The sequence below is a fragment of the Apium graveolens genome, chromosome 10 (assembly GCF_009905375.1).
Source record: "Apium graveolens cultivar Ventura chromosome 10, ASM990537v1, whole genome shotgun sequence".
Taxonomy (NCBI): domain Eukaryota; kingdom Viridiplantae; phylum Streptophyta; class Magnoliopsida; order Apiales; family Apiaceae; genus Apium; species Apium graveolens.
The window spans coordinates 232,069,418-232,141,506 of NC_133656.1; the positions used below are offsets into that span (position 1 = coordinate 232,069,418).

At 35.3% G+C, this 72,089-nt stretch overlaps 2 protein-coding genes across 8 annotated transcripts; both read right to left on the reverse strand.

Annotated features, from left to right (window-relative positions):
• Positions 1 to 5,023: 5,023 nt before the first annotated feature.
• LOC141689836 (pentatricopeptide repeat-containing protein At1g03540) lies at positions 5,024 to 9,308 on the reverse strand. Of its 7 annotated transcripts, none has more exons than XR_012562543.1 (4): positions 7,324 to 9,308; positions 7,092 to 7,153; positions 6,126 to 6,843; positions 5,024 to 5,673 (listed from the first exon to the last, which is right to left on the reverse strand). XR_012562543.1 is itself a non-coding variant. In XM_074494323.1 (2 exons), exon 1 carries the CDS (start codon positions 9,208 to 9,210, stop codon positions 7,345 to 7,347), a length of 1,866 nt encoding a protein of 621 aa, XP_074350424.1. In that variant the 5' UTR covers positions 9,211 to 9,308; the 3' UTR covers positions 5,024 to 7,153; positions 7,324 to 7,344. The 7 variants fall into 7 exon arrangements, 1 of the variants encoding a protein (XP_074350424.1); XR_012562541.1 differs by having other exon boundaries at positions 7,086 to 7,153; XR_012562539.1 differs by having other exon boundaries at positions 6,960 to 7,153.
• Positions 9,309 to 12,679: 3,371 nt separating this feature from the next.
• On the reverse strand, positions 12,680 to 13,402 carry LOC141691994 (RNA polymerase II C-terminal domain phosphatase-like 4). The gene has a single exon (XM_074496741.1). The coding sequence runs from the start codon at positions 13,400 to 13,402 to the stop codon at positions 12,680 to 12,682; it is 723 nt and encodes a 240-aa protein (XP_074352842.1).
• Between the last annotated feature and the right edge of the window lie 58,687 nt (positions 13,403 to 72,089).

The following is a 72,089-nucleotide window of genomic DNA, read 5'->3' on the forward strand; positions in this document are numbered from 1 at the left end:
AAAACAAGATTTATCTTCTGTTGTTTACATTTAAATGGACCTAGTTGAGACACAGTTTACTAAACTTGATTCCTTGATTTGAAGTTGCTAACTAATCATGTGGTCTAAAATTTAAAGTCGTAGATGAAAGTTCGAATATGACCTAATACTCTATTTGTCCTTAATTGTATGATATTTTTCGCTAAGATTAACTACAATAACTATAACCAATATCAATAATAAATATTGAATTAAATAAATGAGAGTGGGAGGACTCGAATCCGAGACCACTCCATAAACCGAGTTCTAATATCATATTAATTAATCAGTCCGTCTAAAACCTTAAATTGGTAGAGAAAGTTCAAAAACGATCTTATGCTCTTTAACACAAGTGTACATTCAGATTTAAATATGAGTATTTTATGGTAGTCCTTTTTGAATAAGTCAAAACGCGCATAAGCACATCCGGACACATAAGAGTCGGGGCAAAATAATCGGGATTATGTGCAAAATCTTAAATTTGTTGCTGAATTTTCAGGTTTTACACTTCAAGTCGATTAAATTATGAAAAAAGATACATAATGAATATCAAAATATAACTTAAGGAGTGATGCATTATGCTTTTCCAAACTTTTAATACATATTTATTTTTTGATCACAACTAAGGTTGCAAAGTTCAATTAGGTATATATTAATTACAGAGGTGTGAAATGTATGTACATAGAACAAGCTCCAATACAGGTTACAGAATCCCCGGTAAATTAAAGTAGAAGCATAGCATAGATGACATGAGAGATGACCATAACGTGATACTGGTTCGATATGTTAGTGTTTCAGTTTCAAGTTTGGTAACCAGTAAGATGTAAGTTCTTTTTTTAGGTTTGTCAATATCACATGCGTAAATATATTTTTTATCCCATCTTTTGTTAATTGTTGACGTCATTATTTCCTATTTTATTTTATTTATATAACTGATGGAATAAACAACACCGACAGTCTGGGCTGGCTTAGGAATTGAAATATTGATGCGTCTCTCTTGGTTAATTCTGGGCCGTCGATCTGCAGTGCCGTGAAATCTTCGCCATACAATAGTGATGTTACAACTTCCTTCTGAGTTGCTTTAGGTTGTTGCACACTTTTATTCTCTTTGTTTCATAACAAATAATAAATTTATAATTCTTTTGCCTTTGTTAAATAAATGTATGTTTGACCACTGTTTATATTTATTTATTTAGCATTCAATATATAGCTTTTATTTATTGAAATAGTCATTTTTTCAATAAAAGAAGTTATTCAATATATAAGACCCGTTTGGTTTTGCTTGTTGCAGACAATTACAACAGTTTTTTGCTAAAAACAATCATAAAGCGGTTGAGTAAATTTTAAAAGCCGATGTCTTGAGAAGTGTTTTTTATCTAAAAACTGATATTAGCACAAGTATGTCTCTCGTGCTTTTGGAAAAAAAATATTTTCAATTTTTTGCAGTAAATAGGTGTCAGTTTCACCTATCAAATCTTCTAAAAATATTATTTTTATATATTATATCTCAAAATATGCATAAATTAAAAAAATAGCAAATAATCCTCTAATTTTTCTGACAACACTTTTCCTCCCAAACAGAGTCTGTTATCACCAAATTACATTATATCTCGATAAATATTCTTTATCATATCACTCTACAACGGACTTTCCTTTTTATTACATTCACTTTATTTGCTTCTATTTATAATAATCATGTTTATTTAATTTGTGATGTGTAATACCATTATGTTTAACTAAACTACAGTAATAAAATTGATTTTGAATTGAAAAACGAATTAAATATTCGACTTTTTTTTGCAAAAACTATATAAAGTCAATTCTTAAATCAAGTAAAATATTAATCATAAAAGTTTGACCGTGAATTTAAATATATCTCAATCGTTTTAACTCGATTTTAAATTATTCAAAGATTTATTTCATATATTTATTTCGCTAAGATTTCGCCATTTCGGATACACATTTTATTTTTGAGACCGAAATTAATTTTATAACATTATACTTGATATAAGTTGCTATACGTGAAGAATCGAATGTATAAAATTAACACGGATAGAAGTAAATAAATTAATCATAATATTCAAAAATGTCATTCTATTTGTACAACATGTCATATATTAGACATGCAAAACACGACATGTCATATACTAGATTTTTTTGACAGAAATTAAATATTAAATTAAATATTTTTGATATAAAAGAGTATATTACAAGTTTAGGAAAACCAGTTGTTGATTTTAAATCTTGGGCATATCCGGTTTGTATGTAGAGGGTCGGTCAGTTGATCCCACTGAATTTATATTTTTTTTCAAATTTATGTGTAAAATTATTTTTCCCTTAAAATATGTAATGGAATTTAATTTTTTTTTTGACCCACTAAAAAATAATTAATATAGTACTAAACTTACTCTTGACCTTAATAACCGGAATTCTAAGCCAAACATGTAATAAGGAATTAAACAAAATCAAATAATATAGAAATAACATAAAGAAGGCATATTGCTTGATATAATCACAACCAATAGAAAACGAAGCGCACTAATTTTTATGATAAAATACGAGAAAATGACAATTTGCAATCAGGGGACACGGATTGGTCACGGAGGCGGAGCCCGACCATTAAATGCTAGCACAATTTAGTGGAAAAAAATGCTAAGAAAAAGTTAGATTTAGACAAATTTTCAATATATATTACTACAATACAATATCTGTAGTTAAAACTAGATAACCGAAATACGGGTGATCGAAAGTTTTTATTCATTTTACGAGATTATTCAATTACTAAGATTAAAAATACATTACCTTTACTATGTTAAAACTAAAAAGAATCATTTATTTATCAAGTTTATCAAATATTTGTTTATCGAGAATATAGTATGTACCAACAACCTAATTTATGGGTTTAAAATAAGTTTTCTTTTAATCAAACAAAAACAATTCTATATTCCATAAACAAAAATAATTCTATATTCTTAGCTTCTCCATTGGCCCTTTTATTTTCAATAATGCTCTTTTTATTTCTAAAACACTAGATACATCATACACATAACACATAATAATGGGGCAGTTTTTACACAAAGTACAGATCCAAAATGATGCTGTGTTTGTCTGTTGCTTTGACTAGCAAACATTTACCAATTTGTCATATACTTTTAGCAATTTGAAGTTTGGAATAATAAACAAGATCGGGAAAAAGATAAGAGGAGTTCGCATCTTGCAGCTGAAGACTAACACTTGCATACTTACAAGCTACTACTAGTATACATGCAGGGCCCGGTTGGGTTCAGTTGGTACACATGCTTCTCACAACATCTCTGCCCATCCTTAGCTCATTGGACCCAGCAGCATTGCTAAACCAAACTTTCATGTGAGTGCTGCAACCATCCAACAATCTAACTATCGCATTCATCACTACTGGCAAAACTGCACTAATATCCTACATACCATACCATTTCTCACTCATTGGCGGGCGCCTACATGGTTAGTACACTGTATGGTTAGTACTAAGTTTACGCACATCTCGACTAATACTGAAAATGGCTAAAAATATCCGGTTAGTACTAAGCTTACGCACATCTCGACTAATCCTGAAAATGGCTAAAAATATCCTACCATCATGACTCTCTATTTAAATTCCACCGTCATGACCCTCTATTTAAATCTGAAATCGAACTTGGGACCTTAAGATGGTAAGTCCCGTCCTGAACCGGCTGAAGGGTGAGTACCCTTAGAATTCATTTGTAAAGGTTAAGAGCATTTTTAATAATTACAAAAGTTCTTGGATTTCTAAAAAGAAAATTAAAATTTGACTAAAAAGTTATTAATTATTTTGTGGATAAAACCACATTCACTAGAGGATGATATTGTTTGGCAGCCAAAGATAATACAGCTTTGATCAGCCATATTAGGTGGTAGTTATAACTATAAACAACCCCACCAGTCATAGAATGGGCAGGCTGTTGTACATTCAGAAGAATGAAAGTAGCTGCAGCTAGCACTGTTTTCTCATATCACAACACTGGAATTACACTGTCTTCCTTTCATAATCTCCCGTCGACACGTACTATTACACCTACTTGTCGATAGTAGCTAAAACAGACATGAAATAAGCTCTAGAGAATAGCATTGCAAACAATCTCAACTTTCGGTCTTTGTATTTCAGGCAATCGACAAAAATACAAGGTGGAATCTGAATGAAAACATAATGAACACTGCTCATAACATTAACCGTGATTCTGTAATCAGGATTTCGGACTGACATGTTTTGTTCCTGCAAATTGCAGCTCGTTTCTTGTTTGCCATCACGTAATCTTTTGTAATTCAGAGAAAACAATGCAAATACTAACCAGGTACATAAATTTAAAGGTACTAATTCCTTAACAGCCGGCCTTTTCATCTTTAAAACGATAAAGAGATGAGTCTCGTCAATAAACTCGAGTGGCCCCATCTCCAAGGTGGATACAGGCTGGAAAATTTCTTTTCCTAAATGAACCAGGGTAAAATGTTTCTTGACCATCAGCAATAAACAGGTCTGGTCTCAATCATATAACCATTTTCCCTCTACTTGTCCATGTGATTTTGCATTTCTTTCTCGCCTCAATCTTTGTTGACATTATTTCTATTTACACATATTAGCTCTCTTGCTTTACATTGAATCTTATTTGAACATAGTTTCATATCTACCCCTTACGCAGAGCAGCCAACATCGAGATTCATTACATAATAGCAAGAGCTGCCATTTTTTTCTTGTAGTGTCGAAAACATGACAGATCAAATGATGGATTGAGCTATCATTCCAAATTACTAAAAAACTTGAGCATATGTTTCAATGCCATCATATTAGCATGGTGAAGAGGTAGAAGAATAGCAATCTACGAGATAGTATACATATTGTAATTCCACCAAATTCAAGAATCAAATTCTTCTGGAAATCAAAATATGTCATTTAGACAAATCCATCATTAGTTCGGAACAATATCCTACTTCCAAAACATACCATACCATAGATAAGAAATGAAATCTGAGTCATACTGCCTACTAACATAAACCCATTCATATAATTAAGGCAGTAAAACCAAGGATACTAAAATTGACTAGGAATTATTTGACTGCCTTAATTCCTAGTTGATATTATTATCCTTAATTATTTGACTGCCTTAATTCCTAGTATCCTAGTAGAGTTTCTTCACAAAATGTGATACATTTTCATGTAGATGCCTGATGTAGTAGAGTTCATACTACATAGAAGAAATGCAGTACCCTTGTTGCATACACACAATGGGGGACTAGCAGAATGAACCAAGTGTTATAGTTTGTTTCCCACTAGACTGGGCTTTTCTATCCCACGGATACTGAACTATGTTCATATATTCTTTACCATTTTGATATAAACAGGGGCCTTCCCCCTATATTTTTTGTCTTTGGATTCAAATAAGATGTATACATCCAGAGCCACTATTTTGGTACTACACATTTATGGCATCGCATCGATCTGAGTTTGTTTTCTACCTGATTACTGAATGGATCTTGAGATTGATCCTTTCGCATGTTGGCCTGAATGACTAGTGTATTCCATGCAGCCGGTGCTGGAGCAGATGTTAGGACTTGGAAGACACATTTGAGAAAGCAACGTCAATTGAAAGCATGACTGAAGAACTGCATTAGAAACATATTTTGTAATACAGTGGGCAAGTAATACAAAAATCGAACCTGGATATTTAAACTCATGTCTACGTACATTAGCATTAGAAGCATCTATCGACAACAATGTTATAATATACTCCCTCTGTTTCATTTTATTTGTCTTTTGACTTTTCTGCACACATCTCAAGATGCATTGACTGCATAGTAAAAATTATTATTTTTAAAATTTTCTTTTTGTAAATAAAAGTTTAAGTTATATATTTTATTTCAGGAAAAGAAAATTTTAAAAATTATTATTTTAACTATGCGGTCAAATCACCTAGAAATGAGTGCAAAAAAGTCAAGCGACTATTAAAATGAAACTGAGGGTGTTTTATAATTACGTATATAACTACCTATTAATATAATTATTACGTATTTACATAATTATAACTACTTTTTTATGAACTATTTAATTGAATTACTTGTCAAATGTAGTTGCCAGATGGATCAACTTTATCGAATAAGGACCAGAATATGTTCATTTGTTCACTTGTGTTCATCCTGTTGACACAATGGATTGGAGATACAATTATTAGCGACGAGAATTGTTGCCAGCCATGTGTTTGAAGCAATCTCAGCTGAATAAACCTGATTGACCCCAACCGGGAATTGTTTTCCCTTCTTGTCACCATGTCAGATGACCATATCATCTATACTATGCTGAAGAGGTCGTTTCACTCCAAGTGGATGGACAAAGGTAGCCATCAAATGCTGACAAAAAGTAAAACATATAGCAAAGGTCAGTAGACTCGGTACAATTCCGGACAGTGAGAGCTGAATATCCCCTGAAAACTCGTACCTTTATAGTACGCACAAGATATACAACCATAATAGAGAGATATTCACAACAAAACATACACAGATTGATCTCAGTTTAAGAATAATTGCTCAATTTTTTATACTTCAGCATGTCTCCATCCCTCGTAAAACAAGTAAAACATAACTACCTCATAGTCTGGACGTGAGTTTTGCTTCTGAATTCAGAAAAGTCAACACTCTCGAATATATATGCTTTAGCCTAATCCCAAATTACCAATGGATTGCATGATGCAGCTGAACCTCTCTCCGGAGCACGAATTAATTTAGGAGTTTTTTGCATTCTATTCACGCCGACACAAACTCTTCCATTGCATTACTGACCTGGACTTCAGGAAAATCAGGTTGTTCCTGACAGCAATTCTTTCTGAAAAGTACAATCAAAATGACGCGAACAAGATTTCAAGTGCATAAAAGATTAGTGTGCTAGGCTCACTCACACCATCACTCCATGGATTTCAGGAAAGCTAAGAAGTTCAGCATCATTTCTAGAATCGCCGCAAATTTTAGTTCCTTTTCCATCAACTTCAATTTTTTTTAGCAAATATGAAAGAGCCTGTCCTTACCAGTACCTTGTGGCAGGACATCTAAAGCTTCCCCGCCAGCCGCCAATATATATAGTTTTAGCCTCTAGCTGATCGATAATAAAACATATAAAGACAATCAGTAAAGAAGGAAGCTGGATTCAACTTTATATTATGACATAAGAAGAAACTAATGAATCAGGCATTCAGGCACAAGACAAATTTATATCCTATTACTTAATATATCATAAAGCGATTCAGTTCATTAATTAATTCTTACCCTGCGTGCTTCCAGACGCTCTCATCCAGGGAACTCTACACAGGCCTTATCGCAAGACAAACCCAAGCTTCCCTGAATATCAATCCAGCTCTTTCCAGGCATTATCTTCTTAACACCTCGATTTTGCATTAGCTTTCTAATCCTATCAGCATCACTCCACCGACCAACATCCCTATAAACATTAGCTAGCAGCACATAGCTCAAATGGTTTTTTGGTTCCAATTCCATCATTTTCTTGGCAATACGTTCAGCAGCAGTGGAATTTCTACTAGTTGCGCAAGCACCAAGAAGTGCTGCCCAAAGAGAAGAATCAGTACTCAGATCCGATTTATTTAGCAGGGTTTCTGCCTCCTCTATCTGTCCTGCACGGCCGAGGAGATCAACCATGCAGTTATAATGTTCCACACCAGCCTTAATACCATACTCCTCAGTCATTGAGTTGAAATTTTTTCGCCCTTCATGAACTAAACCGGCATGGCTACAAGCAAAAAGGACTCCAACAAAAGTAATGTAATCAGGTACAGTGCCCTCCTCGATCATCTCATTTAATGCTTTAAGTGTTTCTATACCTCTTCCATTTTGAGCCAACCCACAAATCATAGAGTTCCAAGTTACAAGATTCCTAAACACCATTTGCTTAAATATTCTATAAGCAAAATCGATGCAACCACATTTCGAATATACATCAACAAGAGCTGATTCAACTACAATATCTCTCCAACCACCCCTCCTCAAATACTGGCAGTGAACCTCTTTCGCTTGTCTTACAGCTGCCAACCCCGCACAAGAACGAAGAACAGTTCCAAAGCTATAGAGATTAACCTCCATTTTCCTGAAAAGCTCTATAACAGTTTCAAAATCACCTTTTTGACAGTAGGCATTAAGCAATGCAGAGCAAGTAACCGCATTCTTCCTAGTCATCCTATCATATACAAATCGGGAATTAGTAACCAGTCCACATTTCCCGTACATGTCTACAAGACTACTACCAACAATCACATTACCAGTCTCTCCAATTACAATAACCTTAGCATGAACTTCTTTACCCTGCTTTAATCTGCCCAAATTACCACAAGCCATCAGAATCGACCCAAACATGTACTCATCAGGAACAAACTGATACATTCTTTGAGTCTTATAAAAAAACCCTAAAGCCTCTTCATACAAATCACTCCTAGTACACGCAGAAATAACCGAAGTGCAACAAATAGAATCCGGTTCAACCATTTCCTCAAACAACCTACGCGCATCACTCGAACATTTATTCCTCCCATACATATCAATCAAAGCACTACAAATCACATTATTCCCATCAAACCCACATCTAAAAACAACCCCATGAAACCCTCTACCAAGATTCACCTCCCCGAGCTCCGAACACGCCTTAATCACACAAGATAAAGTAAACCCATTAGGCTCCACACCCTCCCCAACCATTCTCCAATAAAAATCAAGCCCATTTCTAGGTTTCCCTATCTTAACATAACCCGAAATCATCGAAGTCCAAGTAACAACATCTTTAACAAAAAGCCCATCAAAAACCCTCCTTGTTTGATCAAAATTAGAACCCAATTTAAAGTAAAGAGCAAGTAAACTATTGCCAACAAATCTATCAGTTTCAAGGCCTGACTTAATTAAATGACAATGTAATAACAACCCATGATTAAAGGAGTGAACTTTAGTACAGGTTTGTAATAAAGATGCATAAACAAGGGGTTTAACAAGAATAGTATTAGAATGAATTGAGTTAAGAAGCTTAAGGGCATCAAAAAGATTACCTGATTTGCAGAGAGAGAGAATGTTAGATACAATTGAGTTTGAGGTTATGGTGGGGTTGAGATTATTACCATAGCTGTAGTGACGGATGTACATACAGAATAGCTTCATAACTCACTCACTCCCCACTTCTTGAGGTTTGCACATACAAAAACAAGGTACGAGAATTAGTCTGACTCTGGTCTGGTGCTGCACGCTTCAAAAAAAAATACAGTTTTTATTTATATAAGGATTAATTAAATTAAGTTATGAACACGTACTGAAATTGATATATAATTCTGATTTTGTTGATTAAAAACTGAGTTGCATTTAGGGCTTAAATGAATCGAACAGTTTTTTAAAGCTTGTTCGAGTTTATCGTTTATAAACTCGTTCGTGTTTGATACGATTCAAAATATTTGCGAATAATCTGTTTGGTTCGATTGTTATCGATTTCGAGTAGGAACAAAAATGTTGTCTCATAAAATTATTTAGAGCTGATAATTCGTTCATTTCGTATATTTTTGTGTTATGTATTTTTGTGTTTTGTGTCATGAATGCCTAACCCAAACCCGAACCGTTAAAAATTCGTTTCGTATTCGTGTAGCTTCATTTGGTGTATATTTCGTGTTGTTTTTCGTATAATTTAAAATTAATAATAAAAATAAAGATAAATAAAATATATATTTAAATATTAAGTTTTTATTAGTCGAGTTTTAAGTCAATAAATCATAAAGACTCAAGTGCAGTCAATTCGTATAAAATTTAAATTTGAATCTATTTTGTATCTATTTTCTATAAATATTATATGTAAGATATTATTGTAAAACATATGTATTCATATAATTTTGATAAATTTATTTAAATATTTATTTATTTCGTATACTTTCGTTTCGTGTTCTGTAAGTGTAAAACCAAAATCAACACTATAATTATTCGCGTAATTTCATGTTCGTGTACCGAAAAGATAAAACCAAACCCGTTCGTGTCGTATTATTGTGTCGTGTAAGTTATTGGCAGCTCTAAAATTATTGAACACCGTTTAGGGAAGCTTCATCAAATGTCTTTTGCTGCCAGAACTTCAGGACTTAATAATTTTAAACATGTATTCCAATTTCAAATATAGGATAAGTGGGGTAGACAACTAATTTTAGAAATTTGTTTTTTGATTACGGGTTGATAATATCGGACATGATACGAACCGGACTCAATTTGTAATCCGATTTATTGAGAAAAACTCAAAAATGACCTGAACACGACGTGCACAATCCGAAAATGACATGAAATTATTTGTTTTGAAGAATTTCATTTTTTACAAAGAGGAACACGACCTGAAACCGAAATTACTACACCTCATGCCAGTGTGACAATATGATTAGGAAATCTTGTGGTCTTTTCTGAGGAACTCAACTCTGGAGGATATATAAGAAAAACAGAAAAAATGAGGTACAAGTACAACTGAAAACCAATTGGAAATAAGTTGAATAAAAATAAACAAAGGGTTAACAAATTTGATGAACATCCTGTTTTATTTGTAGGAACTGATTAATTGAATGCATTCTGGAAAATAGTTTGTATTGGTCCAGTTGAGAAAATGGACTGGAGATTTTGGACAGACATACTGCAGATATACAATTAATTAGTAGCCTCAGAGTTTTGTGTTTTACAACAGCCATGTTGATGATTGTTTTGCTCCTCACCCTTCCACCGGCTTCTGGTGCAGGTGCAGCCAGCATTGACTTCCGAGACGAAGAAAATCTGAATGTAACCTTCTAAGGCAACAACTTTCCAACTTGCAAAAGCAGGCATGAGAGTTGTAAATATTAGGGGATCATACTGAACTTTACGCTTGATTATTATAGTAAAACCGATCACCGATCACCAATCACCGTAGTAGCTTGCCATTTGTATCCAGTGATTATCAGAGGCTTAGCTTGTATACGTAAGATTTCAAAAAAATATTATAAAACCGCCACAAAGCACGGGTAAGTAATGTAGTACCTGTAAATAAACATACATAGTAAAGGATGCTCCCCTTTCATAAGTAATGTTAACAAAGTATATTGGGCTCGGGTACATAACATGATCTTCAAGCGACTTATTGCAGCTTCTGTTTTCTCCACATAAATGGTAATGCTTTAACTTCTCGAAGAAGACGTGGTTTGTGCAGTTGTCTCTAACATGAGTTGTTGGAAATAAGTGGCAGAGAACCTATCAAGTGTCTTTGAGACTTTTAGCTGATTGTTCTAATTGAAATGATAAAAGTTGTTTCAGCCAAGCAAGAAAAAACAAATCATCTATTTCTTTTCAGACCAAGGAAGGATTACATACAATTATGCTCCGCAGAATATGAAGAGTATCCCTTAAATTAGAGACACCAATTTGTTTGGTCTGTTTATCAAGCCAGTTAAGTGCATTGTATTTGAAATTCCTTCAGGTGTATCCCAGTAGCCATGGACACATAATGCACTGCTATAGGTTATAAGCTATAGTGAAACAAAATCTTACTTAGCAAGAGGTTCTATTAATTCAAACAAAAAACAATGCCCTAGTATGTTTATGAGATAATAAGGACTTCCTTGAGAGTTGAGACCATGGAGGAGAGCTATTGATCCTCAACTATAGATTTTCTCTTTTAGGGAAGAGGAGGACGGTTGGAGAGAGTTTTTTTGTGAAAACCTTCAAAACTTTCCAGCAGGTCGTCTTATAGGTAAGGGATGTGTTCCCTTGGAGTTGCTCTAAGCAGGTGCCCAATTACTAGCAATAGCATTAATAAGTTTCTTCTGTAAGTACTTACAATATTATAGGTTAAGATAGACTCTAGCTAACATATTTATTACTAGCTCAAAAGATCTTTAGTCTATCATAGCACATATATAAGAAGGCTTCAGAACCATTAGTATCTCTTGCCAAACTATACTACCTCTGTTCTACAATAACGAATATATTTAAACTTCAACTTTGTTTTACCGAGTGACTTCACTTACATCTACTGGTGAACTAATAGTACAATATTATTTTCTCAAACTCGCCATTTTCAATTCCATCCTCCTGATGTAAATTGCGCAGATACTTCTGTAGCTTGCAGCCTGTGGTTACTCTGCAGCTGGATCATTATGAAACCTTCACCGGTGTGAGTAATCGAATTTCTGTTTATATGTATAATTTAAGTGGAACATGTAACTTTTTCTTGCCCTAAAATCTGATAAATCCTTTGAAAGAAACTATTGTCCATGAGCTTTACAAAAAGGTAATGTCACCCCACCATTATGCTCAAGAATATTGATCAAATAAGGCCTCAATCACAATAAAATGTCTTTCCATATAATAAGAAGAATATATATGCAGGCAACATATGATCAACGAAGTTAAATGATAAATTGATAACAGCTTAACCTTAAAAAAATGAGAAACCTGTAACATTCAAAGCTCCGTCTAGCAGGCTATAACTGATCAGAGGAATTCATCAATGCCAAAACATTTATCCTCATCTCGCAAATTAGTTACTTCAGCAACATAAGTATATTCAATAATAGGTTACTTATAATTATCAGCAGCAGCCAGCAGCACACAAACAATAGTAGTCCATCTATCAAATGTCTTAATTACTTGAATGATTAAGTACAAGTTCTAGCAGGTCTCTCACATCACAGTCCACCGAAAGATTGTCTCTCTTGAAATACAAAGTATGTACCTCTTTGAGGACTTCCAATGCACAGACCAAAGCTCCTGAACCTTCTGTTTCGTCGCTAAACACACTGTTAGGCGGATCAAAATAAACGTACCTGTTCATCAGGATCAGATTACGCGAGTATTTTGGCCATACATGCTTTAAATCATCCAAAATAAGAACAAAACTTTCATTAACATTAGGCAAAACATCAAGACTCTTTTCATACGCGTCAGTAGACTCTTCTGACGATATAATTCTTGATCCGAAATACACCCCTTCCGGATCAAGAACCTTGGCAACTGCCCTGGCATAATCGCGTCCTGCAAGAGTGTATATGTACATCTCAAACAACTTGCTTGCTTCTTTCAAGAACTTTCGTACAAACGGTCTCAACTTAACCGCGTACTTGATCGTCCAAAAATTTAGTAGAAAAACATCATCAACATTACCCAAACTAGAATTTCCTGCGGTTTTTTTGAAATTGCATTCATCTGATGCGTGAATAAGAGTATGATCCAAATCCAAAATCAAACACAATTTTTTTTGGCTTTGTAGATGCTTCAACTTTGAATTTTCGATTCCCATGCTTCCGAAAAGTTTGTCTAGTTCAAGCACTTCATAATCTACTGCAGCTGCAACTGTTTGAGCCATACTCTCAACACAACTAAATAGCTTATATCAAGAAAAAAAAAGATGGACAGTTGGAGACGAGTATAATAAACCTAGGGGATATATGTGTTAGAAGAAGAACTATATAAGCTTAAAACTCTAATTTATGTCCGAATTAAAATCAAATTAATTAGGTTTTAAAGGCGGGTTTAAATCTACTTCGGTTTCTCAGCAATACCTGGGTAAAACCGCGTCCACGCCCCATATCAAAAATCGAAAATACTACTCTATCACAGAGTAAGATAATTATTGGGCATACAGGTAAACAGAGTATTACCATTGGAATTAATAAAAAATATTATTTTGAGTGATTTTGTTATTTTATCGGGAGTAAATATATATTGTGTTCAATATATTGGAATCGAAGAAAAATATTATTTTAACAAAATTATTATTTTATTAATTATTATTTAATAAAGGTTCAACTGTATATGATAAATAAATTTCAAAATTTATTATTTAAATTCCAATTATCTCGTACATGCCATAACCATTCATAACAGATAATTTTCAAGAATTTCACTTCTAAAAATTACGGATAAATGTATAATAAAAATATCTAAAATTTAAAAGTGGAGTTTAAATAATAAAAATAAATTTATTTAACAAATTTCCTATATTTTTACAACTCAAATACTCTTATTTATGATTCATTTTCATGACACTTCCAAAATGTATAGATGAGATTTCAGGACGGCCTTTAGCTGAGACGATGAAGGTGATCGCATACCACTAGGACAGGTGTACCAAAATTTTCTTATAATATAAATATTTATATAGGTGTGTTTTTTTATTTAAGATACAAATTTAATTCAAAATATATTAACATATGAATATATCTGTGATGTACATTTACTTTAAAATTATATTAAATTCTTTATTAGATAACTATTTTTAAAAGCTCAAAATCAACTTAAGTTTAAAAAAATTATATATTATAATATTATAATATATTATAATATTAAAATATATAATAATATTATAATATATTATAATATTTATTTTGAAAATGAGGCCCAACTATACTAATCTATTACTCTAACATGATACAATTCTAATCTGTTGGTTCAAAAAATTATTGAACTATATATTATTATAACATTATCACGATAGATAAAATAAATTAAATTAAAGCTGGCAAACATTTTCATCTTGATAACTTGTTTTTTTTAGTTAAAATGATAGAACTAATCCTCTTCATAACATATTTCAACTTGGACGATATTTAGTAATTTCTATAGTAAAAAACTAAAACTAAAATACCCACAATTTGGGGGACAAATGTCAATAGGCGGGAATTTCCGCCCAAAATACCCGTTGAATATACATTCTAGACATAAGTATGCATTTTTTTAAAAAATAACAAAGAATACACATTACAGGAATGCGTATTCACTTTTGTAATTTAGTGAATACGTATTCTGGGAATGCGTATCTCTTTAATTTTTTTTAAATACGTATATATGTGATGCGTATTTTTTGTTATTTTTTAAAAACTTTAATACGCATATTTTGAATGCGTAATCAGTGGATATTTTGAGAGTAACGTACCGCCAACAGATATTTTGGACTGTTAAAACTGAAAAATAGTGTATTTTATGCATTTTCTCGCATTAAAACGGAGAAAGCAGTAATCCATTAACTTTGAAAAGTCAAAAGCTCCCTCTTTTCCTCCCAAATGTTACATAATTTGTGTTGAACACGGAGTTTAAAAAAAAGATAAAGTATTAGAGAAAAATTAAAAAAGTGAATAAAATAGTAAGACCGATTAATATATGTATAAAGTGGATATAGTGGAGAGAAGTATTTGATGTAGTTATTTAGAAAATTATAAAAAATTTACTATTTTTTGAAAATTTTGAAATATAAACAATTGGAAGGGATATCTCAGCAAGGAAAGTGTAAACAAATGGGAGGGAGGATGAGTATACAGTAAAACCTCGATAAATTAATATTTTGGGACCATGAAAAATTATTAATTAATCGATATATTAATATATCGATATATTAATAATTTATTAATTTATCGAGATATAATATTTAAAATTTTACAACATATACAATTGTCAGAATAATAATTTATTTTCATTTATTGAATACTTAAAATAACATTAAGAAATATTTATGAATTTAAGTAAATTGAAAGGATTCACTTGTTTAATTAAATTACGTAATGTCCTGAAGTTCTCAAAATGGTTCAAGTCAGGGCACTGTCTTTTCCTATTTACCGCAACAAGGGACCTTATTTAACTAAGTACACAGTTGGAACGAGTCTCACGAAAAGATGTCATTAAAACAATAATTACATTACGTAATTTTCTCTTTTAATATAAACATAGTACGTTAGAGCTCCATAATCCATTAAGAAAAATTCAAAATGAAGTACAAAGCGACATCAATTTTAAAAAAAAGCAGGTTACAAGGCTTACTATAAAAGTGAATCTTAGAAATTTATAATTTTGATGTAATATACAATTATTAATTTATATATTATATAAAACTTATATGTATTAATAAAAAAATATTATCTTATAAATTTAGTAAATTATTAATTTAGTATAAAAGGTCTGGCTCGGGATTATAAGAAATTATTAATTTAAAGAGGTTAATAGTTTATGGAGTATTAATTTACACAGGTTTTGATGTATATCTAAGCAAGACTTGTACGGATAAATTTAAGTAATTGATGAAACTTTATGGCCATGATTTCTTATATGATTTCTTATATACAAATACAATAATGGATACATTTAAGCTAATAATGGATGCACAAACAAAATGGATCTAATTGTGAATAAGAAATCGTCCTAGATGGTACATTTTATCAAATTTGTGATTCTCAAAAAATTAGGACTCAATAAATAAAATATCAATATCAGGCGTTATAATTTTCTAATCTTGTTACATATGCAAGTTTATTTTTTTAGTTATAAATGGATAAAAAAAGTTAGACATAAAAAATACGGGACATAAATTTCAAATAGCACTAGGATACCCAAATCCATGATGAGATTATTTATGAAGCCAATGAGATAATTTTCAAGTCAATGATGTAATATCCGGAACATGATGTGTAATTATTTTTATCAATAAATACTTTTTTATATAATTTTATGTAATTTTTGGTAAATTATTTGATGATTGGTGTGGTTATGTGGATGTTTATATGTGGTAAAGTCTAGGTATGTTAATTTTATTATGTCCAAAATAGAATATAGATAATTAAGGTATTTTCCTAGTAATTTTTGGAGTATTACATGATTTTATATTGATTTATGAATTTATTAATTATTTTTTGAATAATTTCAAAATTATTTTATAAAGTCGGGAATCTTCCAAACTCAACTGTTTTTACGTTTTTATAAGCCGAAATTCTTCCGAAAACTCCTTCATAACCTAATCTGGTAATTCCGGATATTTTCCATGTTTTGACTTTTTCGATCCGAATTACGGTTAGACTTGTGCGCGGTCCGACGCAATACCATTTTCGATAACATTATATTCGTATAAATCGTTTTATAAAAGCCCGGTTTTGATAATTATCCGAAATAGGATAATACTTATCCAAAATAGTATAGTGCTTATCCAAAACAGGATAATGTTTATCCAAAACGATCGTATTTATAGTTACTTAGCGGCAAAACAACATATTTATTGATCCAATACGATCCATAACGTACTAATTTTACGTAAATATAAATATCCCTTTTCTAATTTCATTTCACTTGTATAATCAAATTCAGACATTACTGTGACGCCCTCAATCTCGGGGTTAGGAAATGAGGATCACACACCTTTAATCTATTAATTAAATAAGCATACACCCCGATTAACTACAAACAGAATCAAACATGATAAAGTGTGAGACAAGATTACAACTACCAACCATAAATATAACTTACAATCCCAAAATAATATTAAATAATCATAATCGATCCCGTCTTGGAACCGACAGATATCTCATTATATCTTTACAACTCTCTGGCTAAGCGCTTGCTCACTCAAAAACATCACTACCTGCTATGGCAACCGAAAGCCCTCAACACGATAGGGACCACCAGGTACGCTTTTACAAGCAGTGCGCCTAAACCTGGCCATCTTCTTGTTCAACTGCCATGGTTGGATTAAAAACAAATATATGAGTATAAAACTCAGCAAGTAACTATAAAGCAATTCTACGATATAGAATCCACACTATACTTTACCAATCTTAGGGCATTCTACTTTTTCCGTTCTAGGTGGCAGATTTATATCTTTCGGGTTATGAAAGGGTTATGAAGGAAAATTTTGGGGCTTTCAAGGAACAAGGCTCAAAGCAGGGTGAAAGCCGTCATTCATCACAAATCATTAAAGGATCAAAACAGATCTTTCAAAAAAAAGAAAGCGACAATCTTTTCATTATATGGAATCAATTATATGATCAACAAAATAAAAATCAGGGTTCACGAGTTATAAGCCGCACAATATCACAATCAACTCTTTTTAAAGCAATATGAACCATTTTCATTTTCAATGAATCAATTACTGAGTAGGAAATTTCAATTCCTTTTTTTAATCAATATGGAACCCTTGATTGGACCGCTTTATCTTTCATTTCATTATAATACGGGTGATCAGCCCGTACTGATCTCCATCCGGTCTTTAAGATACCAAATGACATAATTTCAGCCTTAAACTGGACTAGCCCCGCTAGCCTCGTACTATGACTGGACTAGTCCCACTAGCCTCTTACGTCCAAATCCAATCCATCAGGAATTCGTTCGGAAAACCTTGAGTTGGAAAAAGTAGGTTTTCTAAATTCATTTTACCATTACCAAGAATATGAAATCATCCAGACTCTTTCAAGTCGAAACTCATTCTTAGATTCAATTTCAAGAAATCAAAGTTAAGGAAATGAATCAAGGATAAGAAGGTGCAATTCCAGGTATCTTGAATCAATAATAACAAGGTACTTAAGTTAGAAGAATCAAAATTGTTTCAAGGATCAATAGGGAATATGGTGATCAAGGAATGTAGCATCATTAAATGGGATTTGTAAAAGTACTTATAGGGTTTATAACAATTCATGGTATAACAAATAATTTGAACAGGAAAGATAGGTTACCAAAGGATTGAATCAACAAGCTTATCAATAACAGTTTTACAAGATCAAAGACAGGGTATCTCAAATCAATAACATAGGTTCATTCTTTTAACAGTTCAATACTCTACATGGCATGAACAATATCCTCTCTATAACCATTTACACAAGTAATTAGAGTTACTTGCCTGAATTCGCTTTCCAGAAGGTTGAACTACTGCCACCTAGTATTTCTTTCCCTTTCCTAGCCTCAATGCCCTCACGCTCCGAATCTACAATCCAAAACCAAAATCTTAATTAGTTCTCAACTCATGTTCCCGGAACGTTCACTCAATACGATAACTCGATTATACTCTTGACTCAAATATACACATATGCACATAGCACATAACACATTCCTTTCTCATAGCCTTTATATCTTTATATACTCAATAATCAACTTATACTTGCTTAACCTTAACTATTCTTCAAATCACACTATTATAACTCATACGAGCGCATGATTTATTCACAACTAAATTTTTACGACCATAACTATTACTTATAGTTCTTTAATACCAAACAACTTAATTCCCCTTTTTCTTTTATTCCTTAATTCGAACCACAACAACAATCAAACTGTGAGGAATATGTGTATTAGTTTGATGATAAGTTCAACAAAACACTTAAGTATAAATCTGGTGTTTGTAGCCTCAACGGATAAGACCATTCTGGCTATCCGTTGAAGGAGTAGCTTTACTTAGAAATAAGTTTAGTATTGTAGCACATTTCATTCTCTGTATTTAATTTGTAATTCTTAGATGTTGTGGGAAATTATGAGTCATGTTGACTACTAGTGGATATGCAAATAGGAGGGCTAATTGTAAATATTTCATGCCTTGTAATTTTGTATAAGTGAAGTAGTATCAACTGATATTAAAGGCCTACAACGGATGAGAAAAAAGCTTCAACGGATGTCTCTAAAGCTTCAACGGATAACATCCATCAACGGATGAGTGCATCAACGGATAAAGCTTCAACTGCTAATACATCAACGGATAAGGCTTCAACGGATAAAGCTTCAACGGATAAAGCTTCAACGGATAAAGCCATCAACGGATAAAAGTTTCAACGGATGCTAAGCTCAATAGCAGTTGATAGTGACAATTCATAAGCTGACAGAGGCACATGGGTTGACAGAGACAAACTGGAATATGGTAGCCTCTTGGAAGAATCAAGAAAAAGCAGCATTTCCATTCTGGTACAAACAAGGAAGTATTCAAAGATTCACAGCTAAACCTAAATTGCATTGGATAGAGAAATGAAGAAGAAATATGTGAAGAATCTTTTAATTGTATTTTACAGTTTTATCTTCACTTGTAAACTTGGTGATATATATAAACCAAGTAGCGGCTAGTAATTAGATGGTGAATTTTCCAGAGCTGTTTAGAAAAATCCAGAGAGAAAATCATCTAGTTTGTACTAGGACGCAGTTGTGATTTAATTCTTTGAATCACAGATTTTCTGAAATAACACATCTCTGGTGGAACAACAAATCCACCAGAAAAGTTTTTAAGTTCTTTGTGTTCTTTACATCTGTGTTTGAATATATATCTGTCTGTATTAGCTTAAAGCAATTCACACACATTTGTTCATTAAAAGACTTAGCCTTAGAAACTGCTCAAAACTTGAAAAAGTTTTGAGATTTACATTCAACCCCCCTTCTTTAAATCTCATTATTAGTTCACTGGGAATAACAATTGGTATCAGAGCAAGCTCTTAACATACAAAGAGTTTAAAGATCTATTCTGCTAACATCATTAGTAAGAAGGATATTGGTGTAAAGATTCCAATCCTGGAAAGAGATAACTATCATCACTGGATAGTAAAGATGCATTTACATCTTCTCTCTCAAGATAAAAGCTACATCAACTGCATTGAAAATAGTCCTCACATCGCTCACAAAGTGGCCACAACTGCTACTGCAACAGTTGCTGTTGGACAGTCTATTCCCAAGCCAAAAGCAGAATGGACTTTTGAAGATATTGAAGAGGTTCACAAGGACAAGAAAGCCATGAACATTTTGTTTAATGGCCTAGATCAAGATATGTTTGACAATGTCATTAATAGCCAAACTGCTAAGGAAATTTGGGATACTGTGCAACTAATCTGTGAAGGTACTGAGCAAGTTAGAGAAAACAAAATGCAGCTTCTCATTCAACAGTATGAATATTTTCATTTTGAAGAAGGAGAATCATTGAATGATACCTTCAACAGATTTCAGAAATTGTTGAATGGATTGAAGCTGTATGGCAGAGTGTACCAAGTCAAGGACTCCAATTTAAAATTTCTGAGGTCTCTACCAAAGGAATGAAAGCCTATGACTGTTTCTCTAAGAAATTCTCAAGATTATAAGGACTTCACACTTGAAATATTATATGGAATTTTGAAGACCTATGAACTTGAGATGGAGCAAGATGAGCTGTTGGAAAAGGGAAAAAGGAAAGGTGGATCAGTTGCACTTGTAGCTGACAATGAGAAGATTGAAGCCAGGAATGAAGAAAAGACAATGCCAAGTCTCAAAATTGGCACAAACAAATCAGAATCAAGCAAGGGAAATGAACAAGTAGCTGAGGTTGAAGACAATTCCAGTCAAGATGACTCTGATGATGTTGATGAACATCTGGCTTTTCTGTCCAGGAGGTTTGCAAAGATGAAATTCAGGAAAAATGCAAAATTCACTAAGTCAAACAAGAACATGGTGGACAAATCTAAGTTCAAATGTTATAAACTGTGGCATAAGTGGACACTTTGCAAATGAGTGCAGAAAGCCATCCTCTGATAAGAAGAAATTTGAGCAAGTTGATTACAAAAAGAAATATTTCGATTTGCTCAAACAAAAGGAAAGAGCTTTTCTGACTAAAGATGATTGGGCAGCAGATGGAGCCAATGAAGATGATGATATAGAATATGTCAACCTAGCCCTGATGGCTAATTCTGATGAAAATGAAACTAGTTCATCAAGCAACTAGGTAATTACTACTGACCTCTCTCAACTTTCTAATATTGAATGCAATGAAGCCATAAATGATATGTCGAATGAATTATATCATTTGCGTGTTTCCCTTAATTCACTAGCTAAAGAAAACACAAGAATCAAAGAGAATAATTTGTTTTTAAGTGATAGGAATGCTGTGTTAGAGGGTAAGGTAATTGAGCTTGAAAAGATTAAAATCAAATGCTTGACTGTTGAGAGTGAACTAGAAGAATTTGTTAAGAAAGTAGAAATTCTTTCTAAACAATTAGAACGTGAGCAAGAGGTAATCAAGGCCTGGAAAACATCTAGGGATGTTAGTGCTCAAATTGTCAAGGTTCAGGGAATTTAATCACTCTGTGAGAATGCCTGGAAGAAAACCAAAAAAGAAGTTGAATTAATTGATGGATTGTCAACGGATGTGGAATCAACGGATGATGAAAGTTATCCGTTGAAGGGAGAAAAAGAGCATCCGTTGAAGGCTCATAAATTAAAACAGGCAAATGATTTTAAAAAGAACAATTTGAAAAATCTCAATAAGAAGTTTGGTTCAACTTCCAAGAACTTTGTCAAGGAAGAAGCTAGCACATCCAAAAATGCCAGTAAGGTGAATATAGGACATATGACTTTAAATCATTTGAAAAATAGGCTTAAGTTGGTTGAGGATAAAAAGGAAACTAAAAGAAAATCTAATAGAAATGGGAAGGTAGGGATTAACAAACACAACAATTACACACCTGATAAGTATGCTCCTAGAAAAAGCTGTGTGCATTGTAAAAGTGTTAATCATCTATCTGATAACTGCAAATCTGTGAATGCTCCCATGCCTTTAACTCCTTCCATGCCTACCTTCCATGCCTAACATGTCTATGTCACCTCTGCATGCTATGCCTGTTATGTCTCATCAGAATCCTCATGCACATTTTGCAAACATGCCATATGTTAATAATCCTTATTTTACTGCATTCAGTATGCCTCAAATGCCATACAACATGCCTATGTGGAATAATATGTTTGCACAATCTATGCCTTATCAAATTCAACCAAATGTGCTAAATGATTCTGTGACTAACCCTACACTTCAACCAACTACATCTGAGACCAAGGTTGACCCAAAGTTACCTAAGTCAAAAGATGCAGGAGGAATGAAGTATAGGAAAAAGACTAACAAGGCTGGACCCAAGGAAACTTGGGTACCAAAATCAACTTGATTGATTTTGTTGTGTGCAGGGAAAAAGAAGTAATCTATGGTACTTGGACAATGGTTGTTCAAGGCACATGACAGGAGATTTCACCCTGCTCACAGAGTTCAAGGAGAGAGCTGGTCCTAGCATAACCTTTGGAGATGACAGCAAAAGAAAGCATCATTCAGTAAGAAGCTTGAATCAGCAATTGATGAACCATTACAACTGCTACACATGGATCTTTTTGGACCAGTCAATGTATTGTCAATTTCAAGGAAAAGATATTGCCTAGTGATTGTAGATGATTTCTCAAAGTTTTCATGGGCTTATTTTCTTGGATCAAAGGATGAAGCTAGTGAAATCATTATCAATCATATCAAGCAAGTCAACAATCATCCAGATTTCAAAGTAAGGAATATCAAGAGTGCAATGGAACTGAGTTCAAGAATTCAACCATGAAGTTGTTCTGTGAAGAAAATGGGATCATGCATGAGTTCTCAGCTCCAAGGACTCCACAACAGAATGGTGTGGTGGAAAGGAAGAACATATCACTAATTGAAGCTGCAAGAACAATGCTTGAAGAGTCAAAACTCCCAACATACTTTTGGGCTAAGGCTGTTAACTGTGCATGTTACACTCAGAATATTTCTCTAATCAATCAGGCAAAAGGCATGACTCCCTATCAATTGTTCAAGAGAAGAAAACCAACTTTAAACTTTCTTCATGTCTTTGGTTGCAAATGCTACATTTTAAGGAATCAACCTGATCTCAAAGGGAAGTTTGATGCAAAGGCTGATGAAGGAATATTTGTTGGTTATTCTGCTGGAAAATCATATAGGGTCTACAATCTAAGAACCAACATTGTCATGTAATCTATGCATGTTGTGTTTGATGATAAAAAGATTGATGGACTAACAGATGAGGGACATCATGAAGGACTCAAATTTGACAACATTAAGATATATTGTGATGATAGTGAAGATGAGAATGATGGAGAAGTCACCTCGAAAAGAATTCAAAATCTGCATTTGGATAATGCACAGAATGCTGCATCCGTTGAAAGTCATAATTCAGCTTCCGTTGATAGAAGCAATGCAGCATCCGTTGAAAGACAAAGTGCATCATCCGTTGAAGTTTATAATGAAGCATCTGTTGATCACAGTCTGTCAACGGATAATCATTTCACTTCATCAGTTGATAGAACTCCCAATTCCTTTCAAAGGATCAGCAACTCAGGGGGAGTTTCAACCAATCAACATTCTATCTCACATCATGACAATACTGAGGCAACCTCATCTAGAGCTAATCTACCACCTCAAAGGAAATGGACCAAGAATCACCCTTTTGAACTGATCATTGGTGATGCTACATCTAAAGTGCAAACTAGAAGGGCTACTCAAGATGAATGTCTGTATAGTAGCTTTCTATCACAGGAGGAACCTAAGAGAGTGGAAGAAACTCTATTGGATCCAGATTGGATTTTAGCAATGCAAGAGGAGCTAAACCAATTTGAAAGGAACAAAGTATGGAAGCTGGTACCCAAGCCAAAGAACAAGAGTTCTATTGACACAAAATGGGTATTCAGAAACAAGATGGATGAAAATGGCATTGTCATAAGGAATAAAGTCAGATTGGTTGCTAAAGGCTATTCTCAACAAGAGGGAATAGATTCTGATGAGACATTTGCTCCAGTTGCCAGACTTGAAGCCATCAGAATCTTTCTAGCCTATGCAGCCCATGCCAATTTCAAGGTCTATCAAATGGATGTCAAGAGTGCATTTCTGAATGGAGAATTGGAGGAAGAAGTTTATGTAAGCCAACCTCCAGGATTTGAAGATCCAAATTTTCCAGACTATGTGTATTATCTGTTGAAAGCACTCTATGGACTAAAGCAAGCACCTAGAGCCTGGTATGAGACTTTGTCAAAATTTCTTCTAGATAATTACTTCACAAGAGGTACTGTTGACAAAACTCTTTTCTTTAGAAATGTTAATGACTCTACAATACTTGTTCAAATTTATGTAGATGATATTATATTTGGTTCTACAGATGATAAGCTTTGTAAAAAGTTTGCTAAGTTAATGCAAAGTAAATATGAAATGAGCATGATGGGAGAGCTAACTTATTTTCTTGGTTTACAAGTTAAACAAGTTAGTGGTGGAATTTTCATTAGTCAAACTAAATATATTTATGATCTTTTAAAGAAGTTTGACTTAATGGATTGTTCATCTGCAAAAACTCCCATGACCACTGCCACCAAACTTGAATTAAACAAGGCTGAAAAGTCTGTGGATATTATAAGTTATAGAGGCATGGTTGGCTCACTTTTATATTTAACTGCTAGTAGACCTGATATAATGTTTTCTACATGTCTCTGTGCTAGATTTCAAGCTGACCCTAAAGAATCTCACTTAGTGGCTATTAAAAGGATTTTCAGATATCTCAAAGGGACTCCAAATCTAGGAATTTGGTACCCTTGAGAGTCTGGTTTGATCTAATTGGCTACTCAGATGCAGATTATGCAGGTTGCAAAATAGACAGGAAAAGTACAACTGGCACCTGTCAATTTCTAGGGAATAAACTTGTGTCATGGTTCAGCAAGAAGCAAAATTATGTTTCTACATCAACAGCTGAAGCTGAGTACATTGTTGCTGGTAGTTGCTGTGCACAGATACTGTGGATGAGGAATCAACTATTTGACTATGGACTAACTGTTGACAAAATTCCTATATTCTGTGGCAACACAAGTGCCATTGCCATTACTGAAAATCCAGTGCAGCACTCAAGAACCAAGCACATTGACATCAAGTACCACTTCATAAGGGAACATGTGATGAAAGGTACAATGGAACTTCATTTTGTTCCAAGTGAAAAGCAGATTGCAGACATATTTACCAAGCCACTTGATGAATCAACATTCACAAGATTAGTAAGTGAGCTAGGTATGCTTAATTATTCATAAATTCATGTCCTCATTATAATCTGTATTGAAGCCTGAAATGAATTTGTTGCAAGAACAAAGTTGGCTTTAAGTAAAGATTATTCTATCAATGGATATTCCTTATCTGTTGAAAGCCAAAATTGTTCTATCAACGGATGTTCATTATCCGTTGAAAGACAAATACATTTATGGTAATTTTATCCTTCAACGGATAAAACTGTGTTAATCTTCAACGGATAACTATTTACCTCATCCGTTGAAGTGTCACATCAGTCGCTTTAAGTGAGTCACAGCCGTTGATTCTTTTACTTAACCGTTGATACATATATACACAGTTGTATGTATTTGTATTAAAGGCAGTTTTCAGAATTTCTACAGTTTTCTTTATTCTCAAACGGCTGTAATTTACTTAAAAGTATTATTTAATCATTCTATTTACGTTTTAATTCGAGAACGTATAAAAGCCCCTTGGATTCTTATTTTCACTTCACGCTTTCTTGCAATTTTTCAAAAGCTTTTATTCTCTTTCTCTCCCAAAACTCTCAATCTTTCTCTGCAACCTCTACTCACAACAATGGCACCAGTAGTCAAGATTATATCTCAGTCTGAATTTGTTTATGAAAAGAACAATTTCGTAGCCTTGGTGGAAAAGAATGAAGCCCACTCTGATTATCACAAGATGATAGACTTCATCAAAAACTGCAAACTAAGCTATGCAATGCTGGAAGCCCCAACTATCTATTGTGAGGTAATTGAGGAGATTTGGACAACTGCAGAGTTCAATTCCACATATATGACCATTGCTTTCTCTCTCAAAGGTAAGGATTACTGTATTAACTGTGATGATATACAGTCTTGCTTTAAGCTACCTGAGAATAATGCCATGACACCATACACTGATAATGATGTATCTGCTATGTTAGATTCCATAGGCTATTCTTTTGATTCTGCTAGTTTAGGGAGCATTAGAAGAAAGGGCCTTAGGAAAGAGTGGAGTTTTCTTGGAGATTCCTTTATCAAGGTTTTCTCTGGGAAGATTAGCAATTTTGATGCCATAACTTCATCTCTTGTTAATATGCTCTATATGCTAGTTTCTAATAGGTACTTTAATTTTAACAACTATGTCATGATAGAATTAGGTTCCAGGTTAGGTAACAAAGCTAATAGACCTCATAACATCTACTATGCTAGATTCTTTATGTTATTGGCTAGCCATGTTGCTGAAGGTTTGGTCATAACTAATGAGAGCAATAAACTCAAATGACGGGCACAAGAGAAAAGGGTCCTTGCAGACCTTTTGAGAATTAACCTCAACAACCAGGTGCCATTGGTATATTTACCAATAATGAATGCACCTCAGGTAAGTGAGGTAAATACTTCTGCAACTCCCACTTCTTCCAACCCCATTGTTTCTTTGCCTTCTATTGTGACAATGGAATCTGTGTCTTTGTCCCAACAGATTCCTACCAAAGCCACCAAAACTAAAATTCCAAAACACAAGTCAAAGAAAACCACCTCTGTTGTTTCTCAAAAGACAACAGTTGTAGCAACTACCATAAACCCTGAAGGGAGTGAACAGGGTGTAAGTGGTGAGGGGAGGGGTGAACATTAAGAAACCCCCCAGGATAAGGTGGGAGAGATGAGTGGTACCCTAGCCAGCCAAGCCACAATTTCTCAAAAGACTGTGGTGGTTCAAAAGGATTCAAACACATCCCTAGTTGCATCCTCCCAAAAGGATGCAGCTATTAAAAATAGTCCCCAATCAGGGACACAGAACAAAAGAGGGAGGGACACCGAAGCCACACATTCACCTATCAAAGCCTTTTTAAGAAGAAAGAAGGCTAAAACCCTAGTTTCAACACATGGGGCACACACTGCACAGATACATCCACCTGTATCTTTGCCTTCTCAAATTCAGCTTGATGCGGCTCCAGCAAATGTGGAGTCACAACCCCATTCTCTCATAATAGACACACATCAATCACCAAATTCTCCATCACCATCTCTGGATGTGGATATGATATTCACATCAATTCCTGATTCTCCCTCTTTAAAACTCAGGGAGGAGCCCCACTCAAATCCTGGTGATCATCATCTTTTAGATGATCTGTTGGATCATCAGCCAATTCTTTCAGACCTAGTTGAAGAATCTGTGTCACCTCACTTAAAATCAATCCACACAGATTCAACAATTATGTCACTTTCAATATCTACATCTTTTCCTTCTTCAACGGATATCGCTCATCCGTTGACAAGTGGTTGTTCTTCGATGGATAAGCTTAATAGCAGTTATTCGTTGATATCATCAGTTTCTACTTCAACGGATACTCCCTATCCATTGATGGTCTCTACACATATAACTGAATCAATTCCAAGTGTAGAAGACATGGTTACTGTACAATCACTTCTAGGATTAAGGGAATGGAGTGATAATTTGAGTGAGAGGCTGGTTTGCTCCCAGGCAAAAGGAGAGGTTGAGAGTCAAAATACGCATGCTATTTCTTCCAGCATGGCAAACGTGAGTGAGAGGAGTGCCACCTTAGTAGGTGAGGGTGAGGGTGTGAGGGTGTGTGTGAGCCAGGGGGAGCCCCTGATGCAAGAATATAGAGAAAATGAGAGAAAAGCAGGTGCAGAAGCTATAAGGGTGGATCCAGCCATTGCTAGTGAGTCAATGATTGTGGATGATGCTGAGAAAGGAAGACAATTTCAGCAACATTACAAAGCTGAAATTGATAACGTTTCCTTGGATGCTGACACTTTTACTCATCCTGTTTCAGCCTATCAACTGTTGGCTGCTCAGGACAATGTGGAGGCAGAGCAGACTTTGAACATAGTGCACACTTCAGAATCTCTTCAAAGAGATAAAGCTGCTGTTAATAGGATGCCTTCTCAAGCTGGTGAGCCATCTGAAGAATTTAAAGTAAATTCTAATGATGATGACTCTATTTCTTTGGATGGAAGCATGAACTTAGGGGGAGATGAAGGCCTAAGTTCTGTTCCAAATTTACCTGAATGGGCATGGACAAAGAAATCTACACCAGGACAGTTTGGTGTAGCTTTGGTCAGGCAGGTTATGGCTATTCAAACGGCCCTTCAGGAAACTTCAGATGCTGGTACCAAGGCTACTCTTCAAGCTCATCTAGACTCTCTGCATCTCCTGCAGTTGCAGCACATCACACATAATTTGAGTGTGGATGAACTCAAAAAGGATATTGCTGACTTGAAATCCTACAATTCTGAGAAGTTGGATTCAGTCATGCCTTATGGTACAATGCAAGATTTGTTGCTAAGATTGAGGAGAGAATCTGATGCTGACAAGAGGCTGGCCAAGTTGGAAGACAGAGTTCAAGTCATTGAAAACTCTGTGGTCACCATTCTTCAAAATCAACAATCTCAGACAAGTCTACTATTGCAGCTGGCAAAAGCACAAGGCTTAACCCCTATCCTTGATGATAACAAAAAGGGGATAATAAAGGGGAAGGGGTAGGAGAGCCATCAATAAAAGTTCAAATATCTAAAGTGCTAGTTCCTGCCATCACCACTTCTCCAACACTTCAAATAAAAGGAAAGCTTGATGGAATTGATATAATCCAGATAGCAACAGCTGAGATGAAAGTCAAAGAGCAAAGGAGGAGAATTGATGAAAGGATGCAACAAATTTTTGGTTCTACAACTTCAAAATCACAATCTGTGAAGCATAGCACAAAGGTGGAGCCAATCATTATGAAGCTCAAGCCAGTAAGGAGGAATAATGTTGGAGAGACTTCTTCCAAGAATCTGAAACCTATGGTTCTCAAGCCCAACAACAGATCCAACAAGGACTCTACAAAGAACCCTTTAAGCCTTGCTCAGTTGAAAGGAGTGGATTTTCCTCTTCCAAAGCCTGATGAAGACAAGGTTTTGGGTGGTAATATCATGAAGCACAAGGAGACCAAGGATGTGGTTGAAAGAATGAACATGGCTATTATTTTAGAGAGGGAAAGAGTATCTGTGTGATACAAGGACATCCCAAATTCTCAATAGTCAAGAGGGAAGAAGCCAGAAGGTTGAAGGAAGAAGCTAAAAAGCTAAAGGCTGACCCAAGAGCACAAGCAAAGCTTGAAAAACAGCTAAAGTCAAGTCAAGCTGAAGAAAAGAAAGAAATTGAAGACAAGGGTGAAGATGTAGGTATGGGGGACATGTTTAGTGATGATGTGGAAGAAAGAAGAAAGAAATGGCAGAAAGGGAACAGAAAGAAGGCCAATGCAAAAAGGAAGATTGTAGATGAAACTGAAGAAACTCAATCAAAGTCCAAACCACTACCTTCTATTCCTGAACCCATTGTGCTTGACCCCCTCATAAACATTCATGGTGAAACAATCACTCCTAAGGAGGAACCAATTGATTGGAACACTATCAAATTACCCACCTTCCTAACCACTTCTCCACCACCAAAGAAACAGAAAAGAAAAACCAAATCAACTCCTCCTCTATCCTCAATCAAATTCACTCAGAAGCCTAAGCCTAAGCCACAAGCCTCAAAGGATGATTATGTTCACATTTGTGACATAAAGGAATTTACAGACATTGAACTCTATCTGGATGAGCTGGAGGAAGTAAGGGGAATAGATGCCTACAGACAGCTACCAGAAAGACTAGTGTTCAAATACAAAGGAAGTGGGGAAAGGACTTGGCCCCTTTACAGAATTCTGGATGAAGGCTATTCCACCTTGGTTAGAGTCTACTCAGCTATAAAAAGGGATTCTGGCTTTACCAGGACTGCCAAAACTGAGATTCTCAACAAGATTTCCAGCATAAGGAAAACTTGGTGGGAGCCCAATGCCTTGCCTAGAACATTACTCATCCCAGAGCATGGAGTTACAGTTCATAAATCACCTCATTGGTTGATGGAGTTCAGAGACAATAAAGGAGTCAGAAGATTTTTCATACTTGAAGATCAACTCAAGATTGCAAGTAATGAAACTCTCAAGGATATGCAATCTAAGTTGGACATCAATGAAAAAGATGAAGCTGAATTCTACAGACAACTCCAACTCCAAATAGAGGAGAATGACATGAGGCTAGGGAAGAAAACAAGGGATCAAAGGAAAAAGAATTAATATGCCCAGGCTAAAGGAGCACCCTTGGAAACAACGTAATTCTTCAATTCTATCTCAGTACACATACTTTTGCAGCATTTTTGAATTTCTACTTTATTTCAGATCATATGTTTGTTAAGTGTTTTGTTATCATCAAGTTAAACCAAAATTTATGCCTACAGTTCTAGTAGACATAAATAGGGGGAGATTGTTAGGAATATGTGTATTAGTTTGATGATAAGTTCAACAAAACACTTAAGTAGAAATCTGGTATTTGTAGCCTCAACGGATAAGACCATTCTGGCTATCCGTTGAAGGAGTAGCTTTACTTAGAAATAAGTTTAGTATTGTAGCACATTTCATTCTCTGTATTTAAGTTGTAATTCTTACATGTTGTGGGAAATTATGAGTCATGTTGACTACTAGTGGATATGCAAATAGGAGGGCTAATTGTAAATATTTCATGCCTTGTAATTTTGTATAAGTGAAGTAGTATCAACTGATATTAAAGGCCTTCAACGGATGAGAAACAAAGCTTCAAGGATGTCTCTAAAGCTTCAACAGATAACATCCATCAACGGATGAGTGCATCAACGGATAAAGCTTCAGCTTCTAATGCATCAACGGAGAAGGCTTCAACGGATAAAGCTTCAACGGATAAAGCTTCAACGGATAAAGCCATCAACGGATAAAAGCTTCAACGGATGCTAAGCTCAATAGCAGTTGATAGTGACAATTCATAAGCTGACAGAGGCACATGGGTTGACAGAGACAAACTGGAATGTGGTAGCCTCTTGGAGGAATCAAGAAAAAGCAGCATTTCCATTCTGGTGCAAACAAGGAAGTATTCAAAGATTCACAGCTAAACCTAAATTGTATTGGATAGAGAAATGAAGAAGAAACATGTGAAGAATCTTTTAATTGTATTTTACAGTTTTATCTTCACTTGTAAACTTGGTGATATATATAAACCAAGTAGCAGCTAGTAATTAGATGGTGAATTTTCCAGAGCTGTTTAGAAAAATCCAGAGAGAAAATCATCTAGTTTGTACTAGGACGCAGCTGTGATTTAATTCTTTGAATCACAGATTTTCTGAAATAACACATCTCTGGTGGAACAACAAATCCACCAGAAAAGTTTTTAAGTTCTTTGTGTTCTTTACATCTGTGTTTGAATATATATGTGTCTGTATTAGCTTAAAGCAATTCACACACATTTGTTCATTAAAACACTTAGCCTTAGAAACTGCTCAAAACTTAAAAAAGTTTTGAGATTTACATTCTACCCCCCTTCTGTGAATCTCATTGTTTGTTCACTGGGAATAACACAAACAAACAAATAAATCAGATATCTCCTAGAATTTCACATACAATCATTTAACAAGGTAATGGAACCAAATCAATCGCTTTTATACCTATATTCCATTCAGCTATAACCACAAAACACAACCAAGTGTACTCAATTTCAATCACACATAATCAAACACAAATAAACCTCTTTTGGTAACATGCAAATTACAAGAGTCACTTACGCAATCAAGATTAATCCTTTTTAATCCAAAAAAAAGAATCATAATCACATTAAGAATCGAAAATCAACACCTTCTTTCAATTATCAAAAATTCAAACACAAGCACCATCCAACATTGACATGCAACCAAGTTCTCCTTTCAATTATCACTAGCAACTAATACCATTAGCATATAAACTCACAAAATCAACTTAATTCTCTTTTTAACCATATGACCCATTCGGGTTTTTCAAGAAAACACACATACAAAGATCAATTTTGACATGCAAAGTTTTAAATCACAATTTCAACTTGTTTTAAACCTTAACTTAGACATTCAACTCATTTTCTTTACAAATCAAACTAAACTTATTCGATTATACTCAAATCTTACATGCAATTATCAATTCATCTCTTTAAACCAATAATCATTCTAATTTCCCACTATTATCCTAAAACAATAATCCACAATCACTTTAATCAACAAAAATCAACTCAATAACTTTCGAAAACAAAACCCATTCAGTTTTTAAGAAATCACCACATGCAAACACCGAAAATAAGTTTTATGACTACTAGAGTTGAGTAATAACATCATCACTCACCACCGGTTCACCGAAGTTCATCAACGGTGGCGGTGGCTTCACTACAAACAAGAATTGCAATATGATTTCATCATAAAAATCACAGAAACAAGAATTGATCAAGCAAAACTCGGGCCTCGGTTCAAAACCGAACCCAAACACACACACACGCACTTGACATGCAAGCATAAGCACACACATGCACATGAATTGAAGCTCATATATGGAACAAAAATGAAGATTCATGGAGGATTTCAAAGAATTAGAGAGAGAGAGAGAGAGATGAGAGAAAGTGAGAAAACAAAAGAGAGAGAGAGAGAAGAATCGGGTAAAGGAAGAAAAGAAGGGGGGATGGGTTTTTATAAAAAAAGGGCAGGGGTACTTTTGTAACTTACAAATCCTTCTTTCCTTTTATTCTCCTTTCTCTTTTATTCAAAACTCAAAAATGAATTTAAATAATGAATAACTCTCTCAGAAAAGATGGGTATGCAAAGAATGATAATTTTAAGACGTATATCTCAAAATTAGCTTTTCAACCATTACTCATAATAAGATTTTGAGCGTACGGTTGATTTTATATGATTTTTACAAGTTTGTACTAATAATAGCATTTTATCACATAAAAATCAATTTAAAATACAACGACCATAAAATAAATCCGTTCATCCTTTTTAGAAAGTCTCTAGGACTATTTCAAAGATAACAGAACAAATCTCATGCCTTTACCTTACTCAGATAAAAAATGTGCGAAGGTTAAATAAACCTTATTTAAAGCAAGTAATTCCCTTAAATCCATAAAATATTAACAGATCACGTAATCATGCATACAGACAAACAAGCACATATACGGACACATCACAATTCATGTATGATCATAAAAATTATCCTTCTTTAACATTATTCCTTTTTACGCGTACCGGGTCACGTTCAGCCTGACGGCCCGACGCTTAGTGTTTCAATCACGCTTCGCAATATCATTATCGACCGACACGTCACCATAACGCATTACTTTACTCAAGCATTTCATTTCATATAATAACATGTTAGGTCACACACACTGTAGAGGGGGTGAATACAGCGTATAATACAATCAAATCGAACTTTAATATCTTAAGTAACAGAAAACAAACTTTATTGAAACAATAAACTCTGTTACAGTATGGAACTGTTACCTCTCGGTGATGAACAAATATCACGAGAGCTGCTAGGGTTACAATGAATAATCTTCTTGAATATGATAACACTTATAGTGTAAACCCTATATCTGTGTTTATATACTACACAATTACAAGATAATCGCTAATTGATATGGAATATAATTCTGCTTTCTAAAATATATCAATCAGATATCTTTTCTTCCAAGTATTCCATTCTTCACGGAACTCCTTCTTCATGCATATCTCTTCTTATGTTTATCTCGATCTTCTTTCCTTCAATCAGCTACTGTCCTTATCTGAACGTCCTTCAGCACTTAAGTTCTGATATCTAACTTCTGATGATTATCTCCTGATAATATAAGTACTGATATCCTTAAGTCCTGACTTCCAGTATAAGTACTGATTAATGGTTAAGTACTGATTTGTCCTGTTAAGTAAAATCTGAAATCTAAACATAAATCATATTAGCCATGACATTATCAAATATATCTAACATAACACATAATTCACATTTTAAATACTTTAATCCCCTTTTTAGGACGGGTTCCGTTCTACCTGACGACCCGATAACACAGCTTAACTCCTAAGCTGACTCTTTAAATTGGAACGCCTCTATTTACGCTCCTAGATATTAATATCAGTAAAGATAATTAACCAACACTTAATCACATAATTCATATTTACAACACATAAATCATATTTTATTCTCTTAATTACGTCACAAAATTCTCGGTCGTCACAATCTACCATCCTTAAAAGGATTATGTCCCCCGAATCTAGTCTAAGCAAATAGATGGGGATACTTTTCTTGCATTTCACTCTCTAATTCCCAAGTTGATTCTTACACTAATGGATTTCTCCATAACACTCTAACTAGAGGTACAACTTTATTTCTAAGTGTCCTCTCTTTTCGATCTAAGATTCGAACTGGTTGTTCCACATAAGACAAATCTGGTTGAATTTCCACTTGTTCCAATTTGATCACATGGCTCGCATCAGCATTATACTTCTTCAGAATAGATACATGAAATACATTGTGTAGATGTTGCATTTTCGGAGGTAGTGCTAATTCATATGCCACCTTCCCAACTCGTCGCAGTACCTCGAATGGTCCAATATACCTAGGACTCAACTTCCCTTTCTATCCGAATCTGGTTATACCTTTCCAAGGAGATATTTTTAACAAGACTTTGTCTCCAGGTTCGAATTGCACATCTTTTTGTTCTCGATTTGCATACTTCGTTTGTCGATCTTGAGCTGTAATTAATCTTTTTCGTATCATTTCCACTTTTTCTTTCGTTTGTTGAACTAGCTCTGGGCCAATTAATTTACGCTCACCAACCTCGTCCCAATACGTAGGGGACCTACATTTTCTTCCATACAATGCTTCATAAGGCGGCATGTCAATACTCGCGTGATAACTGTTGTTGTAAGAAAACTCAATTAACGGCAAACGATCGCCCCAATTTCCTTTGAAATCTATTGCACAAGTTCGTAACATATCCTCAATTGTCTGAATTATCCTTTCACTCTGTCCATCCATCTGCGGATGATATGCCGTACTCATTTTCAGCTTAGTTCCCAAATGATTATGGAATTGTCTCCAAAATCTCGAGTTAAACCTTGGATCTCTATCAGACACGATAGATACAGGAATTCCGTGACGCATCACGATCTCATCCAAATACAATTTGACCAACTTTTCCAATGAAAACCTTTCATTTATCGGCAATAGATGTGCTGATTTAGTTAATCGATCGATTATCACCCAAATCGCATCATGATTAGACTTGGTTTTAGGTAATCCTACCACGAAATCCATCACGATATGTTCCCATTTCCATTCTGGTATATCTAGTGGTTGAAGCAATCCACTTGGCCTCTGATGTTCCGCTTTGACTCTTTGACACATATAACACTTACTTATCCATTTCGCAATTTCCTTTTTCATGTTTGGCCACCAATAACTTTCTTTTAAATCCTGGTACATTTTCGTGCTTCCAGGGTGAATTGAAAATCTCGAGTTATGCGCTTCTTGCAAAATCTCGTGCTTTAGCTCTACAACATTAGGTATCCAAATACGTGAATTAACACGATATATTCCTTTTTCATCCTTTTGAGCTTTGACTTCTTCTCCGAATAACTTATCCTTTTCACGATTCATCACTTGCTCTTGATAACATCGTATCTTTTCCAAAATTTCTGGTTGAAATAACATCGCCTATATAGCTTCACCTCCAAATTTTGGAGTTTGCACTTCTATTTCCATCTTTTCGAAATCCTCGATCAAATCTTCCGACAATGTTAACATATTCAACCTTTCCTTGCGACTTAAAGCGTCTGCTACCACATTTGCCTTTCCAGGATGATAGTTTATCGTACAATCATAATCTTTGATCAATTCTAACCATTTTCTTTGTCTCATATTCAACTCCTTTTGAGTGAAAATATACTTTAAACTCTTATGACCTATATAAATCTCGCACTTTTCCCCGTATACATAATGTCTCCAAATCTTAAGGGCAAACACAATTGCTTCCAATTCCAAATCATGCGTGGGATACTTTTGCTCGTGCGGCTTGAGTTACCTTGACGCATATGCTATTACCTAAACATCACTTAATATTACAAATTCTCCTTTTTCATCTGGTAACACTAACACTGGGGCGGTTACCAACCTCTTCTTTAACTCTTGAAAGATTTCTTCGCACTTTTTCGTCCATACAAAATTCTCGTTCTTCCTTGTCAACTTCGTTAATGGAACAACAATCTTAGAGAAATCTTGCACAAACCTTCTATAGTATCCGTCTAATCCCAGAAAACTTCTGACTTCCGTAGGAGTCTTGGGTCTTTCCCAATTCATTACAGCTTCTATCTTGGCTGGGTCCACTTTGATTCCTTCTTTATTAACTACGTGACCAAGAAATTGCACTTCCTTTAGCCAAAATTCACACTTCGAAAACTTAGCGTACAACCTTTCTTTTCTCAGAATTTTCCAAAGATATCCTCAAATGCTCCTTATGTTCTTCCTCCGTCTTGGAATATATCAATATATTATCAATAAACACAATAACGGACTTATCCAAATATTGCCTGAACACTCTGTTCATAAGATCCATAAATGCGGCTGGCGCATTCGTCAAACCAAACGCCATTACCAAAAACTCGTAGTGTCCATATCTCGTTCGAAACGCTGTCTTGGGTATATCTTCCGCTTTAATCTTTAATTGATGATACTCAGATCTTAAATCAATCTTGGATAAACACGAAGCTCCTTTTAGCTGATCAAACAAGTCATCGATTCGCGGTAGAGGGTACTTATTCTTAATCGTCAACTTATTCAATTCACGATAATCAATGCACATCCTCATACTTCCATCCTTTTTTTTACAAACAACACCGGTGCACCCCACGGGGATACACTCGGCCGAACTACTCCTTTATCCAACAATTCTTGCAAATGTGCTGCCAATTCCTTCATCTCAACTGGCGCCATACGATAGGGAGCTTTCGATATTGGTTCCGTTCCAGGAGCCAAATCAATCGTAAAATCGATCTCTCTATCTGGAGGTAATCCAGGCAATTCATCAGGAAACACATCAGGAAAATCTCTTACTATTGGAATATCTTCAATCCTTACGGATCCTTTTTCCACGTCTTTAACATAAGCCAAATAAACTTCGCATCCTTGACGTATTAATCTCCTCGTTTCGATAGCCGTTAGAAATTTCTTCTCTTGCCTCTTCCCTTTGAATATCACTTCCTCACCATTCTTGGTTCTTAACTTCACCTTCTTACTTTTACACTCTATTTGCGCCTCATGATTTGACAACCAATCCATTCCTAGTATAACCTCAAATTCTCCTAACTTAAAGGGAATTAAGTCATCAGAAAAGTGCCGACCTTCTATAATCACATCACAATTGGGGCAAACTTTAATAACAATAACTTTCTCTTGATTTGCTACCTCTATAATCAAATTAGGTTCCAGAGGGTAGGCAACACAATTTAACTTATCAAAAATACTTTCAGAGATAAAAGATCTAGTTGCCCCAGAATCCATCAATACTTTTACTTCTACTGAGTTAATAACAAGCATACCTGCTACCACGTCCACATCTTGCACTGCATCTTTCATTGTCATATTAAAGGTCCAAGTTCTGGGTTGAGATGATGGTGCTGGGAGAGACGGCGGTCCAGCAATCCTAAGATTGGCCTTCTAAACAGGCTCCTTGCAATTTCTAGCCATATGGCCCACCTTTCCACACTTAAAACAAGCCAAGTCAGACTTCTTTGCTCCATTTGGACATTCTAATGAGTAATGCCCTTTCTGGTTACACTTGAAACATGTCACGTCCAATTTATTACACCTTCTTGGGTGTCTCTTCCCACAATTCTTGAATCAGAGGTCTATCATACTTCCCCGGTTGTCCTGCTTTCTGCAAACGGTTCTTCTGGGCTCCGTTACCGGGTTTAAACTTCTGAAACTTTTGGTGCTGACCGCCACCATTCCTTCCAAACTTTCCTCTAAACTTTGAACTTCCTTGCTCTTGCTCCGAGCTGTCAAACTTTCTTTTCCTTCCTTCATTTTCTCTCCTCGCAGCTTCACGCTCTCCTTCTACTATCATTGCCTTTTGTACCAAAGCATCATAATTCTTGATCTCCAATAATGCCACTTGACTTCTAATCTATGGCTTAAGTCCCTGTTGGAACCTCTTAGCCTTCTTTGCCTCCGTATTTACCTACTCAGGTACGAACCTAGACAACTCCGAAAATTTCACTTCATATTCTGCTACCGACATATCCTCTTTCCCAAGGTCCAGAAATTTCATTTTCAACTGATCTTGCATAAAACTCGGCAAATATTTCTCCAAGAACATTTCAGTAAACTTCTCCCATGTTAAGTCCTTTCCTTCCAACAACGCTTTTGAAGATTCCCACCAGAAACTTGCTTCATCTTTTAGATAATAACTCGCATACTGGGCTTTCTTGTCATCCTTAACTTCTGCTAATTCAAAGGCTTTTTCCATTTCATTACATTATAATACGGGTGATCAGCCCGTACCGACCTCCATCCGGTCTTTAAGGTACCAAATGACATAATTTCAGCCTTAAACTGGACTAGCCCCGCTAGCCTCTTACTATGACTGGACTAGTCCCACTAGCCTCTTACGTCCCAATCCAATCCATCAGGAATTTGTTGGGAAAATCTTGAGTTGGAAAAAGTAGGTTTTCTAAATTCATTTTATCATTGCCAAGAATATGAAATCATTCGGACTCTTTCAAGTCGAAACTCATTCTTAGATTCAATTTCAAGAAATCAAAGTTAAGGAAATGAATCAAGGATAAGAAGGTGCAATTTTAGGGATCTTGAATCAATGATAACAGGGTACTTAAGTTAGAAGAATCAAAACTGTTTCAAGGATCAATAGGGAATATGGTGATCAAGGAATGTAGCATCATTACAAGGGATTTGTAAAGGTACTTATAGGGTTTATAACAGTTCATGGTATAACAAATAATTTGAACAGGAAAGATAGGTTACCAAAGGATTGAATCAACAAGCTTATCAATAACAGTTTTACAAGATCAAAGACAGGGTATCTCAAATTAATAACAGGGGTTCATTCTTTTAACAGTTCAATACTCTACATGGCATGAACAATATCCTCTCTATAACCATTTACACAAGTAATTAGAGTTACTTGCCTGAATTCGCTTTCCTGAAGGTTGAACTAGTGCCACCTAGTATTTCTTTCCCTTTCCTAGCCTGAATGCCCTCACGCTCCGAATCTACAATCCAAAACCAAAACCTTAATTAGTTCTCAACTCACGTTCCCGGAACGTTCACTCAATACGATAACTCGATTATATTCTTGACTCAAATATACACATATACACATAGCACATAACACATTCCTTTCTCATAGCCTTTATATCTTTATATACTCAGTAATCAACTTATACTTGCTTAACCTTAACTATTCTTCAAATCACACTATTATAACTCATATGAGCGCATGATTTATTCACAACTAAATCTTTATGACCATAACTATTACTTATAGTTCTTTAATACCAAACAACTTAATTCCCCTTTTTCTTTTATTCCTTAATTCGAACTACAACAACAATCAAACAAATAAATCAGATATCTCCTAGAATTTCACATACAATCACTTAGCAAGGTAATGGAACCAAATCAATCGCTTTTATACCTATATTCCATTCGGCTATAACCACAAAACACAACCAAGTGTACTCAATTTCAATCACACATAATCAAACACAAATAAACCTCTTTTGGTAACAAGCAAATTACAAGAGTCACTTACGCAATCAAGATTAATCCTTTTTAATCCAAAAAAACGAATCATAATCACATTAATAATCGAAAATCAACACCTTCTTTCAATTATCAAAAATTCGAACACAAGCACCATCCAACATTGACATGCAACCAAGTTCTCCTTTCAATTATCACTAGCAACTAATACCATTAGCATATAAACTCACAAAATCAACTTAATTCTTTTTTTAACCATATGACCCATTCGGGTTTTTCAAGAAAACACACATACAAAGATCAATTTTGACATGCAAAGTTTTAAATCACAATTTCAACTTGTTTTAAACCTTAACTTAGACATTCAACTCATTTTCTTTACAAATCAAACTAAACTTATTCGATTATACTCAAATCTTACATGCAATTATCAATTCATCTCTTTAAACCAATAATCATTCTAATTTCCCACTATTATCCTAAAACAATAATCCACAATCACTTTAATCAACAAAAATCAACTCAATAACTTCCGAAAATAAAACCCATTCGGTTTTTAAGAAATCACCACATGCAAACACCGAAAATAAGTTTTATGACTAATAGAGTTCAGTAATAACATCATCACTCGCCACCGGTTCACCGGAGTTCATCACCGGTGGCGGTGACTTCACGGTGGTGCCCTCATTCGAGGGTATCCAACCATAAAACCTCTGATTCTCTTAAAAAAATGCAGCAACACTACATGCAATATGATTTCATCATAAAAATCACAGAAACAAGAATTGATCAAGAAAAACTCGGGCCTCGGTTCAAAACCGAACCCAAACACACACACACGCACTTCGCATGCAAGCATAAGCACACACATGCACATGAATTGAAGCTCATATATGGAACAAAGATGAAGATTGATGGAGGATTTCAAAGAATTAGAGAGAGAGAGAGAGAGAGAGAGAGAGAGAGAGAGAATATACGGAGGGGAAAAGAGAGAGAGAAGATAGAGCTTCGAGAGTGAGAGAGAGAGATGAGAGAAAGTGAGAAAACAAAAGAGAGAGAAGAACCGGGTAAAGGAAGAAAAGAAGGGGGAATGGGTTTTTATAATAAAAGGGCAGGGGTACTTTTGTAACTTACAAATCCTTCTTTCCTTTTATTCTCCTTTCTCTTTTATTCAAAACTCAAAAATGAATTTAAATAATGAATAACTCTCTCAGAAAAGATGGGTATGCAAAGAATGATAATTTTAAGACGTAGATCTCGAAATTAACTTTCCAACCATTACTCAATAACATGTAGAAAAGTTGGTTTGATCTTTGGATTTGAATGTTCATGGTGTTCTTGAATAAAATCACTGGAAAAATTTATGTTTTGGCCGGATTTTTGATTCATGAACTTCTGGGATGTCTAGTATAGATCAATGTGTTCCTCTCATCACCAGGAATTGATTGGTGTAACTGAAATCACCACCAGATGTCAGAGTTGGGCTGCATGATTGATCGAAGTTCTCGCCGCCGGCGAGTTTCTTCGCAATGTTCCAGCCAACTCACGACGTCTTTGGCGATTTGAGTTGCAGATTCGTGATCGTCTCGTAATAAGGATCAATACTGGAGCTTTTGGTCGAGTACTGGGCGGTTGACGGTGGCCGGCGGCGGCGCCGCCGTCGTTTCGCCGGAGAAGACGACCAGAGCCGGGAAAATTACGTTTTAGTCCCTGTAGTTTCATGGATTTTACAGATCAGTCCCTGCCTTTTCCAGAATATTCAAAAATTATATTCTTGTTTTAGTTATTTACAAAAATGATATTTTTTTATAATTATTTTCAGAAATTGTTTTTATTTATTTTAAAATCCAAAAATTAATATTTATAATTCTGAAATTATAATTTTAATTCTAAAATAAATCTTAATTAATTAATTTGATAATTAATTATTTATTTAGTTAATTAATTTAAATATTGATTTATCAATTAATTTAATTAGTTATGAATTAATTTTAATTGATTATTTAATTGGATTTAATTATTTATTTTGATTTAGAAATTCCGAAAAATAATTTCGAGTTTTAAAATATTATTTAAAATTATTTTCAAGACTCGATAATTATTATAAAATCATTTTAAAGTTAGATTCGGGTGTTCGAACCCTATTATTTAATTATAAAATGATTCGGAATCCAATTTTAATTTCGAAAAACGTTCAAAAATTCATATTAAATACCTGGAAAATCATTTTGACCCCGAATCTTCTTTGAAAAATTATTTTGATCAAATATCTTACGTTCTATGTGCTATATGTGATCTGATTGCTGTATAATATGATTGTATGTTCGTTGTTTGACTGTTTTTGTTATAAATTTCAATCCGTACATCGGATTTTGGTGAAACGAAGGGTAAATAGAAGTTTGTGTCGAATAGAATGAGATGAGAAGTAGTGTTGATGAGTGTATGTGATGTCTAACAGAGGAAGCGAGACGTAGAAAGGGAAAGCAAGTGGTCAGTGAGTGGGAACCAATTGATAAGTGTTAGTAAAGTGAAAGCGAATTGGTAAGGCAAGTGTCCCTGAACTTTCTTGTAGTATAATTATGAATACTTTGAAACTCTTTTCTTTATGTTGCAATTATTCCCAGTAGTTCCTATTCTATATTGAGAGTACTTTGCAGTACTTAACCCTAAACCATGATTCTTATTGATCTTGAGCCTTAAGCCTGATTTCTTGTAAACCATTGATTGTTGAATTCTTGGATACGAACCACACAAATCTGATACTACTCCATAAATACATATCTACCACATACTGATCCTTGATATGAAATTGCTTAACAGACGAACCTTTATGCCTTGTATAACAGGAGACCATTCCTTGTAACCTTTGCACCCTTGGTCTTCTACACTCTGATTCTTTCCCTGAATTGAAATTCAATCTTCTTGTTTACCTTATTATACCTTCATGGTATTGTGAATCACCTTATGCTTCTAGATAAATGTTGTTTATGATTCAGTTTATTGAATTACATTGTTTATCATGTTATTATTATAGAATTGGATTATTTTTAAATATGGATCAGATTCGTGGTCGGACCAGATTCGTGGTCATAATAGGCCAACGTGCCTTGGATCCGGTATATAGAGAAAAGCTGGGAGCCTTGCCCGGGGTTAGTGCGTGACTGATCAGCAGCCTAACCTTGGTTTTTAAAGTAAAAGTGAATATCCAATTCTAATCATTGCTTATCAGAAAACTTGATTCCCTATATCATTTCAATTGATCATTATTTAATCTCAGTGTTGTCATAGTGACTTGCTGAGCTAGTTAGCTCACTCTTGCGAATCTGTTTATATTCTTTTCCAGTTAAGAAGGAAACTGGTAATGGCGAGGATCCCTAGTCGAGTGTGCCATCTAGGTTTTCAAGTTGAAATGGAATAAGCTAGCGGAAGTTGTGTGACTTGGTGTATGCTAAAGAGTTTGTAATAAAGTTTGACTTTAGATGTAAGATAAATAAATTTGAGATTTGGTACGTTTGTAATAAATAAGATTGTGGCTTGTGGACATACTTTAAACTGTTGCGATCCGTGGATATGGTAAGTAGGGTAATTACAATTATTATTATATTCGTAAACAGGTTTAAATATGGTGTGTGTGTATGTGTTGAGGACCCCAAACTTCTGACCCGGGTTTAGAGGGCGTCACAGGTTTGGCATCAGATGTAAGGTTTAAAGTCACTGCCACAAGCCTAGATTGTCGGGAATGGGTATGGGGTTAAGATTAGTATTAGAAAATAAAGAAATAATGTTGAGAGGTTGAGTACGGCTAAATAGTAGGTTTTAGTATGATTCGTGGCGAGATTCAAGATTTTTATCTAGAAGCGTAATTTTCAGATAGCGGCGATGGCATATTCCTTTATTTCGATATCATCTGATCACTCAGAACCTTCAGTTGGAGATTCCTGCTCTTCCACCAGTGTCAGCTATAGTACCAGTTGTGACGGTTGCACCATTACAAGCTATTCCACTTCCTAGCATGAGACCACCTATTCGTTCGAGGACCCCCGCCTGCTTATTCTGACTCTACCAGACTTTGGGTGGCAGGTGCATCTTTACAGTTTACTCCACACCCTGTTCCCTACTATAAGTATGATGATCTTCTTTTAGAGCGAGAGGCCTTGTGGGCCCAGATTCAGGAGTTACAGCATATCATAAGGAATATAGATGTTGACAGGAAAGTAAAGAAGCTTCAGAATGAGATTCAGGTGAATCGTAAAATACTTAAGGCTAGACTTCATGGAGCTACTTGTGAGTATGCAGCCCCATATGCTCTTATGGGGTGGGCTAGAGAAGCATTGCAGTATTTTGAAAGACTTGGTGGACCAGAGTTTCCATAACGCTAAACGACATGAATGATGTGATAAGTGATATATGTATAATAGTGTATAGTATGTATTATCGGACTTTTGGTAGGAGTGCGAATAAACTAGACTTGCTGAATAAGGAATATGCCTGTTGTACCTTTACCTTTAATAAAATGTTTTGCGCTTGTACAACCAAACTTTGATATATATATCAGTACCCTTCCTTTCCAGCATTGTCATTTACTTTACCATACATGTTTTATCTTACAACACCAGTTATGAAACTTTTGTGATAACATGTACCCTATTTCCCTTAACTATTTACATTCTGTAAAGAAGCATGCAATTTAATTAGTTCAACTATTGAAAATGTTTTCAAAAAGAGATATTTCTGTTTTACAAAATTTTTTCATAAAAAAGGGATTTTGTTTCAAAGGCTAAATAAATTGTTTGATTCTTTACAGAAAATGTCTCCCAGAAGAAATGCCTGTTCCACCAACCAGAATGAAGAAACCAACAACAACAACACCCAAGACAGCAACAACCAGAATGCCAACCCAGGTCCCATAGACCCAACTGTAGCCCAGATTCTTCAGATCTTCACTCAACAAACAATTCACCTGACTCAACAACAGCAGAGGCAGACCAACCCTCAGGTAACTTTTAAGACCTTTCAGGCGGTGAATCCACCAGAATTTAAGGGTTCCATAGATCCTATTGAGGAAAGAGTCTGGTTGAAGGAAATTGAGAAGGCGTTTGCCTTAGTTAAAGTAAGAGAGGAGCAGAAGACTGAGTTTACAAGTTATTACTTGAAGCATGAAGCCACCTACTGGTGGGAAACTGTTAAGATATTGGAAGGTACAGATGATGTTACGTGGGATAGATTCAAGGAGCTATTTTTAGAAAAATATTTCCCTCAATTTGTTCAAGATCAAATGGAGTTGAAGTTTCTGGAGCTAAAGCAGGAAAATATGTCAGTGGTAGATTATGAAAGTAAGTTTGAGGAGTTCTCTAGGTTTGTGCCATCATATATGGACACTAATAGGAAGAAACATAAAAGGTTTCAGCAAGGACTCAAGCCATGGATCCAAGGGAAGGTGGCCATATTTGAGTTAGACACGTATGCGGGAGTTGTGCATAAGGCTATGATTGCGGAGATAGAGAGTGAAATATCTCAGAAGGAGAAGGAAGGTAAGAAAAGGAAGTTTGAGGGAAGTGAAGGACAGTCCCAAGCAGGGAAGTTTCCAAATTTTACTCAGAGGAAAGGCAAGTTCCAGCCCGGAAGAAATCTTAACAGACAGAATGCAGGCAACGGAGGCCAAGGTAACCGCCCAGCCATTGGGAATCAGCCAACCCAGCAGAGGCCAGCTATACCAGACTGTCAAGTCTGTGGAAAGAAATATGGTAGAATTTGTAACAAGTTTAGTGTGCTCTGCTACAGATGCAACCAGAAGGGGCACTATTCAAGGGAGTGCCGTAATCAGCCATCCAGAGAGCTAGTCAACAAGGACCAGCCTACCAAGAATCAGGCATGCAAGGTTCTAGCAATTGGATTTACTTGTTTCAAGTGCGGGAGGCCATGACATATCGCAAGGGATTGTAAGGCACCAATTCCAGTCAACAACACATTGCGTATCATGGGAACTACTCCAGCAGTGAATAAACCTCCAGAGCTAGAGTTTATGACATGTCTGTGAAGGATGCTATCGTGGATACTGATGTTGTGGCAGGTACGCTTACTGTGAACTCCTTATGTGCTAAAGTTCTAGTAGATTCGGGAGCAACTCGATAATTTATTTCTCAAGGTTTTGTTGATAAGTTGAATTGTCCAGTTGAATTGTTAAGTGAGATTATGACGGTAGAATTAGCAAATCAGGAGCGTGTATCTGTTAACCAAGTGTGTAAGAGCTGCGAGATTGAGATTTATGGCCATAAGTTTGATGATGACTTGATTCCCTTTACATTAGGAGAGTTTGACGTTATTTTAGGAATGGACTAGCTATCTAAGTGAAGGGTTTCGAGCACATAAACGCAACGGAAAAAGTAATTAAAAACGTGAAAAAATCAGAATTTTCGAAACCCGCCGCAAGATCCATGCGAAAAATATATATTTAATTCGTAGATCAGATTGTTTACCATAAGAAATTTTACAAATTGGTTGATTAATGGAGATCCAAAGCTTGTTCAATCACCAAGCATCCCGCTCTCGCGATCTACACTCTATTGGTATTCACACGAATGCTTGAACTCAAGGATTGGATGTGTACTAGCACAAACTCGTTTCTTCTTGCTCTCTCCATCTTCTCTCTTGGTGGCTAGGGTTTTAGTAAAAGTCTTGCTTACAAAATCAGCCACACAAGAGATATTATATAGAGAGTAGAAAAATGAATTATAACTCTTAACTAATTAGGAGTTATTATTAATTCGAAATTCCTATTTGTATTATAATTAAGTCTCACTTAATTATTTAACAAATAAATTTCATAATTAATATTAGTAAATTCGAATATCAATATTTATCTAATTAATTAAGTCATACTTAATTAATATTATAAATAATTCGAATTACTTTAATATAATTTAAATCCAATTTAAATTAAATAATCCTTCAAACATTCTTAGTGTGTGACCCTATAGGTTATTATTACGTTGACAACGAATTTTAAATCTAATTTAAAATCGTAAATAATGAGCGGCATCTAGTAATACATCATTGCTACCCAAGTAATAATAATTGAATCGGTGATCGATTAAACCTTTTGTGAATAATATACGATGTAATATAATCCATTTAACCAAATATTATAGATTAAACTAGAGGCATGTAATGTGCCGTCCTCATCATAGTTTAATCCAAGTTTCCTTGATCAATGAGTAGACTATCATATCAAATCAATATTTGAGCATGGCCACGCATTTCATAGTCTAGCTCACACAAGAGGCCAATAATATCACTCCTAAATAGGATGGTTAAATCCCATCTAGATCATTCATATTTCTCATACGATTCATAATATACCCAATGTCCACTTTTATCATTATCCGGTCAAGAATAACTTGTAATAGAATCAATGTATATTAATTCTCGTATAGAAATATAATGACTTCAGGTCTAAGGACCATTACATCATTATCACTATGAGAATTACTTATGACACAACAGACATGTAGAATCTCACATTGGGTCTGTCCAGCACCATGTACATATACATCTGCCTGTGTTTTTGACTTTAGTATCACTATACCTATGATCAATGATATGTGATCATCAGTCAACAAACACACCAGTCTTAATACATTATTATTGTCCCTTAATAATAATACTCGACTAGGGACCTTTAGGAATATTTATACTATTCTCATAATCTCATTTCTAATTCACGTACTTAGAGATATAGAATTGCATATCATATTTCAAGGACATTTACTAATCTAACATTTATATCACATTAAATTAAGAATTAATAAATTATAAAGAGAATAATCGATAGAACATAAATATTAATAATTCTAATGTCTTAAACTAAAACATCATTGTGTTGTCTCTAGGGCACAAACACTAACAATCTCCCACTTGCACTAGAGTCAATCACCCATGTATCTAATACTCATGGAACTAGTATGACCATTGTACTTCTGCTGCGACAAAGCCTTAGTCAGTGGGCCTGCAACACTATCATTACTATGCACTTTACATTTATATCTCCTTAATCATTAATCTCATTAATAAGGCGATACAGCCTAAGGATATGCCTAAACAGTCTCCATGGTTGTTTTAAAAAAAAAGCAATATATTCGGCTTCCATAGAATCATCAATTTTCTTGATGTGAACTATTCAAGCTAACATCAATTATATTTAGACAAAATACAAAACAGACATAAACTCGTAATCATCCTTGTCTGTCCAAAAATTAGGTTCAGAAACTAGTATTAGTGTAACCCTTTACAACCAGTTCCCTATCTTCTCCATACACCAAAAATAAATCTTTAGTCCTCTTTAAGTACTTAAGAATATTCTTAAAAACTATCAAGTGACCCTCACCTGTATTAGACTAGTATCTGATCATCATGCTCAAAACATACGAAACATCAGGATACATACATATCATTCTACACATTATAGATCCAATTCCTGACGCATCTGGAACTTTCTCAAACGGCCCTTATCATCTAATGATTTAGGGTGCAATTATCTTTTGAGAAACCTATCCCATGAGACATCGAAACATATCATTTCTTTGTCTCTTGCATCATAAAATGATGTAATACTTTATCAATGTATGTATTCCGACTAGGTCGATTAATCTTTTCAATCTATCTCTATAGATCTTGATCCCTAATATATAGGTAGCATCGCCTAAGTCTTTCACCGAGAAACTATTTCTCAACCAGGTCTTAACAGCCTGTAGCGAAGGTATGTCATTCCATATCTGTTATATGTCATCTACATATAATACTAGGAATGTCACATGGCTCCCACTAGCCTTCTTGTAAACACATGGTTCATCTTCATTTTGAATAAAGCCAAATTATTTGATCGTTTCATCAAAATGAATATTCATTCTCCTTGAGTCTTGCTTCAATCTATAAATAGATAGAAGCAACTTACAAACTATCTGAGCAAATTTTGGATCGACAAAACCCTCAAGTTGTATCATATATACATCATGTTCAAGGATCCCATATAAGAAAACAGTTTTGACATCCATTTGCCAAATCTCATAGTCAAAGTAAGCAACTATTTCTAAAAAAATCCTGATGGACTTGACCATAGTAACTAGTGAAAAAGTCTCATCATAGTCTATACCATGAATTTGTTTGAAACCTTTTGCCACTAGTCGCACCTTATAGGCTGTACTTTACCATCCATGTCAGTTTTCTTCTTGAAAACCCATTTGCACCCTATAGGTTTTACCTCTTCGAGTGGATCAACTAAAGTCAATACTTTATTTTGATACATGGATTCCATCTCAGATTTCTTGGCCTCCAGCCATCTCTCGGAGTCTGGACTATTCATAGCATCTTGGTAGGTGTGAGGCTTATCCTTATCCGTAAGCATCACATCACCATCTTGAGTCAAAAGAAATCCATAATTTCTCTCGTACTCATGGTGAATCCTACTAGATCTACGAATAATATGTGTTTCCTAAACATGATTACTTTCAACATTTTGATGTACATCATGATCTTATTCCAACCCTGGTTCAATGTTATCATGTGGTTCTCGATCTTCATCGAAATGTATTATCCTCCCACTAATTTTCTTAGAAAGTAGTTCTCCCTCAAAAAAATACAGCGGTTCGAGCAACAAACACTTTGTTCTCGAAAGGATTATAAAACTATACCCTAGTCTCACTTGGATATCCCACAAAATAGCATATATCGAATTTTGGTCCAAGCTTGTCAGAGGCTAAACGTTTTACAAACGCTTCACGTCCCTAAATTTTCATAAATGACATGCTATGACATTCATCACTCTATATCTCGTACGGAGTATTTTGAACCGCTTTAGTCGGAACTTGGTTAAGTGTATATGCAGCTGTTTCTAGAGCATAACCCTAGAGACTGAATGGAAGATCCGCTTGAATTATCATCGATCGTACTATATCCAACAAAGTACGATTTCTCCTCTCAGAATCTCTATTCCATTGAGGTGTTCCAGAAGGAGTAAGTTATAATACATTATCACATTCCTTCAAGAAACTCTTGAAATTGAGGTTTAAGTATTCTCCTCCATAATCTGATCGTAAAACTTTATACTTTTCCCTTGTTTTCTTTTCTACTTCGGCCTTATATTGTTTAAACATTTCAAAAGAATCGGATTTGTGCTTCATAAGAACCACATATCCGTATCTACTAAAATCATCAGTAAATATTATGAAGTAGTATAAGTCCCCCTTGCCATCATACGCATTCGACCACTTACATCATTATGTATAAGTCATAATCGTTCGGTGGCCCTTTCACCAGTCAGGTAAAAGAAGCTTTAGTCATTTTGCCAATGAGACAAAGTTCGCATCTTCCGTATGATTCAAAATCAAACTTATCCAAGTATTCATCTATATGTAACTCAGAAATGTGTTTCTCATTAATATGGCTTAACGACAATGCTAGAAGTAATGTTTGATTTTAGTCAACTTAGAACATATAAATTGTTAACTAATTGTGCAACATTATAAGTCTTATCATTGAAATAGAATAAAAAACTATTGTTTATTTAATTAAAATGAAAACCTTTCTTGTCCTCACAAGAAATTGACTTAATGTATCCGCTAAAGGCAGACATGTAATAACAATTTATCAAGTTCTCAATCTCGCCTTATTGGCAAAATTAGGTATCGAGTTCCTTCAACTAGAGCAACAACTTTTGCTCCAATTCTAACCCTATACCTGAAGCTTGACCATTGCTAATCTTCTTCTTTAGATCTTCCAAATAAGCTCGACAATTTAACTTCCATTCATTCAGTTATTTTCACAGAAATGAGAATCATTTCCTTTAGTAACACCACTATTAGGCTTCAAAAGCCCTTTGGGATTGGACTTTGGTTTGGCACCGAATAAGATCAAATCTTCACCTTGCCTGTCCACTTTCCTTTCCCATTTGCATTCCATGTGTACATCATCAATATGGACGTAATTCATGCCTTTACCGTGTTATTTTCAGCAGTTCAAAACATGCTTAACAACTCAGTGAATGTTCTGTTTATCTCATTCCTTTTGTTCTTAACAAACTAAGAATAAAAGTTGTTCAAAGATTGTTTGATCAATTCAAGCTGAGTCTCTAGACTATTCTTGAAACCCAAAATATCAAGGTACATATACCTATCATCTTTAGAATATGTGGTCCAACCGGATATCATTCTCCCATTAATGCAAAAATATGGTGCCTTATTATTGTCAAATCTTTCTGACGAGCCTATCCTTCAAACATCCTTTGAAGGTGCTCAATCATATCATAAGCATCATTATGCTCTTGTTGCTTCTAAAGCCTAACACTCATAATTACAAGTATGAGACATGAAACATCAGTTGCATAATCAATTTGCTTCTGGTAAGTATTTTGTTCAGCACATGTTTCATTCTCAGCTAGAAGAAATAAGGGAGGGGTTTGAGTGACATCCTTGAACCCGAGGACAATCCTCAAGTTCCCATGTCAATTGAGGAAATTATTTCATGCCAGCTTGTCCTTCTCAAGGACTATTACATAGAGAAGTTATTTGTGTTATTTGTCATTTGATATTTACAATATTAAAGTGCATAAATGACTTATTCTACAGATGATCATTAAATTATGATTAATTCGGAAAAAAATATCTTCTATATCCTTTCTAGTGAGCCAAGATCCATATTTCACCATGCGTTAGGTCAACTTTGGCTTTTCTCCTAAAACATGATTATTTAGGTAAACAACATTTGTCAATTATATCAACTATATAACTCTTGGATAGCTTGGTAGAACAACATTTGTTCATATTTATCTAATAAATGTCGCCAAACTCTATGCCTTTAAGTTTATAATCCTATTGTGATAACTTAGTTAAGTCAAACCCAATAGTCAAAAAGTATCAATATACTTCAACATCTCCCACGATAGATAGGAGTACTTCGCTTTGGCGAACCCACTCCTGGTCGATCTAGGGGTTAACACATTGGACTCACTGGAAGACAGCTGATCAACTTAATATTAACTTTAGGGTTTTGTTAATTTTAAAACTATCATAATCCCATCATAAAGAGATTCCCAATTTTTCCTTGAATAAAATACTTCAAATCAATATTCGTCAATGGTTTGATTTCCAGGTAGTGAGGGAGTCACAACGGTCTCGCTTAAAACCCACAACCTTACAAGTTCAAAGAACTCGCTTTTGACAAAATCGCCCCATGTCATAAATAAAGAAAATTTGTATTTTATTCCGTGTTTCATAAACACGATAATCTCATAATCGTTTGTTCATTTTAAAATCTTGAATCGTTATAGATTTTATCTTGTTTAGCAAGCATGGCATGGGTGTCGTATCTGATACATACATCCTTAATCTAATAAAGCATGCATCTTTATAAACTACTCTACACATACATTCATCATATGCGCATATTGTTATTCCTAGTGAACTAACAATGAGATTTACAGAAGGGGGGTTGAATGTAAATCTCAAAACTTTTTCAAGTTTTGAGTAGTTTCAAAGGCAGTGTGTTTAAGATAAACAAGTGTGTGAATTGCTTTAAGCTAATACAGACAGATATATATTCAAACACAAAAGTACAGAACACAACAGACCTTAAAAACTTTTCTGGTGGATTTGTTGTTCCACCAGAGATGGTATTTCAGAAAATCTGTGATTCAACAAGTTGATCACAGCTGCATCCTAGTACAAACTAGATAATTTTTCTCTCAAGATTTTTCTAAACAGCTCTGGAAAAAATTCTCTTCTAATTACTAGCTACTGCTTGGTTTATATATCACCAAGTTTACAAGTGAAGACAAAGATAAAAATACAATAATAAAATAAGTTCTCCACTTGTTTCTTTTCCATTTTACTCCAGTGCATTGTTGACTATTGCATCTTTATACTAGAGTAGAACGACTGCTTTTTCTGATGTTCCTGAAATAGGCTACCACATCTCAGTTGTCTCTGTCAACCCATGTGCCTCTGTTTGTAGGTACAACTACCACTTGTCAACTGCTATTTAACAGAACATCCGTTGAAGCTTTCATCCGTTGATGGCTTTATCCGTTGATGTGTTAGCAGTTGAAGCTCTATCCGTTGATGCACTCATCCTTTGATGCACTCATCCGTTGAAGCTTTAGAGACATCCGTTGAAGCTTTGTTTCTCATCCGTTGAAGGTCTTTAAGTTATCCGTTGACACCATTTCATTTATACAAAATTACAAGGCATGAAATATTTACAATTGGCCTTCCTATCTGCATATCCTTTAGTAGTCAACATGACTTATAATTTCCCTCAACATTTAAGAATTATGTCTCAAATTCAGAGACTGAAATGTGCTACAACACTAGACTTATTTCTAAGTAAAGCTACACCATCAACGGATAGCCAAAGTGGTCTTATCCGTTGAGGCTACAAACACTAGATTTCTACTTAAGTGTTTTGTTAATCATATCATCAAACTAATGCACATATATTCCTAACAATCTCCCCCTATTTATGTCTATAAGAATTGTAGACATAAATTCAAGGTTAACTTGATGATAACAAAACACTTAACAAATATATGAACCGAAACTAAGTAGAAATTTAAAAGTGCTGCAAAAGTGTATGTACTAGAAGGTAATTGAAGATTTACAGTGTTTCCAAGGGAGCTCCTCTAGCCTGAGCAAATCATCTTTTTCTTCTTTGTTCCCTGTTTTTCCTTCCTAGCCCTTTGTCATTTTCCTCAATTTGGAGTTGGAGTTGTCTGAAGAATTCAGCTTCATCTTCATCACTGATATCCAACTTAGATTGCATTTCTTTGAGAGTTTCATTGCTGGCAATCTTGAGTTGGTCTTCAAGTTTGAAAAATCTTCTGACTCCTTTATCATCTCTGAATTCCATCAACCAATGAGGTGATTTGTGAATTGTAGTTCCCCTTTCTTGAATGAGTAAGGTTCTGGGCAAAGCATTGGGCTCCCTCCAAGTTTTCCTTATATTGGCAATCTTGTTGAGAATTTCAGTCTTGGCAGTCCTGGTAAAGCCAGAATCCTTTTGTATGGCTGAAAAGACTCTGATCAAGGTAGAGTAGCCTTCATTCAGAATCCTGTAGAGAGGCCATGTTCTTTCCCCAGCTCCTTTGTATTTGAACACCAATCTCTCTGGTAGCTGTCTGTAGGTAGCAATTCCCCTTACATCCTCCAGCTCATCCAGATAGAGTTCAATGTCTGAAATTTCTTTTATGTCATAGATGTGAACATAATCATCTTTAGAAATGGGTGGCTTAGGGTTAGGTTTATGTTTTTGAGTGAATTTCTTAGAGTTTAGAGGAGGTGTAGATTTGGATTTTCTTTTCTGTTTCTTTGGTAGTGGAAGAGTGGTTAAAAAAGTAGGCAAATTGATGGTGTCCCAATCAATAGGTTCCTCTTTTGGGATGATTGGTTCACCATGAATGTTTATAGTGGGATCAACAACAAAGGGTTCAGGTATGGAAGGTAGAGATTTTGTTTCTTCAGTGTTGTCTTCACTCCTTCTATGTGCCTTGGCCTTTCTTCTGTTTCCCTTCTGCCATTCCTCTTTTTTCTCCATACTTTCACCAAATATACTCCCAAGAACCTCATCTAAGTTTGCAATCTTGTCTTCACCCCTGACTTCAATTCCTTTCTCATTTTCAACTAGACTTGACTTTAGCTTTTGTTCAAGCTTTGCTTGTGCTCTTTTGTCAGCCTTGAGTTTTTCAGCTTCTTTCTTTAACCTTTTGGTTTCTTCCCTCTTGGCTATTGAGAATTTGGGATGTCCTTGCATCACACAAATGCTCTTTCCCTCTCTAAAGATAATAGCCATGTTTCTCCTTACTGCCTCATCCATGGTCTCCTTGTGTTTCATGATGCTAGTACCCAGAACTTTGTCTTTATCAGGCTTTGGAAGAGGAAAGTCCACTTCTTTCATCTGAGCAAAGTCTAGAGGGTTCTTTGTGGAGTCCTTGCTGGATCTTGTGTTGGGCTTGAGAACCATAGGTTTTAGATTCTTGAAAGAAGTCTCTCCAACCTTATTTCTCCTTTCTGGCTTGTGCTCCATATTGATTGGTTCAACCTTTGTGCTATGTTTCACAGATATTGTTTTATCTTGTGTAGAGCCAAACAACTGTTGCACCCTTTCATCAATTCTCCTCCTTTGCTCTTTCACATGAATTTCAGCTGCTGCTAGCTGGATTAAATCAATTCCATCAGGCTTTCCTTTGATTTGAATGATTGGAGAAGTAGTGATGGCAGGAACTAGCACTTTAGATATTTGGATTTTTGTAGATGGCTCTCCTTCCCCTTCCCTTTTACTCTCCCCCTTTTTGTTATCATCAAGGAGAGGGGTCAAGCCCTGTGCTTTTGCCAGCTGCATAAGTAGATTAGTTTGAGATTGTTGGTTGTGAAGAATGGTGGCCACAGAATCTTCAATAACTTGAACTCTGTCTTCCAATTTGGCCAGCCTCTTTTCAGTATGTGATTCCTTTTTCAATCTCAACAAAATGTCCTGCATTGTACTATAGGGCATGACTGAATCCAATTTTTCAGAATTGTAGGATTTCAAGTCAGCAATATCCTTTCTGAGTTCATTCACACTCAGATTCTGACTTACTTGCTGCAACTTCATGAGATGCAGTGAGTCCAAGTGAGCTGTAAGGATAGCCTTTGTACCAGCATGAGAAGTTTTCTGAATGGCCTGTTGGATAGTATTGATTTGTTTGACTAAGGAGACATTGAATTGCCCTGGTGTAGACTCCTTTGTTAAGACCCATTCAGGTAGATTTGGAATAGAACTAGGGCCTTCATATCCCCCTAAGTTCATGCTTCCATCAGAAGAAACAAAGTCATCATCATCAGAATTTACTCCAAATTCTTCAAATGACTCACCAGCTGTTGAAGGCATCTTTTTAATAGCAGCTTTATCCCTTTGAAGAGATGCTGTTGAAGGCTCTCTTATCTAGTTTGTACTAGGATGCAGTTGTGATCAACTTGTTGAATCACAGATTTTTTGAAATACCATCTCTGGTGGAACAACAAATCCACCAGAAAAGTTTTTAAGGTCTGTTGTGTTCTGTACTTTTGTGTTTGAATATATATCTGTCTGTATTAGCTTAAAGCAATTCACACACTTGTTTATCTTAAACACACTGCCTTTGAAACTACTCAAAACTTGAAAAAGTTTTGAGATTTACATTCAACCCCCCTTCTGTAAATCTCATTGTTAGTTCACTAGGAATAACACATATATATGTAAAGTACAATAAATAAACGTGGCTGGTTATGGCTTCATCCTATTTGATCTTTATCAAGCTAATGACAAAGATCTAGGTCAATCTAAGGTAGAAAACAGATACAGGCTAACTATTACATGTCTTCTTTCTTGTATTGCTTCCTTGGATGGCCCCCGTGTGTGATTACCCTTGATCTTTAAATCTTCATTTATATTACAAGAATGAAATATGAAAACTAATCTAATGAACTTACAAGAAGAACTCGAGTTACATTCGAGATTTAAAAATTACAAGATTAAACGACATGCAAGTCGTATTTGAAAAACCAAAACCATTAACCTAAGGTCATAAGCCTTAACCATCCACCATGCTCAATTAACACAAAATAACATGTTAAAACACATAATCTGATCTTAACATATCATACCCATCATGATCTAATCATAGAAACCAAATATTGAAAAAATCAGAAAATTTGAAATTAAATCTGATAACATTAAATCGCAGATTACAGGGCCTAAACGACGTCAAACGCCTTACAGATCAGTCGAAGATAGCTTTAGCTATTACTTACGTTCAGACGCTCGATTGCATATGAAATAGCATATTCGTTTCCAAAATCGGACACCAGGCACAGATTTCAGCAAATCCGCTGCATCCGATTCAGAATCGTATCAAATACGATTCATATTATAACAACAAACACAAAACATGTATATATCAGTATATATACAGATTATATAATCATCATATGATTATACAACTCTCATGAATATCATATATTCAAAACATATATATACATACGCATATATAAACATAATAACATGTAAAACATACAAAATCGCATACATAGCAGTCATGGAATATTGTATACATGTTATCATCATAAAACCAGTAAACATATAAACGAATTAAACACTATTCGCAAGTAGCTCTGATGCCATTGAAGGGTTTTGAGCACATAAACGCAACGGAAACAGTAATTAAAAACATGAAAAAATCATAATTTTCGAAACCCACCGCTGGATCCATGCGAAAAATAGATATTTAATTCGTAGATCAGATTATTTACCTTAAGAAACTTTACAAATTGGTTGACTAATGAAGATCCAAAACTTGTTCAATCACCACGCATCCCGCTCTCGCGATCTACGCTCTATCGATATTCACACGAATGCTTGAATTCAAGGATTGGATGTGTACTAGCACAAACTCGTTTATTCTTGCTCTCTCCGTCTTCTCTCTTGGTGGCTAGGGTTTTAGTAAAAGCCTCGCTTACAAAATCAGCCACACAAGAGATATTATATAGAGAGTAGAAAAATGAATTATAACTCTTAACTAATTAGGAGTTATTATTAATTCGAAATTTCTATTTGTATTATAATTAAGTCTCACTTAATTATTTAACAAATAAATTTCATAATTAATATTAGTAAATTCGAATATCAATATTTATCTAATTAATTAAGTCATACTTAATTAATATTATAAATAATTTGAATTACTTTAATATAATTTAAATCTAATTTAAATTAAATAACCCTTCAAGCATTCTTAGTGTGTGACCCTATAGGTTATTATTACGTTGACAACGAATTTTAAATCTAATTTAAAATCGTAAACAATGAGCGACATCTAGTAATACATCATTGCTACCCAAGTAATAATAATTGAATCGGTGATCGATTAAACCTTTTGTGAATAATGTACAATGTAATATAATCCCTTTAACCAAATATTATAGATTAAATTAGAGGCATGTAATGTGTTATCCTCGTCATAGTTTAATCCAAGTTTCCTTGATCAATGAGTAGATTATCATATCAAATCAACATTTGAGCGTGGTCACGCATTTTATAGTCTAGCTCACACAAGAGACCAATAATATCACTCCTAAAATAGGAGGGTTAAATCACATCTAGATCATTAATATTTCTCATACGATTCATAATATATCCAATGTCCACTTTTATCATTACCCGATCAACGATAACTTTTAATAGAATCAATGTATATTAATTCTCGTATAGAAATATAATGACTTCAGGTCTAAGGACCATTATATCATTATCACGGTGAGAATTACTTATGACATAACAAACATGTAGAATCTCACATTGGGTCTGTACAGCACCATGTACATATACATCTGCCTGTGTTTTTGACTTTAGTATCACTATATTTATGATCAATGAGATGTGATCATCAGTCAACAAAAACACCTGTCTTAATCCATTATTATTGTCCCTTAATAATAATACTCGACCAGGGACCTTTAGGAATATTGATACTATTCTCATAATCTCATTTCTAATTCACGTACTTAGAGATATAGAATTGCATATCATATTCCAAGGACATTTATTAATCTAACATTTATATCGCAGTAAATTAAAAATTAATAAATTATAAAGAGAATAATCGATAGAACATAAACATTAATAATCCTAATGTCTTAAACTAAAACATCATAGTGTTGTCTCTAGGGCACAAACACTAACACTAAGCACGATGCTCAGATAGACTGTCGTAATAAGAAAGCAATATTGAAGACGCCAGACAAAAAAATGGTGACGTTTAGAGGCCAGAGACAAGCGAAGAAGTTCTTGACGATGATTCAAGCTAAGAAGTTACTACGGCAAGGATGCGAGCAATTCATTGCATATGTGATAGATAAAAGTCAGGAGCCAGCAAAACTAGAAAACCTTCCAGTGGTAAATGAATTTCCAGACGTATTTCCAGACGAATTACCAGGACTTCCTCCAGATAGAGAAATTGAATTTGCAATCGACTTGGAACCTGGAATGGAACCAGTATCTAAGACCCCATACAGAATGGCACCAATTGAAATGAAGGAACATGCAAAGCAATTGGAAGAATTGTTGGAGAAAGGAGTGATTAGACCCAGTATATCCCCATGGGGTGCACCGGTACTATTTGTTAAGAAGAAAGACCGAAGCATGAGATTATGCATCGACTATCGAGAACTCAATAAGCGTACGATCAAGAACAAGTATCCATTACCACGAATCGATGATTTGTTTGATCAGCTGAAAGGAGCCAAGTACTTCTCTAAGATTGATTTGAGATCCGGATATCACCAATTGAAGATCAAACCTGAAGATATACCAAAGACAACTTTCAGAACAAGGTACGGTCATTATGAATTCCTAGTGATGTCTTTTGGATTGACCAATGCCCCAACAACGTTTATGGACTTGATGAACAGGATTTTCAAGGAATATCTGGACAAGTTTGTCATTGTGCTTATTGATGATATTTTGATTTACTCAAAGTCAATGGAAGACCACGCGGAGCATCTAAGGACAGCTTTGGAAATTTTGAGAAGGAAGAAGTTATATGCCAAGTTTTCAAAGTGTGAGTTTGGTGGCAAGAGGTTCAATTTTTAGGACACATAGTCAGTAGTGAAGGGATCAAAGTGGACCCAGCGAAGATTTAAGCTATTATGAATTAGGAAAGGCCAAAAACACCAACAGAGGTGAGAATTTTCTTAGGACTGGTAGGATATTATCGACGATTTGTTCAAGATTTCTCGAAGATTGCGACGCCTTTGACGAAGCTTTCCAGGAAAAATGAGAAGTTTATATGGAATGAGAAATACGAAGAAAGTTTTTAGGAATTGAAGAAGAGGTTAATCATGGCACCTGTTTTGTCACTTCCAGATGATCTAGGGAATTTCGTAATTTATAGTGATGCTTCTCATAAGGGGTTAGGTGGTGTTTTGATGCAGCATGATAAAGTCATTGCGTATGCGTCTAGACAACTGAAACCTCATGAGCAGAAGTATCCTACTCATGACTTGGAACTAGCAGCGATAGTATTCGCCTTAAAAATTTGGAGACACTACTTATATGGAGAAAGATGCGAGATTTATACGGATCATAAGAGTTTGGAGTATATATTCACGCAAAAGGAGCTTAACATGAGACAGAGGAGATGGTTGGAGTTGATCAAAGACTATGATTGCACGATTAACTATCCTCCAGGACAAGCGAATGTGGTGGAAGATTCGTTAAGCAGAAAAGAAAGACTGAACATGTTGACGATACCTGAAGAATTATATAAGGAATTTCAGAAATTGGACTTGGAAGTCAGAATTTGCAAACCTGATGAAGCAAATATGTACAGTATGACTTTTCAACCAGAATTGTTAGAGAAGATAAGAAAGTTCCAAGAGGAAATAATAGATCAGGATATCAATCGGTTGATTGGAGAAGAGTTATGCACTTAGAAGGATGATCAAGGTATTCTCATATTTTCATCCAGAATTTGGATACCACCAGTGGAAGAATTGAAGAACAAAATTCTACAAGAAGCTCACAACTCAAGGTATTCCATTCATCCGGGAAGTACCAAGATGTACAGAGATTTAAAAGAGAATTATTGGTGGCCAGGCATGAAGAGAGAAAGTTCGGAATGGGTTAACAAATGTTACACGTGTCAGAGAGTTAAGGCGGAACACCATAGACCAAATGGATTATTACAGCCACTAGAGATTCCAGAGTGGAAGTGGGAGCATATTGCTATGCATTTTATAGTTGGCTTACCAAGGACGAAAGCGAACCATGATGCTATTTGAGTTATAGTGGACAGACTAACCAAATCAGCGCATTTCTTGCCGATCAATGAAAAAATTTCACTAGATAAGTTGGTTCACATGTATTTGAAGGAAATAGTAATACGTCATGGAGTCCCTGTGCCTATTGTGTAGGATCGAGATCCACAATTCAATTCAAGATTTTGGAGAAGTTTCCAAGAATGTTTGGGAACTAAGTTAAATATGAGCACGGCTTATCATCCGCAGACGGACGGCCGAAGTGAGAGAACAATCCAAACAATTGAAGACATGTTATGTGTGTGTGCCATTGATTTCAAAGGCAATTAAGATGAGCATTTGCCCTTAGTGGAGTTTTCTTACAATAACAGTCATCATGCCAGTATCGGAATGCCTTCCTATGAAGCTCTTTATGGACGTAAATGTCGATCACCAGTATATTGGGACAAAGTCAGAGAATGTAAGATATTTGGACCCGAGTTGGTACATCAGACCAAGGAAGTTATTGAGGTTATTCGGAAAAGGCTAATTGGAGCGTAAGATCACCAAAGGAAATATGCAGACCAATCCAGAAAGGATATGAAATTCGAAGAAGGAAATCTAGTGTTACTGAAAGTGTCACCGTGGAAAGGATTATCGAGATTCAGAAAGAAAGGGAAGTTGAGTCCTAGATACGTTGGACCTTTTGAAATCTTGAAACGTGTCGGCAAGGTAGCATACGAATTGGCGTTACCCCCGCACATGGAGCATATTCATAATGTTTTTCACGTATCGTTGCTTAAGAAGTATAATCCAGACTCTAGGCATGTAATTGAGTATGAGTCGATAGAACTTCAGGCAGATTTATTGTAACACCCCCAGATCCGGGGTCGGGGATCCGGGTCGTCACAAGTTCCATTTCCCTTAATAACACCCAATCTTAATACACAATCAACTACTCTGTACTGTGACCCCACAATAAACACATACACCACAAGTTATAGTCTCAGAGATGAATATCCAAAAATAATCACAAGTCGTTTTATTCCACAATTATATGTCAATACACCTTAAAAAGGTTTCTGAATAAATTTACATTTCTTTGCCATTATTACAATTCATAAATATACATAAATCTGGTACATCAGAAGTTGAAAGCCTAGCCTATTGGTAGTTCCTACCTCAGCTACGGCGGCATCAATGCTTCTAGAAAACTGCGGGACGTCTCCTAATCGCTTGCGAATCGGGAGCTTGGTCCTGTTCATCTTTTCTATCTGTTGTTATGTGATGAAAGAAGAAAGCAAGGGTGAGCAGCAAGCCCACCAAAATAATATGTATAATGATTAATAGTATATGAGCCTTCTCATAGTACTCATGAAAGTCTTGGTCAAAAGAAATGAACCAAGTTTGATATCTTAATGCGATGGAGTCGCAAAATATTCAGTATATATATACATATATACTTCAAAATATTGGAACTCCTCTTCCATGCATAATATACACAAAGTCCCAGTGTATAACTGTATAAAAAATATCGTTGCAAGGTGATCTCATATATCTAACCTTGTCTCAACGTTTTTCTGAAAATCTTTGTCATTCATAAGACAATTATTAATTAGATATAAGTTTAAAAGATGAAGTTATAAGATACCCCAAAATACTTATATCTTTCCCAAATACTACTTGAACTACCCCCGTTCAAGTTACAATCAGTTTCAAAAGTTCATCACATAGATGAGACTACAAGACAAGATTTGAATAGAGTAAATCTTTGAAATATTATTAAAGGAAATGAAGTTATGATATACCTCATTAAGTTCTGATATATATATATATATATATATATATATATCCACAAATACATCTTCCTTATACATTTCCTGAAAACCTCTGTCATGTAAAGTATGAACAGAATTGCAATATCCAATAAATTTGGAAAGGAAAAGAATTTGGCATAAACCAGATATCTTGCTGATCAGGCAAAGATACTCATAAGTAACCTTTTCTACTAGTAGATGGACGAATTCCCCACTGGTCATCACCCTTGGTCGCAATAGGACCTTATGCTGGACTGCCACTCAGCCACTTATGCATTTGATGGACTCCCACTGAGCCACTTACACTATCATGGACGCCCACTGAGCCCATACTGCTTATGCCGACTCAATAGATGGACTTACTTCCCGAACGTTGGGTAAGTAATCAATTCATTTACCAAAACTGCAACCTTGTTGCGAATATAAAATACACCACAGAGCCGGATCCCTCAGGTTTTGAGCGAGTATTTAAATCCCCTTGAAAAGGAAGATCTTAAATATAAAAATGAGTTTTGGGATCCGCTCTAACTTTTAAAAATCATTTTGAAGACTCGAAAACACTTTAAAGAGTGTTTGGAGTAAAGCTGATTTAATGAAGTAAATCAGTCCCCATTATATTTAGAAAATGACTGAATATTATTATTTAAATAATATTCGCATAAAGAATAATCTTTATAAAAATAATTGAAGTAGAAGTATTAAACTTATACTTGAAATGGACATCAAATAACCAAAGATATACTTATATGAAAGTACTATCTTTATTTGAATAATCGAAAATAAGTTTGATTATTGACACCTTATTCTTTAATAAAATAAAGAATATTATTAAGTAATAAGCGGAGTCATAATACCTCGAATGAATATTATAAATAATATTCATTAAATAAAATAAAGGAGTCAATACATCCTCAAATGACAATCCAATTAATAATCATTAAATAATATAAACTGAGTCATAAGCCCTCAAATGAATATTCGAAATAATATTCATTAAATAAAATAAAGTTAAAGTTATCGAATAATCCTTATTCGATTAATAGTTTTGAAAACTATAACCATATATATATAAAATATATATATTATACTCGGGAACATCGACTCCCGGTTTAGAAATATGTTCACCTTTTATCCCCTATACTAAGGGTATACGCAAATTACCGCTATCCTCTAGCATAGGTATTATTAACTGAATCAACAATTATATATGAAAAGAATACGAAACAGGCATGCATATATATATATACCATAGCAGCATGCTTCAATATATTGCAACATTTGCTAATTAACCAACATGCATCTATCGCAAGATAATGCATATACATATAATTACATCACAACAACAGTATAACGGGTAGAAAACTTGCCTGAGCGACTGGGGGTTACGAATGGCTCGGGACGAGTCTGGTAACCTATAAACAACAAGTAAGTTGGAATTAAACCAAAGTCACTTGTAAATCTATACTTTAACTAACTTAGGCTCTAACGCTTGTTTTGCGCTTACTGATTCGCTTAAGTCACTCGAGTACCCTTGGCTCCACCATTTTTAATAATTTAACCTTTACGAGTTTTAAAGCGATTCCTTCGCGAGTGTCTTACCAACTGCCTAACACACTTACCATAAATGTTTCATACATTAATTAACCCTTTTTGGTCTTTAACCTATGTTTCAAAGTAAGGCGAGGGGAAAAGTTTCGTTCGCGAAACGCCGTTACTTGAAACGGTCGTTTCTCCTAAACCGTACATCGGAATCGAACGAACTACATATCAAAACGAAGCTCGTAACATGAGCTATCTAAACATGGAAGTGGTCATAATATAGTAGGGGGTTCTCGGGTCCTAATGTTATGCACAAAAACAGTCTAAAGAAAATCGGACGTTACGACGGCTATGTTTACGCGATTTCCCAATTTAAAACCATTCAAAACCAACCCAATTCAACCTCAACTCCAACATACAACCAACATCCATATTTATCACATCATAACAGCCCCAACCAATTCAATTTTAACATTCATACTTATACCTAAGCTTGAATTTAACTATACTACATCCTTTTAACCAAAACAACAAGATTTACCAATCCGATTCAATACCATTTCAATCCCAAACTCTAACTCACAAACATCAAGCTACAATATCACCCTACTAATAAAAATCATCTTATAATACATAGGAATCTAGGGTTTGGAGATGATATACCTTCCTTGAAGTGGTGGGAGGAGCTAGGAAGCTTTAAGAAGCTTTGAGAAGTCTTAGGAATGCTTGGATCTTCAAGGAAAACAAGAAAAATTTCAAGTTAAAAACTTGAAAACACTATTCATAGTATTCTTCTTTGATTAAATGAAGAAGATTGAGAAGGAATTGATGGCTTAAACTCATGATATAGCCCTAACTAAGCATGAAGATGATTAGGGAATTATCTTACCAATTTAGGAGGCTTGGATCTTGAGTTTTGAATTTCTCCTCCATTTGCAATAGTAAAAAGCCGAGAGCATGAAGAACAATGCCTTGGTTTCTTTTTTTTTTGATTTTGATGGAAGTGATTTGCTTGGCTTGGTTGATTGGTTTTGTGTTTGATTTAGTTAATTACCTTGTTGCCCTTGATTTTGTGTGGTTCTCATTCAACCACACCTCCTTCCTTCCCATGTCATGCCTATGTCATGTTGTGATGTCATCTTTCCCTCCTTGTCCTCCTCTCATTGGTTGGGTGACATCACTCCCTCTAATCCCTTTGCTTAACTTCCTAATTGTTTGCCTAATGACCGCTGATCTGTTATACGGTTCGCTTAACTTTCGTTTTCGTTTATCGTTTGAAGGATCATACCCGGGATCTTATTACTTAGGTTCCCTTAACCTTTCTCAATACATTATATTCCTTTTTATGATCCTCTGTTATAATCCTTTAATTTAAATCCTTTTTATCTTGTTACCTTATACTCAATTCTCTCCGTATCCAGTGGATTTCTGGGAAAAAAATCCAAGTGTTCGGAAATTGGATTCTGACGATCTTTACATACACTTATATACCACATAGAGTACTAATAATATCCCAGAATATCCATAACAGAACCCCTACATAGTGTGACATGAAAAGTTTTCTCATTCAGCTAAAACACTATTCACAAGGGTTACAAAAGGTTCAAAATTTTGGGGGTTATTATAGTCTCCCCTCCTTAAAAGGATTCCGTCCCAGAATCAAATTGAAAATAAATAGGGATACTCTCTTAGCATTGCACTTTCTAACTCTCGAGTAAATTTTCCCACATTGTGGTCCTACCACCAAACTCCGCCTAGTTTGATAACCCTTCTCCTAAGTACTTGTTCCTTTTCACTCTATAACCCTTCCTGGTTGCTCCATATAGGTTACGTCTAGTTGCATGTCTATGCGCTCATATGCCCCTATTTGTCTGGCATCCGAATTACACTTCCTTAACATTAATACGTGGAACACGTTATGACTTGCTACATGTTCTGGGGTAAGGCTAGCTCATATGCTAACTTCCCAATACTTCTTAATATATCCAAGGGTCCAACAATTGGTGGACTTAGCTTTCCTTTCTTTCCGAACCTCATCAATCCTTTCCAAGGGTTTCCAAGGGGATACCTATAACATTACTAGGCCCTCTATTTCATACTCTTTGTCCTTTCGTGTCAAATCAACATACTTATCATGTCCATCTTGGGCTACTACCAGCCGTCCTCTGATTAGATCTATCATATCCTTGGTCCTTTGGACCACTGCTGGTCCGAGCATCTTGCGCTCTACAACTTCATCCTAACATAAGGGAGATCAACATTGTCTCCCCTCAAGGATCTCATAAGGCGACATCTCGATAATGACATATGATCTATTGTCGTAAGATAACTTAATCCGCGTTAAGTGATCATTCCAAATTCTTTCAAGTCTATTGCACAGACTCTCATCATAGCTTCTAACATTATAGCTTTTGCTTCTCAATACCCATTCTTTTCCAGTTCTTAATCGCTATCACCTCCCGTTCCTAATATTATACTGGTTATACTTTTGCTCGCTAGCGTTCTATAACCTTTTAATAACCACGTCAACCTTAGTATCACGAATGTGTTCCCATTCTGAATACCACCATAACTTTACTACTCCTTTTTCAGCTGCTTCTATCTTCGAAAGCTTAGTCCTTCATATAGAAGTAAAAGAATTTATTGAGAGATCACTATGATCATGAACACTTGTTACATTGCATAGTTAGTACAGAAGGTGGCCAGCCTTTAGTACTTGACAAGCAATTAAACAATAGATGGTATCCTACTAGGCTTCTATCACACAGATAGATAGTCATTCGGCAATACCTCCCCTTCTGGAAGGGTTGTTCTTCTCAGCTTACATGAAATGAAAAGAAGAGAAAAGAACGAACTGAAGAGAATTGTATATATAAAAAAAATATATATATATATATACTGCCACAAAATATCTGGCTTGGAACCTACCTCTGAACTATAGAGGTTTGTCATAGGAGAACAAACATAAACGTATTTATATCAGCATCAAGTATTATAGCATCGTATTTCCCATGCCTAAATATTTCTATTCCGTTCATCATTCTATGGACCCATGCTCTTCCTCGAGCTTATACACAATCACCTTTGAAACTCCTTCGATATCGAAAATCGAACCTGGGGTCTCATTCTAGACATCATCGTTACTTGAATTCTATGCTTGCACCGTAACCTTCCTCGTATAATAATACGACTCTCTATTGATAAGAAAGAATAAATATTCAATAGGTAGATACTCTACTTAATTAGTCTATCAATGATAACTTATACACTACCACGACCCGTTTAGTTGTACTCAATCTCAACATCCATTCCAATACAACTCTCACGGTTGTAACCAGCTCATTACTCGCAGAATCATTGCTGCATTACTATGGTCCACTACTGACCTACTATCGTCATTCACGTTCTATGAAATCTTAATATCTAACCATACGGAGTCCATACATGTCGTATCAAATCATTCTAAGGAGGTAACATAATCACCATTCCTGATTCATGAAGAACACTCCTGATCCTGACATACATACATGGCATGAAGCAGATAAAATTGCAGAAGAGTTTCAATCAAAGCAACGATAGCAGGTTAATACCATTCTAAATCATATGCCTTAAATAGAAGACTTACTCAAAGGTTCGTCTAGTCCTTTCTGAAACATGGTCCTGGCTTATCTCAGGATAGGATCTTCTAAGATAGATAGCCCGTTCATGGCGATTACATGAATTAAACCTTTACCAACTACTATTACGGTTGGATATTGCACAGTCATCAGAAGGAATGTCAATCTTCCAACCATAATACAACCTTTACGGCTTCAACCATTATCACTATATTCCTTTGGCACAAGCACCTATAATTATCCTCTTTCCTTTAAAGTGTCGGCCACCTCTTTGGCCTTTCCTGATAGTAAAATTTTCTTACAGTCAATGTCATTTTAACCACCTCCAAATAAATTTTCTACCTTATTTCAATCACAGCTTATGTGAAAATGCTTTCCTTAAAATCTGATGAGTAAATTTTTTTTTTTTTTTTTACCATTTTTCCATAAGTTATCCCCTCAGTCTTTAGAGGTTAATCACTGTCATGACTGACTCTCAATCATAATTAGAACATCTTTTATCTTAAGTCCTAATTGCCCTGAACAATTTCGACCATTACTGGTTCGATCCATACTTTCTCGTGGTTTAACACGTGCCCCACTTGGCAACATTATAATTACGTCATATTTCCTTTATCTATATTTCTATTCTTGAGAATTTTGAATATTACCTTTCTCCTTGTAAAACCTCTAAGGTTATCCTTCAATCGTTCCTCCTGTATTCCCTAGATACAGGGCATATCAAAATACCATTTACTAATACTAGAACCATTGTCTATATACTTCTGAAAAATTTCTCCACTGATTCTTAAAGGTCATCATTACCTTAATATTTTCCAATTCATACTGTCAAAACTCATACTATCCCTATTAAGGGTGAAATGCCAACCTTCATGCATTCCCCTATGGTTCATCTCAAGTTATCGAAGTTATATCCTTAATCCCACCTTTAAAAAGGTACTTGCATCCTTCCATGGATAAATCAAGTCATATATCCTTGATAGATTATCTTATTCATCATTCCCACCTCGATAGTCTATGCCTAATTTCATAATAGCATCCTTATTCAAATTGAGGTCAATCCATATGGCCTCCAAAAGATAACAATGGTCATCCGCTTTTCTTGCCTATCTTGGTAACAATAACATGGATGTTCTGGAAGATATTGGTCATGTTCAACGTGAACTTCTTCTTAATAATTCCTTATTTACTTTTGTTGTTTATCTCAACAGTCATCTCAATATTGGGATACCTCTCATACCTGACGTCTCCCTTTCTGGGTATCGAGCCACCGGTCTTACATTTCACATTATTGAAGGTCACTTCCTTCATCCAATTTTCCTAATTTTCTTACTTCCTTGTCTCCTCAGTCTATCCGCGTCTCATTATTTATCCTTCGAACTATCTCAAGGTTTCCTCGAATCCTCCCAACTTAAAGGGGGTACAATATATGTATCTCTTATGCCTTCAACCATCAATTTTAACTCATGGTGAATCATCCTCATCCTGACAATTACATACTTTTCTAATTCTATTGCTATGAGTCTTTAGGGCTTCCTCATACCCAACTCCCTTATCATTCCTCAAACTCTATTGCCTTTATATTCCTTTCCACTTCAGTTTCTTTTTATTTTCCTTTCTCTTATCATTATTTTATGAACCATCACAACATAAGCATTGATTTCAAACATCCCGTCATTCTGGATTCGTGTCCTTAGAACGAATCTTGACAACTTTTTACAACTTAGATTCACAATTCATCATACTCGTCCGCCTTTGTTCAGGCTCTAAAGCTTTTACTCTATCTCTATAACCTTGGGAAGTACTTTCCTGAAAACAATTGACTGAACTTAAATCAGTTTATTATAATCTCTTGCTCCGTGCCTTCCTTGGTCTTTCACCAGCGGGTGGTCTCTCTCTTAGGAGGGTAAGTGATAAAAACAGTCTTTTGTGATTCGTCAATCATTCAGAATCTCAAATGATTCCTCTATTCCCTTTAGCCAGGCTCTTGCCTCGACTAGGTCAACCTGTTCCTTGGAACTCTGAGAGCTTAGAGACTTAAAGGTCCTGAAAGAATTTCCTACCGCATTGTTTCCTCAAGGTGGTGGTTGGGGATAATAGTCTAAGTTCTTTTTAGACGACCCATGAATTGCCGTATAGGAGTACCGTCTCGGGTCTCCTTTCCTTACTCGACTTTCCTTTTCCTTAGTATGGAATGTTTCATCCTTCTCCCATACTTGGGGTTATCTTATACGTTAAAATCCTCATTTTCCACTTCATTATGTTATGGGTTCCTTCTATCTTGATGGCGTCCTCCCTGACTATCACATTCAGGGTTTGCCCTAAATCTTATTCCTTGAACTATGACTTTCATCTAGGATCTCATCTTTAAGCTCTTAAACATTTGGAACCCAAATTCTATAGGAATACCTCATTATTCCCTTATCATCTTTCTCGGTATTAATCTCATATCTATTTGTTGGCTCTCTACCTTCATTCATCACTTTTTCTGGCACAATATGTTCTTTTCCAATAATTCGGTCTGTCTTGCAATCTCAAACAGCTTTTCGGTACCGGCTCCGATTACCTTCATATCTATTTCCATTTTTTTCAAAATCTCTTATCAACTTTCCCAAAGACATTAACCTCTTGAGTCTCTCCTTTTTACTAAGGCATCAGCCACCACATTGGCTTTCCCCGAATGATAAATAATCTCCCAATCATAATTCTTGATTAGCTCTAACCGCCTCCTCGGGCGTATGTTGAGTTCTTTATGCGGGAAAATGTACTAGAGTACTTATGGCTTAGGTAAATCTCGCACTCCTCTCCATACAAGTATTGCCTCCAATCTTTAGGGCAAAACTATTGCCACGAGCCCAAGCTCATGGGTGGGGATATCGAATTTTATATTCCCTAAATTGTCTTGACGCAGACGCGATTATCTTGCTGTGCTATATAAGAAGCACCCTAATTCCTTATGCGAAGCGTCACTTAAAAATCACAAAATCTCCTTTTTCCATCCGCCAACGCCAACATAAGGGCCGTCACCAACCTTTGCTTCAGTTCTTAAAAGCTGTTCTCGCATTTCTCTGTCTATTCGAACTTCTCAGTCTTACGAGTAAGCCGCGTTAAAGGGGCTACTATCTTTACAAACTTGAACGAACCTCCGGTAGTGACCGGCCAATCCTACCTCTGGTAGTCGACCTAACCATGGTCATCAATTCATCAGGGGTCCTTTATTCATTCTTGTCAGGATCCTCCATGGGATCCTCCTCAGCAACTATCCCTTCTAGGACAACATCCTCAATATCAACATCATCCGGTCCTGTATTAGGACGCTCCATCGGATCCACAATCCGATCTCTAATAAGTAATAAAACATCATCGCGCTATTGCTCCTCAACCTCAGGGTTTGGAGTTCCACTACCATATACGATAACGAACTACGCTCCTATCACGATATTTATAAGGGTTCCCATAAGGGTTTTAACTGTCAGTACTACGTTAGGTAGCCCGACTATGAACTTGGCAAGAGTTCTTATTATCTTAGTGAACTTATTATCTTAACGTCACATCATCTCTGAGGTTTATAACGCTTAGCTCTGATACCACTTCTGTAACACCCCCAGATCCGGGGTCGGGGATCCGAGTCGTCACGAGTTCCATTTCCCTTAATAACACCCAATCTTAATACACAATCAACTACTCTGTATTGTGACCCCACAATAAACACACACACCACAAGTTATAGTCTCAGAGATGAATATCCAAAAATAATCACAAGTCGTTTTATTCCACAATTATATGTCAATACACCTTAAAAAGGTTTCTGAATAAATTTACATTTCTTTGCCATTATTACAATTCATAAATATACATAAATCTGGTACATCAGAAGTTGAAAGCCTAGCCTATTGGTAGTTCCTACCTCAGCTACGGCGGCATCAATGCTTCTAGAAAACTGCGGGACGTCTCCTAATCGCTTGCGAATCGGGAGCTTGGTCCTGTTCATCTTTTCTATCTGTTGTTGTGTGATGAAAGAAGAAAGCAAGGGTGAGCAGCAAGCCCACCAAAATAATATGTATAATG

Excerpts from the sequence above, each read along its gene's own strand:
- LOC141691994 (XM_074496741.1), bottom strand. The coding sequence starts at position 13,402 with ATGGCTCAAACAGTTGCAGCTGCAGTAGATTATGAAGTGCTTGAACTA.
- LOC141689836 (XM_074494323.1), bottom strand. The coding sequence starts at position 9,210 with ATGAAGCTATTCTGTATGTACATCCGTCACTACAGCTATGGTAATAAT.